Source organism: Triturus cristatus, chromosome 5_2 (assembly GCF_964204655.1).
Source record: "Triturus cristatus chromosome 5_2, aTriCri1.1, whole genome shotgun sequence".
NCBI lineage: Eukaryota > Metazoa > Chordata > Amphibia > Caudata > Salamandridae > Triturus > Triturus cristatus.
Genome location: NC_140588.1, coordinates 792,334,698 through 792,406,786, shown reverse-complemented (window position 1 = coordinate 792,406,786; position 72,089 = coordinate 792,334,698). Strand labels below are relative to the sequence as shown.

General features: G+C 44.3%; 2 long non-coding RNA genes across 2 annotated transcripts; one reads left to right on the top strand and one right to left on the bottom strand.

The window, feature by feature from the left end:
• Nucleotides 1-36,710: 36,710 nt before the first annotated feature.
• LOC146829272 (uncharacterized) lies at nt 36,711-37,582 on the bottom strand. The gene is made up of 3 exons (XR_014961946.1): nt 37,526-37,582; nt 37,235-37,377; nt 36,711-36,815 (listed from the first exon to the last, which is right to left on the bottom strand). It is a non-coding gene; the product is annotated as an uncharacterized LOC146829272 (long non-coding RNA).
• Nucleotides 37,583-38,016: 434 nt separating this feature from the next.
• LOC146829271 (uncharacterized) lies at nt 38,017-39,717 on the top strand. The gene is made up of 4 exons (XR_014961945.1): nt 38,017-38,071; nt 38,470-38,596; nt 38,745-38,887; nt 39,307-39,717. It is a non-coding gene; the product is annotated as an uncharacterized LOC146829271 (long non-coding RNA).
• Nucleotides 39,718-72,089: the final 32,372 nt, after the last annotated feature.

The following is a 72,089-nucleotide window of genomic DNA, read 5'->3' as shown; positions in this document are numbered from 1 at the left end:
CTGTAGCTTCCGGGGGGTCCTGTGTCCCTGTGCTGTTGGTGTTCTGTGGCCTTGGTCTGTCCGTGTTGGCGGGGGTGCCCGGTCTGTTTCCAGATGCTGGAGGAGTGGGTACAGGGGGTGCAGATATTGGTGCTGCTGGTGCTGCATGATGACTCACACCGGAGGTGCCAGGTTGTTCGTCGTCATCTGAAGAGGACAGAGTCAAATCAGAGAGCTAAGTGTCCACCAGAGTCTGGGACTGGGAATCCTCTTCATTTGGTGCTGTGTCCCCAGCACCACCTGTGTTTGGAAGAGACACAACGTAAGTTATGTTTCTACAGGCATCAATGGTTCACAAACATGACATTTTCTACTGTACGAACGGATGCCTGCCTGTACACTGCTTTGTTCCGGGTTGTCACGGACAGAGATTGATCTTGTTGTTGCACATTGCCCAGCCAAAATGAAACATTTCAATGTGGATGTCTAAGTGTGTACATGCCCAGCTCATGGATAGATTTGTCTGTACATGACCATTACTACTCAAGGGCCATCATGTTGCTGACACAGGTGTGTCATCCCTGTACACATGTGAGATTTAACAAGAACATACGTGCTATTCCACTGGGGATATGTTGTACTATTGGAGCATGTGTTGTAGCAGAGTTTGCTAGACTTTGTGTGCCACATTGGTGTATTGGTACGACATGGTCACAGTCCGGTATGCCTGTGATCTCTTTGAAGGAAGTGTTTTTTTACAGTGTTCCTAGTTCCCATCTCCTTTCATACAAGTGATGATGTCACCATCGTTAATGAGTCTGGTGCTGAGTTTTGTACGTGCATATGTGATTTAACTTGTCAAAGATTTCCATGGTGACATGGATTGGGTAAGGTAGCACTCTGGCTTTTCAATGCTCATGACAGTGAGGGCCGGTGGTGTGTGTGTTGCAGTTTGGCTTCTGTGAGTAGCATGTCTCCTCCAATGCTGTCCAGGTTTGACCTTGTGTCTACAGTGTCTATGTCAGTGAGTGGTGTGTTGTGTGAAGGATGCCTATGTTTCAGCACAATGTAGGAGTGGAATGCAGCTCACAACAGAACCGAGTGTGAATGCGAACATGCTACGGTGTCGGCTATATTGGTGTGTCCATTCCATTCACTGTCAGATGTCCCCTGTCAATGATGTATATGTGAGTTCCTGTGTGTTTTGTGCAATGTACCATATATGGCTCTCCACATTTGTCATCTGCAAGACACACCTCCCATGCCCGGCCAGGGGGCACCCCTGGACACTGCATCCCCAGACAATGATTTTGAACATATGGTTGCAATGGCAGTGTGTGCGACTGGGTTTTGTTTGGCCAATGCATATGTGTGATTGTCAGCCACATCATTTCTCAGGACCAGTGTCAAACATTTTGTCAGTCCCTTCCCACTCCCTGTGATGCAAGCATGGTTCAGTGTGAGCTTGCTGGGCCTTGTGGGTGGCTGGGGATTGTCTGTGACTGCAACTCCCATCATGCTCTTGGCTACACACCCCTTCCCAGCATGCCCATACTTCCTTCCTCTTGACTCTGCTTCCCTGTGAGGGGGTGTGACAGCAATGGCAAGATGGCTGACTGTGAAGTCTTGGTGTTTGTTGGTGCCCAAGTCCCAGCATTGCCTTGTGCTCCCCACAACAGAGCCCAGTGTCAGACATCCTGGCAGTCCCTTCCCACTCCCTGTGAGGCGAGCATGGTTCAGCGTGAGCTTGCTGGGGATAGTCTGTGACTGCACCTCCCATCATGCTCTTGGCTACACCCCCCTTCCCAGCATGCCCATACTTCCTTCCTCTTGACTCTGCTTCCCTGTGAGGGGGTGTGACAGCAATGGAGATATATATATATATATATATATATATATATAGATATATATAGATATATATAGATATATATTACCTACTGGCGGTCGCCAGTAGGTAGTTATAGTTAGGACCCTGTTTCCATAGGAAAACCGCAACATTCTATTTTGAATAACTTTGGCGCCGGTCGACGAATCCTCGCGAAATTTTCAAAATAGGTGGGGCTCTGCGCTCCGCTCCTACCCTGAAAGTCTCGGGGGGATTCGTCAAGCGGGGGCTGAGATAAAAGGGGGGTCCCAAAACACGTTTTTCCCATGCATTTTTCCATAGGACCTTTAGACACAGCTACAGCCCGAACGGCTGAACAGAGTTCCTTGAAATTTGGCAGAGAGGTAGTCTACAGGTCAAGGAAGTGCCTTTTGTAGGTTTGGTGTAAATCTGTTCAGTAGATTCTGAGAAAATAGCCTTTAAATCAATATATATATCTGAGCCAGCTTACGGTGCGCTTACGGTGCGCTTACCGTACGCGTACGGTGACGTGCGCGAGCGCGATTCTGATTGGCTGTTAGATCTTAGTAAACATTCGAATCGGTCGAAACCAGGAAGCGGCGGCCGCCATTTTCTCTCTCGCACTCTGAGTGGGGATTAAAAAACAAAGGACCAAAACATGTAAAGGGGCTGTTTAGACAGCTCCTAAGCACCTAGCCATGTTGGGGGAGTCCCCAAAGATCCCCCAAGGCCAAAAACGGAATTTTAATTTTTACGATAATTTCGCCGATTACGCTTACCGTACGCGTACGGTAAAATGTTTTTTTTTTTTTAAATTATCCATACTCTCCCCACCCCATGTGCAAATGGTGCCCGAAGGGCATCATTTGTGCATGACATATCACAGATGTGAAAAATTAAAATATTACCTTTCACAACGAAGCGCATCATATGTCCTCCATGTGCGCACGGTGCGCGAAGCGCATCGTGCGTACATGGCCCATCTAGCGTAACGTGGGCACGCGGTGCCCACCGTGCATGCACGGCACTAACTGCGTAAAGTGGGCGCGCACGCCACGAATGGCGTAAAGTAACTTAGCATTTAAAAAACCGTACAAATTCACTGAAAAAACCATAGGTTTCACACACGTTATAGTTAGGAATTAGCATTTAAAAAACCTTGCAAATTCACTGAAAAAACCATAGGTTTCACACATGTTATAGTTAGCGGAAATTTTACTGATAAAAAACCAATGAAATTCCCCCGTTATAGTTAGTGCAGGCAACTATAACTCACGCGACCGCAATCTTCTGCTGATGACATATGTGTCTTTATGAAAAAAAAATATTTGTAATATATGTATAGCTAAAAATTTATGGAAGAAGACATGGGCAAATACGTGTCTAAATACAGTATTAGCATCAGCAGAGGATTGCGGTCGCGTGAGTTATAGTTGCCTGCACTAAACTATAACGGGGGAATTTCATTGGTTTTTTATCAGTAAAATTTCCGCTAACTATAACATGTGTGAAACCTATGGTTTTTTCAGTGAATATATATATATATATATATATATATATATATATATATATATATATATATATATATATATATATATATATATATATTACCTACTAGTGGTCGCCAGTATATAGTTATAGTTAGGACCGAGTTCCCATAGGAAATCTGAAAATTCTATTTGGAATAACTTTGGCGCCGGTTGACGAATCCATGTGAAATTTTCAAAATAGGTGGGGCGCTCCGCTCCGCTCGTACCCTAAAAGTCTCGGGGGGATTCGTCAAGCGGGGGCCGAGAAAAAAGGGGGGTCCCAAAACACGTTTTCCCCATGCATTTTTCCATAGGGACCTTTAGTCCAAGGTACAGCCTGAACGGCTGAACAGAATTATTTGAAATTTGCCAAAGAGAAAGTCCTCAGGTCAGGGATGTGCCTTTTGAATATCTGGAGTCAATGTGTTCAGTAGTTCCTGATAAAATTCCAGTTAAAAGTACATACATATCTATAGCCGCGCACCGTGCGCGTACGGTAAGCATACCGTACGCGCACGCTGCCGTGCGGGAGCGTAATTCTGATTGGTGGTTACATGACAGTAAACATTCCAGTCGGTCGAAATCAGGAAGTGTCGGCCGCCATTTTGTGTGTCTCACACTGAAAAACAAAGGTGGAGAACGTGAAAAGGGGGCAAGGTAGAGAGTTGCAGACCCCCTAGCCTTTGTCAGGGGGTTCAAGAAGGACCCAGAAGTGTGAAAAATACATTTTTTTTTTTTTTTTTTAAATCGCGGGGTGCGCGTACTGTGCGCGTACGGTACGCGTAAGGCGGTAAAAAAAAATAAAAAAAATAGAATTCAAAATCAAAATTAAAAGTTTAGATGTTAGGTGGCTCTAAAAAGAGCCATTGTGTTTATGAAGTGTTTTTTGGTACAGATGATATTTATTGCCAATATTTATTGTTTTTAGATGATGTTTTTATTAAATATGTTACATTTCTATAAAGGTATGTTTTACTGAGAAGAGATTCAGGGCTTTTTTTAAACAATCTTTCAGATTGTTAATTTTTTTGCCCGCTGTTAAGTGATGAATGCAATTGGTTTCACGAGTTACAGTGAAATTCAATATATTCTGAAAACAGCAAAAAAAGGGCAAAAATTTGTTTTTTATAATAAGAAAATATGTGTACTGTATTCTAAAATGTTTTGTTAAATATTAATAAATTTTTTCTTTTTTTACAGATTGAGAAAGATAATTTAGGAAAATTATTACTTTTTTATAGCAATTAAAAAAAAACATTTATTGATAATTAAGTTATTTTGTTGGTCAGGTAAGTTTGAAATATCTGTATTTATCACACATTTACTTTCATACTCCCTTTTTTTCACTTCTCCTCACTCTGCTTTTCTCATTTCCCTTGTGGTCCCTCAAGTACATTGTAGGGTGAAGTGACTATTTTTTTTTTATTTTTTTTTTTAAATGGGTGCGCGTACTGTAAAAATTTTTTTTCAAAAAAAGTGATTAAATAAACTAAAAAAAATTGTGAGGTAGGGTAGCTCTTAAAAGAGCCGTTGTGTTAATACAGGGACAGAGGAAGGAAAGAATGGCAATATTACAAGGTACCACACTTGTGCTGCTCAATCTTATTGTCTATTAAAGGAATACTAGACTCCCCAATAGCAATAAGAGAGTAACAAGTATTGCACCTTATATGTACTCTCTGAAACCGAGGGTAAATGTCCAGAGGAGCAGAAGAGGGTGACGCTCCCACCGTAGAGGAAGTGCTCGGCTGAGCTGCCGAAGATGTACTCGGCTGAGCTTCTGCGGATGTGCTCGGCTGACTTACTGGAGGGGTTGCTTCAGTATGTCGAGCAAAAGTCGCAGGATGTACATCCCTAATGTGTCTGAACATAGAGAAAATATCAAAAGAATACTTCTTATTTGGATTTCCTCTAGACAAGACACGCCACAAAGTGAGCAGGTGACTAATGGAGCATTGACTTTCTTCTGCCCCTCTGGAAATGTAAAATATTGCCAGACAAAAGAATCCTTCTGTTTCCTCTTTCTCTGTCTGATGATGCTGTCCTGCTCACTCCCAGAAGAAGACTGCTGCTCTGCCATTGTATCCCAAAGACAATTCAGCTCCTTCTTCTAGGGAATCACAAGCAGTAATGAGGGGAATGGGTGTGTTGTTGGAAGCTTCTGGAAATGAAAGAAGTTTAAACCAATGAAAAGTGTTGTTTCTGGATCACATGACCTACCGTGCGCGCTCCGTACGCTTACCGTACGCGCACGGTAAAAGTACGCATGCGCGTACGGAAGACGCGCGCACGCGCGCATGCGCATTAGAGGCATGCGCGCACACGCGTACGGCGGTTCCGCGTAAGGTGCACGCGCGCATGCGCGTAGGAAGCAAGCGTATAAGCGTCACATACAAAGTACGGATGCGTACGTAAATCGCATACGCATGCGCACACGGAGCATAGATATTAGGTACGCGCACCGTACTTATATCGTACCGTGCGCGTACCGTAAGCTTACCGTACGCGCACGGTAAAAAACCCTACAAAAAAAGTATAAAGGTTTGTAGAAGATATTAACTATGTTGTTCAACTATATCTAAACATTTATTTAAAAAAGGTGAACCATTCGATATTGCAGGATACAGTAAATCAATGATTATATACAAAGGTAGCATATTGTTTTAAAAAAAAAATCGCAAAAGGAAAAAAAAAAAATGGATTTAAAAAACATTGGAAATTCTTTAACAAAAACATAGGTTTCACACACGCTATAGTTAGGAATTAGCATTTAAAAAACCTTGCAAATTCACTGAAAAAGCCATAGGTTTCACACACGTTATAGTTAGGAATTAGCATTTAAAAAACCTTGCAAATTCACTGAAAAAACCATAGGTTTCACACCCGTTATAGTTAGGAATTAGCATTTAAAAAACCTTGCGAATTCACTGAAAAAACCATAGGTTTCACACATGTTATAGTTAGCTGGACATTTCACTCGTACAAAACCATTGAAATTCCCCCGTTATAGTTAGTTCAGCTAACTATAACTCGCGCGCCCGCAATCCACTGCTGATGACGTCACATATTACATCACTCATGACATGGTCAGTGACATCACTCATGACATCACTGATGACATCTCAAATGACATCACTGATGACATCACTGATGACGTCATCCATGTGATAAATTACCACATCTTCTCACACCCTAATATAACCTTTGATACACCGAATCAAAATGAAAGAGTTCCATTCTCAAAACCATACATACTGCAATACCAATGACTACATACCCACTTATTAACTCTTAAGTCTATATACACCTCAACTCATTCACCTGTACAGTCACTCATACTTACAGTCACAACATACAAAACTATCATATGCATTTATATACCTATATAGACACTCACACACTACCAATCATCCATAGAGGTACTCTCACACCTAGTCAGTCATGCAAACAATCACACTCCCATTTACTCACGTATGCGGTTATACACACTCAAGTTCACTTACTCATAAAAATAGTACCACATTCTTACGCTCTTATAGAATCATTGATACAAGCACACACTCATCCATACAGTCACTCTCACAATCACACACTCTCACATCTACCCACTTATATACTCTTACACGCATATACACTGCCTTTCACATATGTAATTAGTCACAAATGTACCACTGAGATATACATTCAATCCCTAACACACCCATACATACACTCACTCAACCATACAGTCCATCACAGATGCACTCTTAAAACCATGCACCCATAGAATCACCCACTCACACATCTATGCATAGAGTCACACACACCCTACCCGCACAAACAATCCGGAACCCATACAATCAATAACTTATATAGACACTTATATAGGTATTCACAAATCCATGCCGCCACTTATACACCAACATACAGACACATACAAATATTTACACAGTTTAGTCACTAGTCTGCAGTAAGATACATTTAACGACTCACTTATAGAGACAGTTACGCACCACAGAAAATCATCCATTTACATACTTGTAAACCCACTCATTCTTCAACAGGCCTTTCCCTATATATATTAAACATTTTAAAATTGATAAGAAATACATACTCAATGGATGATGTCATCAGTGATGTCATTTGAGATGTCATCAGTGATGTCATGAGTGATGTCACTGACAATGTCATGAGTGATGTAATATGTGAGTGATGTCACTGACAATGTCATGAGTGATGTAATATGTGACATCATCAGCAGTGGATTGCGGGCGCGCGAGTTATAGTTAGCTGAACTAACTATAACGGGGGAATTTCAATGGTTTTGTACGAGTGAAATGTCCAGCTAACTATAACGTGTGAAACCTATGGTTTTTTCAGTGAATTTGCAAGGTTTTTTAAATGCTAATTACTAACTATAACGTGTGTGAAACCTATGGTTTTTTCAGTGAATATATATATATATATATATATATATATATATATATATATAAAACATAACAGCTAATAATTAATGTTTTAATTTTAAATAAAATGTTTAACTATTTAAAAATCTTCAATTTAAATTTTCCACTCCAATGAGTGCAATGGTAGGGAAAGTGTTGAATAGCGGAGGGGTAAAAATTACTATTCCCACTCCAGTGAGAGCAACAGTAGGGAAAGTGTTGGATAGCGGAAGGGGAAAAATTACTATTCCCACTCCAGTGAGTGTAACAGTAGGGAAAGTGGATTGCGGAGGGGTAAAAATGTATATTCCTACTCCAGTGAGCGCACCAATAGGGAAAGTGTTGGATAGCAGAGGGGTGAAAAATTCTATTCCCACACTAGTCAGTGCAACAGTAGGGGAAGTTCTGTATAGTGGAGGGGTAAAAATTACTCTTCCCACTGCAGTGAGTGCAACAATAGGGCAAGTGTTGGATAGTGGTGGGATAGAATTTACTACTCCCACTCCAATCAGTGCAACAGTAGGGAAAGTGTTGGATAGCGGAGGGGTAAAAATGACTATTCCCACACCAGTCAGTGCAACAGTAGGGAAATTGTTGGATAGTGGAGGGATAGAAACTACTATTCCCACTGCAGTGAGTGTAACAGTAGGCAAAGTGTTGGATAGCAGAGGGATAAAAATTACTTTTCCCACTCCAGTGAGCGCAACAGTAGGGAAAGTGTGGGATAGCGGAGGGGTAAAAATTACTAGTCCCACTCCAGTAAGTGTAACAGTAGGGAAAGTGTTGAATGGGTAAAAACTACTATTCTCACTCCAGTGAGTGTAATAGTAGGGAAAGTGTTGGATAGCAGAGGGGTACAAATTACTATTCCCACTCCAGTGAGTGCAACGGTAGAGAAAGTGTTGGATAGCGGCAGGGGAAAAATTACCATTCCCACTCCAGTGAGTGCAACAGTAGGGAAAGTGGATTGCGGAGGGGAAAAAAAATTAATATTCCCACTCCGGCAAGTGCAAAAATAGGGAAAGTGTTGGATAGCCGAGGGGCAAAAATTACTATTCCCTCTCCAATGAGTGTAACAGTAGGGAAAGTGTTGAATAGCAGAGGGGTAAAAATTACTATTCCCACTCTGGTGAGTGCAACAGTAGGGAAAGTGTTGGATAGCGGAAGGGGAAAAATAGACGGCGTCATCACTCGGTTTCTATGGGGAAGCGAGAGGCCGCGAATGTCCCTAGCACACTGTTGTATTCCTCCCTACGTTATGTTATCTGTGATTTATAGAGCGCGCGGCTACTCCAAGGAGTGTCCCGGCGCTGCGGAAGACCACCAACAACTGACAAACAAACGCCCCCAGTCACCGTAACAGAAAAAACCTATAGGTGGAAAAGCCACGTCTTCAGGTTCTGTCTAAAAGTCAAAAGGTCCGGACTCTGACGGAGTGAGAAAGGAAGGTTATTCCAAAGTCGGGAAGCAACAACCTGAAACGATCTTCCTCCTACCCGTGAGAGCCTGACCCTTGGAATCAGGGTCAGGGACTGGGAGGAATATCTTAAGGAGCGCCGAGGCAAGTAAGGCTGAAATCCTTCCCTTAGGCTTAGTTAGGAAAATAGCCCTGGCAGCCATATTCTGAATGATCTGCAGACGACTCAATAAATACTCGGGGAGTCCCAGATACAACGAGTTGACATAATCCAGTCACGATAACACCACGGCCTGGACCACTGTTTTACGATGCGATACTGGCAGAAGTGGGAGAACATTTTTCAACATTTTCAAAATCCCAAAACATGTGTTTGCCACAGATTGGACTTGCATCTTCATAGAGAGTGCAGAATCCATTTTAACCCCCAGATTTTTTCACAGTAGTGTCTTCCGAGAGTGGGGGGGGATATGTCCTGTGGCCACCAAGAGTGCCAAGCTTCATGAGGGTGAGAACCAAAAAAGATGATCTCCAATTTATCAGAGTTACACTTTAATCGGTTACCGTTAAACCATGAAAAAATCTCCATGAGGCAGTTCTTTATGCAAATCCCATCAAACTCCGAGCCCTTCTCGCACGTGAACAACAGTTGAGTGTCGTCCGCGTATGACACTATTTTGGCACCATACTTCTCGGCGAGAAGGGCGAGACGGGCTATGTACAGATTAAACAGCGTGGGACTGAGAATAGATCCTTGCGGGACCCCCACATTCAAGGATGGGATTTCTGATGAAAAAGGAGGTGTCCAGATTGTTTGGGAGCGATTACTGAGAAAAGATCTCATCCATTTCAATACTGAGCCTCCAAGCCCGCCCTCCTCCAGTCTTTGCAAGAGACGCTTATAAAGGACGGTATCGAAGGCCGCGGAGGGGTCGAGTAGCACCAGAACTGCGCTCCCACCCCTATCCAGCGTGGCTTTAACAGTCTTAGCCACCTCCAGCAGGGCAGTTTCAGTGCTGAAGTTGGCTCTGAAACCTGACTGACTGGGGTGAAGAAGGTTATTGGCCTCTATAAAGTTTGTGATAACTTCATTCACAAATTTCTCCACAACTTTGGAAAAAAAGGGCAGAGGGGAGATCAGCCGGTAATTACTAACTTCGTCAGGGTCAGCTGTGGGTTTTTTAAGAGACGGAGAATTTTAGCACTTTTCTAAACTTGAGGCATAAGGCCCTCCCGCAAAAGGGAGTTTAAAATAGTGTTTACAATAGGATTAATCACTTCTGCTATGGACGACAGAACTTTTGCCGGACAAGGATCTGAGGGTGAGCTAGACTTGAGAGAGAGAGTGATTAAGACTAATATTAGGAAATTGCAGGAGACATGTGTCCCGGCTGTGGTCAACTACCACTCCCTCACAGGGTTTAGCCTTAAAGGAATTCTGAATACCTAGAATTTTTTCGTGGAAGAAACTAGCCACACGCTTAGTCCAGTCACTAGTAGGAATGAACGGGCGACTAATGGAAGGAGGAGATGAGAAACTTTTCACAATAGTGAAAAGGTCCCGACGTTTGTTAGCTGCCCGTTCGATTTTAGTAGCAAGGAACGATTTTTTCTCCTCTCGAACTTTCTTATACTGTTCTTTTAGAGCTTGGCTATAAGTGGCTTTATCTGAGGGACTGTAATGCCTTCGCCATATCCGTTCCGAATGTTTACTTGCACTTTTGCTGGTTTTTAAAGCAATTGTAAACCAGGGGGCTGAGACTCTAGTGAGTTTAGCTTCTTTCATAGTAGGGGGGGGCAAATTCTGCACCTGCTGATTTAGCCAATCCTCTAGGGAAAGCACATCCTGTTCGGGCTGGCCGCTAAGATGGAGAGGTTATTGGCACAGGGCACTCTGTTTTGCCTCCGGTGAAATCAAATGGAAAGGTCTAAAACTACTGCGGGGAAGAGATTTGCCCATAGGACCCGATTTATCGGGTTCCTTTATGATGCTTAAATTTATTAAATAATAGGCCGACCACATCAAGGCGAGTGGAACCTACCAGTGCTCACAGATGGGGACCTCAAGGAACTGGAGGCTCCCCTCACGTTAGACGAGGTCAAACAGGCGCTGACCAGGCTACGGGTGGGGAAAGCACCGGGCCCGAACGGGTTCCCGGCGGAATTCTTTAAGAAAATGGCGGATCTTCTGGCTCGCCATTTGCTGGCACTCTTTGAGGAGGCGAGAAAAGAGGGGAGCCTATCACCGGACCTGCGATTGGCCACAATTATCCCGATCTTTAAAGAAGGGAGGCAGCCAGAGGAGTGCACCTCCTATCGCCCGATATCCCTACTTAACACTGAAGTGAAACTATTGGCGACAGTGCTGGCCCTCAGGCTGTGGAAGGTGCTCCCGGGCTTGGTTCATCTGGACCAGATGGGCTTTCTCCCAAGCAGAGCAACGAGACTGAATCTCCGGAGATCGCATAACTGGCTGCAGGAGGTGAGCGGGTGGCGGGATCCCCACTGGTTTCTCTCACTGGACGCAGAGAAGGCATTCGATGCAGTACATTGGCCCTTCCTGGAGGGGGTCCTGGGGCGCATGGGCTTTGGACCCGTCTTCCGCCAATGGGTGCAACTCCTGTATACGGATCCAAGGGCACGAGTGAGAATAAATGGGGTCACTTCCGGGGACTTCCCTATCTGTAGGGGCACACGGCAGGGGTGCCCCCTGTCCCCCCTGCTTTTCACACTGACAATAGAGGTACTGGCGGCACTAGTCCGGCAACACCCAGGGATTAGGGGTTTTCGGAAGGGTCCACGGGACGAGATGGAGGAAAAAATATCCCTCTATGCGGATGATGTCCTTCTCTATATTTCCCACCCGGCCACGACGATCCCGATAATCTTTTCGGAGCTGGAGCGCTACGGTGCCCACTCGGGATATAGGGTTAACTGGCACAAGTCGGTCTTGTATGATCCACAGGGGCAGGAGCAATGGCCGCGTCTCTCGGACAGGCTCCAGACAACGACGGAAGGGTTTCCATACCTTGGAATATTTCTAACGCTTGACCGGAACATCTCTTATAGCAGGAATGTGGGAAGGGTTCTAAACAACTTCATAGAGGACGGGAACAGATGGCGACGGCTGCCGCTTACGATCCTGGGGCGCGCAGCCATGTTTAAGATGATGACGCTGCCCAGGTTCCTGTACGCGTTCCAAAATGAATATTACCCAGCTCCCAGACGGGTCTTCCGAGAGATTGACTCGGAGGTCCGTAGCTTCTTCTGGCTAGGCAAGCAACCCAGGGTGGCGCTAAAGACCTTACAACGACACCAATATAGCGGGGGGATCTCACTTCCTAACGTTGAAACCTACTACTGGGCGGAACATCTAGTGTCCATTAACGACTGGTTCCATGTCCCAGCTATGCACCCAACGTATGCTTTAGAACGGTTCGCCATGAGCGCACACTCATACAATCACTACTTCTATGGTGGTAAAAGTACGGGACAGCTGCTGCCGGCAACTAGACTAACCCTGGCGATATGGAAAAGGGCAAACCGGGTGCTTGGGTGGGATCAGAAACTTACTAGACAAACGCCTCTATGGCACTGCGCGTGGTTACCGGAACTGAATAAGTTGAGAGGGTTCAAACATTGGGACACCATTGGGATTTCGACATTGGGGGACGTACTAGTCAGGGGGGAACTGAAGTCATTCTCGGTACTTAGGGCGGACTTTGGCCTACTCCCCACGCAATATTACAAATATGCCCAGCTGAAGCATGCATGGGGCGGGAGGGCTGCAGACGGCCTCACTCCCGGAATACGCGCCCCTGGAGGGGCGCCTATTACAGGAGCACATGGTAGAGAAAGCGGTGTCCCTCACATATCGGACCCTCATGAACAACATGCCCGACACTCTGGGGGCGCTTAGGGTTACCTGGGAGGCAGAGGTGGGTGAGATGGACGATGTGGATTGGAACACAGTTCTCATGCACTCACGAGAAGTGGCGATTAAGTCTCGGCTGCGGCTGATACAATTTAATATCCTGCATAGGACCTATTTTGACAGACTAAGATTGTACAAAATGGGGAAGATAGGGGACACGTCCTGTCTGAGATGCGGAAGGGAAGGGGGGGGACTACGATCACATACTATGGATGTGCCCACAGATTCAGACATATTGGAGGGGGATCCTGGGGGAATTAGGCAAAGTGTTAGGGGTTCCGCTGCAGGAAGATCCCAAACTGGTGTTACTGGGTATGACGAACGATGTAGATCTCACTCGCCCACTGCTGACCTTTTTGGTTCTGGCCCTAGTGGTAGCAAAGAGGGACGTGGCGAAATACTGGGGAGCGCCCGCGACGCCCCGACTGGAGGAATGGAGGAGGGGTCTCGACCTATACATGGCGGCAGAAAGGGTTACGTACAGGGCCCGGGGATGTCCCAAGAAATTTAGCAGGGTATGGTCCCGGTGGAGGAAATATCATGGCCTGGAGGGGGGTCTTTAGAAGGGTGACTGCAAGGGGTTTCCTGCGCGGTATACGGAAGGCATGGATAGTCCAGGAATATAGGCGGATATGAACACTAAGGACGATGGTGCAATCAGAGGAGCAAGTACTGCACTGGCTCCTCGTGTGAAGGGGGAGGGGGGGTGGTGGGAGACAAGCAAAGTGGGTGTGATGACCAGTGCTGACCTGTCTGTTTGGTTGTTCTTGTTTTGTGATAAGGAAAAAAATGCAAATACAAATAATACAAAAAAAAAAAAAATGCAATAAAGTTGATTATCAAAAAAACAAAAATACTCTTCCCACTGAAGTGAGTGCAACAGTAGGGAAAGTGTTGGATAGTGGCAGGATAAAATGTACTATTCCCACTCCAATCAGTGCAACAGTAGGGAAAGTGTTGGATAGCGGAGGGGTAAAATTTACTATTCCCACACCAGTCAGTGCAACAGTAGGGAAATTGTTGGATAGCGAAGGGGTAAAAATTACTATTCCCGCTCTAATAATTGTAAAAAGTAGGGAAAGTGTTGGCTAGCGGAGGGATACAAATTACTATTCCCACTCCAGTGAGTGCAACAGTAGGGAAAGTGTTGGATTGTGGAGCAGTAACAATAAATATTCTCACTCTAGTCAGTTAAAAATGAAAAACGAAACAAAATATTAACAACAAAAATATTTAAAAAACAGAATAAATAAAAATATATATAAATATGTTAAAAATTAAAATACAAATATATTTAATATGACATTAAAAAAAAATTATAATGTTAAATATATATGACAAATACCTACAAATATTATATTAAATAAAATGTAAAATAAATCCAAACAAATAAATATTTTTTATTAGAAATTATTTAGAAACACAAAAACATTACATAAATTTTTTTTATTTCCTACCCTATAACCCACACAATTCACATTACGCATCTACATTTTTTTTAAAATGTACTTCCTTAATTAACATAATTACCAATTAAAGAAATATTATTAATTAAAAAATAAACTAAAACTCATAAACAATTGTTTAACTTCCCACACCCCTATAATACCACAACACACAGCTAAAATTAAACTGTAAAAAAAATTACACAATTAAAACTTATTTTCAATTAAAAAACTAATAGCATTTAACAACTAATTATAAAGTAAATAAAATGAATTTACTCACCAAACTGTACCCTTACAACAGTAAAATCCACACACAAAAAATATAAACAAATACCCTATATCAAGCCTCTATGCTGCTACAGACTTTAAATGCAGTAAAATAATTGTCACACTACTGTTGACAAGCACAGTTACATAACATCTTATTTGGGACATTTCCATTTTGTTCACACTTTATTGTCCCACTTGTTGGGAACACACTCATCGCAAAACCATCAACTGTTATTGTTATATTGATGTGAACTATGTGAACATGCATTTCTTTACATTGGTAATTGATTACTTTTTTCTGCAACTGTAATCGTGTTGCATGGAGAAACTATACGCATTCATCGGTTATCTACAATGATGTCTATGTAACTTTTCACTCATATGTTTGCTACTGAGGTGATACTCAGTCTCTAACCCTGTTGCGAAGATTCTGCACATACACAGAACTATGCGCATGAAAACAGGACCCCGGTGTGTAGGGGCTAAGAATTCCTACCGCCTCAGTACCCAAAATCCCAGAAACGACTAGCTATAGTGTCTCATTCATTCTCCTACATAATCACGAAGCTACAAATGATTAGACAACCCAGAACACAACACTCCCGACTCTCTCTGGAATCGCAGTAGCAAGACATACCCTTTCGCTCACTCACTCGTACTTGTCCACAATAGGACAAGTCTGAGTCACTGATATAGTTTTAAATGTTTATTTTAACTATTGTGCTCTATAATGCAGTATACGAGCCACTACCAGCAGTAAAACGCATAAACCTAACACAGTTAGCATTGTAGCAAGTCCATAGACTATGAAAGGGGAAATCATCATATACAGACAGTGGATAAAGGACTATAAGGCCTAACTACCCTCCCCTTGGAAAGAATACGTTTTATTATATAAAGGAAGATCTCTGGGCTTTGTCAGCAGACCCCATACCTTAGTGCCTAGATTGTAGGTTTTTACATCATAGGTATAGCATAGCTCTTCTCCCTGAAAAGGTCCTTCTCCAAGTGTGTATCAAATCAACATGCAATCCCATAATATCGAAGCACAGGTCTCCAGCAGCGTGCAGCTGTGTAACATGTTTTGTCTAAGTGCTAGGGACTGACCAGAACAGAACAACAAGGGGCATTGTTTATCGACCTTGCACAGTGTGTTCAGACTAAACTCCAGAAACAGGCAGAGAACGCAGAAAGCAGACAGTTCTCATGTGAAAGGCACAAACAGAGTCTTGCAAAATAAAGTCATGTAGTAACGTGCGCAAAAGCAGCATCATGGCAGCAGAGCTCATGCTAACTTAGCAATGTCGACAAGGACCCTAACGGCCATTCTACAGCCCTACCATTGTAAGATGGCCGTTATGTTATTGTTTACAAATGAGATGTTCTGAAGTCCGTTTTTATTTTGAAACTCTGTAGTTATGACACTTTCTGTGCATGGCTTCCTATGCGTGAACAAGGCTGCAGGTCAGCCGAAACACGTTACGAGGAGCTATTAAATAATCTTGAGCAATTCATGTCCATGTCGTGGTGTGTCATGAGAGGGAGTCATTCCCGCTGAGGGATGAAACTCTGTTTGATATTTTTGCCGGTTTGCTTCGCAGGCACACGCACCACCTTCCACGGGATAGATAGATAGATAGATAGATAGATAGATAGATAGATAGATAGATAGATAGATAGATAGATAGATAGATAGATAGATAGATAGATAGATAGATAGATAGATAGATAGATAGATAGATAGATAGATAGATAGATAGATAGATAGATAGATAGATAGATAGATAGATAGATAGATAGATAGATACAGACACACACACACACACCCACACCAAATTCGACAAGTTATATTACAGAAGATTCCATTCATTTTTAAGGCACAGGGCGATTGCACATGCCTTAAAATGTCTCTGGGTGTAGCAAAGTGGGCGCTGGCCCAAGGCCCCAGCCTTTCAGGGGTCCCCTGAGAGAGCCAGCTCTGTTTTGCCAGCTCTGTTCTGCAGAGAGTTTTGCCCAGATGACCTTGAATATTTGTTAAAAGCATTGTTTGAAATACCGTTTTCTTTTAATTTATTTTTAAAGTGGGTGATGTGGGAGAGTCTACTGCAGACATTTTGCAGAGAAATGTTGTGTTTAAGTTTCATGCATTATCCATAATTAAAAAAAAGTTTATTTTAGATTCAAACAGGACCTCACATATGAGAAGTGGGAGGGTGTCACAGAGATTATTTGCAGTAATATTAGTGACCTGCTGCTGTGTTACAATATTGAAACCACACAACTATCCCTGAATATTGAAAACACATTTAGAATTTAGAATTTGGACAAATGTGTATGTGAACTGTCAGTGGCCTGACCAAAAAGGGCCTGAAAGAGCTGAAGTTGTATCACAAATTCAAAACAGTTCTAAACAGGGACCCCAAAATACTTTTGGCCCAGGGTCCCTCAAATCCTTAGGATGTCCCTGGCTACGCTGTCCTCTATTTCCTAACTTCAACAGTGTCTCACCAGAGTTAGAGTTCGACAGAAAGCAGAAACTGCTGCACACCGGGCAGTTCCGCCAGCTGCCTGTCACGGGGCTGCCTGACATGGGAGCGCAGCTGCCAAAATATAGTAAAAACAATAACATGCTTTACTGCACTGGCAGAAATCCAATGCAGCCAAGAGGCTTTAGCATAACGGGCTCGATTCACAAGAAATCCTAAGACTGCACGTGCTCTAGGTACAGTTTTAAACCGGTGAACAAAAGTAACAGGCTTGTGCGAATCAAGATCACCATTTCTGGAGTTTCTGTGGTGTACGCCTGTTTCTCTAAGAGTACTACACGCTTAGAGTGAAATTTCACAACTATAATTTGTTTTGTTTTTCTTTCTATACAACCCGTTTTTTGTTGTGAGTTATAGGCAAGGTTTTGCGAATCAGGGCGAAGACAATTTGCATAAGAAAACAATCTAGTGTTTGTAGCCTTGGCAGCATCTTCTATCTTTATATGCACCAACATGGTTTTCTGCACCTGTCAATAGAAACTGTACTTCTGGGGCCATATTACGAATACAGAGCACTTTTCTTGTTTGCGCTATGGCGCACCTTTCAAATGTTGCACCCTGCGCAAACAAGGAAAGTGCGCCATAAAAGAATGAATGAGTTGCTCCCAGGGCAGCCGTGAACTTGCGATGCCCTGAGGGCAGCGCATTCAAGTGAAATTAGGAGCAGCTGTTTAAAAAGCTGCTCTGTGTTTCACTGTGCAGGCGGCAATCTGACCACTTTTAACCCCTTCAGCGCGGCGCGGATTTCCGCGCCACGCTGAAGGTTCTGAGCGTGGGCGGGGCCATGACGGAACGGTTCCGTCATAAGCACAGCCCAACCGACGTGCATGACGGAACCGTTCCGTCATGCGCGTCGAAGGGGTTAAGAGGGATTAGAAATCCCCTTGCAGGCGGGTGCAGTCAGGACCGTCTAAACAGCATTATAGCACCCCTCCCCCCACCCCAGCAAAGCAGTGCACTGGGCCCTGCCTACACAACCACCTACAGGAAATAGATTTTCGCCCCTGGTTAAATTCTAGTCTGTGCATAGATTAGCATGAGGCCCCTATGCTCATGGGGCCCCCGGGCAACTGCCCAGCTTGCCCATGCGTTAAGACGGCACTGAAGGCAGTGAGTGACTGCACCCACCTGCAGGGAGATGTCTAAGGGGTCTATGGGACCCCTTCTACCCCCAGACGACTGCCTTTAGGAAGAGAACTGAAAGTGAGCCACCCTTTTGTGTCACACTTTCAGTGTGCCTCTTAAACGCATGTTTGCCTCTGCGCCCACATCAGTAATACAGTGGGGGAGCAGAGGCAAGGTGTTTCCCTCATTTGCATGAGGCCAGGCCCCCATGCAAACGAGGGAACCCCCCTCTCCTGACAGCGCTGGCGCAACATGTACGTCAGCGCTATCTGTATTACAGAAGGGGACACATGCATCTGCGGCCCCTTCCGTAGTACCATTGTGCCCCGGGGCGCTCAAAGCCGGTGCTCACGCCTGTTGTGCCCTGCGGCGCACAATGTATAATACGGGCCCTAGATGCAAATTGTATTTCAAATCTGCAGAAACAGTGCCAAGTTCATCTTCACAACTTTACATATGAACAAACTCGATTGTCTTTTAAGTGAGCTAGTATGCTGCTCATATATGAATGCAGTCATTTGAAAAATGACAAACTAAGATGAATAATTCAGATGAATCATCAATGCCATATTCATGCTGCTTTTCTTCAGAATTGATGCGGTTAAATACTGTGAAAGGGGAATCACCGTTTTTCTCACAACAATTTAGTTTTTTTCATGTTTCTTCTACTTCCTGAGAGAATATTAGGTTGCCATACCTAGATATTGTATATGTGCAAGGTTTGATAACTTGGCAGATGGGGTGGAGTTTTGGTTCGAGGGAGCAATATTTATGATAACTGTGTGAAAATCAAAGATGAAATCCCTGTGCCAGTCTGAGCAAGGGTGTAGGTATCAATAGTTCAGTAGATGCAGTGTCACCGGGCCCCAGTGGAGTTAGAAGCATATAGTTCCCATATAATGGCTGTTTTTAATTCTCAAGGGACAGGTGGACTCATTCCCCTTCCTTGCATTAAGGCCCATGCTACCCCAGGTGACTTGTGTCTTAAGAGATGACAGTCTGAAGTAGCAGGAGCAGCTTGCATGTGTGCAGAAGAGTGAAGGGGTGCTATGGCAGGGAAGGGGGATGGTGGTTGAAGAAGAGAAGAAAGGGGTGGACCAGAGAGAAAGAGTGAAAGAGAGTGAAAGAGAGTGAAAGAGAGTGAGTGAGTGAGTGAGTGAGTGAGTGAGTGAGTGAGTGAGTGAGTGAGTGAAATAGATGACAGCAAGGACGTTCTCGCCATCAGCTCTTCAACTACAAGTATTACACAGTGTGAATCACTTCAGTAGCAGGCTGAGGCCAAATAGGTGGCCGCCACAGCCTCAGACTGAGTGTAACATTGTGATGGCAGAACATGGCTGAAGAGGGTTGAAGACCAAATGTAGTTTAATTCTCCTGAATACACGCCTCGCCCTCAAGGACCCCTTCTACGCAGTCCCTCTTCAGCCCCCTTTTGAAAGACACCCCACACTGTACAACACATACATTTCACACGTACTGAGATACTTCCCTCGTGTATACAAAATGACCTACATGGAAATAATCTTATGTTGAACTATAACGAAAATAAATTACACATAATGTAAGCACACATCAAATATAAAGAGATTATACAGATAAAAGCAATAGCAAAGCAATACAGAGCATTAAAACTATACACATCTGGGAGTGCCTAGCTGCCCACGATGGCGGATGAGCTCGCAACAAATTAAAATCAACTCCTCTCTCTCGAAGCCAACAAAAGTCACACTTGGGGTCCCGCAAGGCTCGATCCTCTCTCCGGCCCTCTTCAATCTTTTCATGGAGCCCCTCACAATCAACTTGAAAAAAGCTGGAGTGAATTACCACCTTTACGCTGATGACACCCAAATCTATTTCAAAATCAAGTCTCCCAGCGACTTCCAACACCTCAATGCCACTCTAACCGAGATCCAAACTTGGTTCAACGCTAACCACTTAAAACTCAATCCAGATAAAACAGAACTAATCCTATTCTCGCCAAAAGGGAACCATCGTCCAATCCAAGAGTGGCTCAAGAATCTGGTCGCCCTAAACTGCCCCATCGTCCTATCCGACTCAGTTAAGTCTCTAGGCATCACCCTTGACAAGAACTTATCTTTGGAGGCCCACATCAAAAACTCTGCAAAAAGTGCTCTTTTCTCTCTAAAACACCTCAGGAAATTGAAACCTTTTCTTCCCCATGATGACCTCAAGACAGTAGTCCAATCCCTAGTTCTCTCTAAAATCGACTACAGGAACGCCATCCTAACAGGGACTCCAAAAGCTCACCTAGCCCCTCTAAGGGCAGTGTTGAACATGGCCGCTCGACTTGTATCTGGAGTAAAAAGATTTGATCAAATCAGTCCAGCTCTCAACTCCCTCAACTGGCTTCCCATGGAAGGGAGGTGTATTTACAAACTGGCCTGCATCACACACAAAGCCCTTCACTCTCCGGCCCCTAACTACCTGAACAACAAACTGGTAAGAGCAGGTCAATCCAGATCGCTGAGAAGCTCCAACTCACTCCTTATTCCTCCGAAACTGAATAAGAAAACCACACAATACCGATCGTTCTCTGGCAACGCTCCCATGATGTGGATTGCTCTCCCTAGAGTCCTCAGATGCAACCCCTCCTTCTGTTTCAAAAGGGACCTGAAAATCCATCTCCTTAACAAATTCTTTCCTGACCAACGTCAACTAACCTAGACTTTAATATCCGAGTTTACTCCTCTCTCTTGACATCCAAGGATAGTTGGTGACCGGACTGTTAACCACCTTATCTTCCATGCTGTATTTTTTTTATCCCTGGTTTTGCTTCCTTACTGCCTGCCTACTATGTAATGCAATTTCCGTCTGTTTTTCTTTACAGTATGTATGTAAAGTGCTCGGATACCTACGGGTCAAGCTAGCGCTATATAAAACTTTTAAAATAAATAAATAAAGAGTCTCTGAGCTCCTGCAAGGCCTGAATGGAGACAACAGAAATAAAGGCACCATGCGCTCAGACTAACTGCCATCACCTCGCCGCCGCCGCCTCCCACAGTACTGTAAAAACAACAGTTGATGGACAGAATGCAGAACAATGTCATACATTCACCCCAGTACAGAGATCTGGGCCTAAATCCATCTTTATTTTGCTCACCACGCCAACCCAGTTCAGACATGGCCATATGCAAATCAGTCTTGACCCTGTGCCTCATGGGAACAGTCCAGCCCGAACTGCCAAGACATGTCTTCCCTGGACCGGAATCAAGCATCCTAGGACCGGTTTCGGGGTTTCACCCCTCTTCAGCCAGGATAGCTTGATTCCAGTGGCATGGAGAGCACAGGACTCACGTCTGAGCATACCCGTCCCACTCGGGGTGACAAATGCAAAAACAACAGTTGATGGACAGAATGCAGAACAATGTCATACCTTCACCCCAGTACAGAGATCTGGGCCTAAATCATCTTTATTTTGCTCACCACGCCACCCCAGTTCAGACATGGCCATATGCAAATCAGTCTTGACCCTGTGCCTCATGGGAACAGTCCAGCCCGGACTCCCAAGACATGTCTTCCCTGGACCGGAATCAAGCATCCTAGGACCGGTTTCGGGGTTTCACCCCTCTTCAGCCAGGATAGCTTGATTCTAGTGGCATGGAGAGCACAGGACTCACGTCTGAGCATACCCGTCCCACTCGGGGTGACAAATGCAAAAACAACAGTTGATGGACAGAATGCAGAACAATGTCATACATTCACCCCAGTACAGAGATCTGGGCCTAAATCATCTTTATTTTGCTCACCACGCCACCCCAGTTCAGACATGGCCATATGCAAATCAGTCTTGACCCTGTGCCTCATGGGAACAGTCCAGCCCGAACTGCCAAGACATGTCTTCCCTGGACCGGAATCAAGCATCCTAGGACCGGTTTCGGGGTTTCACACCTCTTCAGCCAGGATAGCTTGATTCCAGTGGCATGGAGAGCACAGGACTCACGTCTGAGCATACCCGTCCCACTCGGGGTGACAAATGCAAAAACAACAGTTCCATGTTAAGTCCTACTGGGGTACGGGTGTTGAGAGCAAGAATGTAACATGACTCTAGTTTCCCCCTTCCAGGGGGAGGAATCGAGAGAAAAAAATTAAGGAAACTAGAGTCATGTTACATTCTTGCTCTCAACACCCGTACCCCAGTAGGACTTAACATGGAAGAGGACTTAATTACACATCTATAAGAACTAGTATATTCAAGATTAATAATATGTATGATTATCAGCCTTCCTCCTCGTAATGTTTTTAATCATGACCTTGTTATGTAATTATTTTTTGTGCACTTTATATATGTTTTGTTGGTTAGATAAGACTTGGTTAAAGAAGAGACACAGTAAAAGCCCACTAGGGCGTAATGACAATGTACATTAGGTGTATTGAGTTTTGTGTTGATATTCCTTCTGCTGCTACATTACCCACTGGGGTTCTATAGCTCATTTTCTTGCCAAGAGTCGAGTAAGCGTTAAAATAATTGTACGCTTAGGCATGTCCAATCACATGAGAACAATGAATCTCTTTTGTGTTTTAGGATTGTTAGGCACGCTAATTCAGATGCCCGGTCCTATTGCTGTATATGAACAAGATTGGGGCTACTAATGAGCCGGGTAGGATTCTTAGGATGATATTAATCTAAAATGAGTATTAAGTTATTTTGAATGTCAATACATTGTTTAGCGCGGCATTGCGCGGCTATATAAGATATTATTTCTTAATCTTGTACATATGTGTTTTTTGCAATGCACCAATTGGAATGTAACGGCGCTGTGTCCCCAGAAACTACAAGTCTTTTTTCCAACTCACTGCGTTTGTAGTCACATCACGTGACATGTCACGAGCACAAACTTGTATAAGGGTCGGTTCAAACTTGTAACGATTGTTGGTGATCAAGCCTGCAGGACAGGCGACACGCGTTCAATCGGCTGACTGACATTAAAAGCAATTTAGCCAGTACAAGGCGTTGTCATCCTTGGGTTTGTTTCAAGGCTTGTGGTAATGTTATGCGGACTTTGCTAGGGTAGTCCGCGGTCGACGACGCACCCTCTGTTCTGGAGCAGCGGCGGCTGTTACTCAAGCGTGGAGGAGAAAAAATATATATATATACATATATATATATGTTATTGTACCTGTTTTGGGGGATGTGTGTGGGGGGAGCTGTTGAGGTTGGGGAGATAACATTTGATTCCCGGATATGCTGCCAACTACACTACATTGCAGGTGCCCACTTGGGACATGGAATCCTCTTGTCTAATTACATTCAAGGTCCTATCCCTTAATGTGAAGGGGTTTATTTCCTCATTGAAGCAGAAAAAAAAACACAACTTCCTTTCACTACATAAAGCTGAGATAATGACACTACAGAAAACATACCTCAAGAAGGGTGACCCCCATAGATTCACTCCTCGGCAATATCCACTGCGATTCCACTCACATACACATAATAAGACTTGTGGCACAGCCATCCTTTTGGCAAAACATTTCAACCTGACTGTAACTGAGGTCGTTAATGATCAACACGGACGTTACGTCATGCTTAAAGGTACACTATAGGGGATTAAAATAACAATAGCCACACTTTACTCCCCAAACCAAGCTCAGGACAGGTTCTTGACAAATGTCTTTCAGAAGCTTGAGGACTTTAAATAAGGAACAACACGCTCAACAGGCGACTTTAACACAGTCATGCAGACTGCAATGTATAGAAATGGGACAACATGGGCGACACACAGAGAAATGACGGGAGAAACACAGGCAACCTTTAGTTAGTCTGGGCTAATGGACACGTGCATTGGACAAGGATCACACATTCTACTTGAATGTGCACAAATCCTGCTCAAGGATCGACATAACTGTCTCGGGAGACTCTATGCCCCTAAACACAGACACCAGGATAGGGACTATAACTGTCTCCGATCACGCACATGTGGGGATGGAGCTCAAGGAGGGCCATTTGGATCACCCCGAAAGGCGACGGTGACTAGGGAAATATCTTTTACAGGACAAGCTAATACAGCAGAAATAGCCTCTACAATTGAGCATTTTATGGACAATAATCAAATGACTGACACCTATCCTGGCACACTTAAAGCTGTGCTATGAGAGAAACGTATTGCTTTAGCAGCTTTTGCCAAAAGTGAAAGGGCACTGGTAGCCTCCAACCTTTAGAAGGAATTGAAAATGGCTGAAGACAAACACAAACAAACAGGGTCTAAAATTGACCTCAAAGCAGTAATGGCTCTCAACAATACAGGTCAACAATGCATCATGTGCCCTGCTTGCTTTGAAGAGCAGGGTGTATGACACCAGGGACAAGGCACACCACTTCTTGTTAAATAAGTTGAAAGGGAGTACAAATAAAGAGAGCACTATAGGTTTGAGAACATCAACTGGCTCCATTACCTATGAGCCAAAGCAAAAGGCCAACCTTTTCAAACAATTTTATGCTAACCTCTATAAATGCACCGAAGTGTCGCCTCATGCAATACAACAGTATCTATGTCACATCCCATTCCCAATTGTGACCGAATCCCAGATGAAGGATTTGGACTCCCCAATTGAAAAGGACAAAATTAGATCAGCAATTAAATCAATCAAAACAAACACGACCCCCTGGACGGACAAGTTCAGAGGGGAATTTTACAAGCGTTATATAGGGAAACTAGCAACAATATTAAAATACATCTTTAATCATTTCCAAACCAGTAACAGACTCACCCCGACCATGGAGGTAGCCATAATAGTGGTGATCCTCAAACCGGGTAAATACCACTAAGACTGCTCAGCCTACAGACCTATAACCCTATTGAACATAGACATCAAGATGTACATTAAAGTGCTGGCTATGCGACTGACCCTTATTCTCCCTCAACTAATCCACAAAGACCAATCAGGCTTTGTGATGGGGAGACAAAACTTGGACTACATCCGCTGCATAGCCCACCTTCTTGATAAAAAGAAGAAAAAGCGCATCTAAAGTGAACTACAAACACTGGATGTTGAAAAGGTCTTCGACAGGGTGTGCTGGCCCTTTCTAGCGGCGGTGCTCCACTGCTGCAGATTTGGAGAGACATTCATAAGTATGGTCCTGGAGACCTATCAGGCACCCATTGCCAACATTCTGGTGAACTGAGCCTTTTCTGATACTGTTTATCTGCAGCGTGGCACCAGGGAGGGTTCCCCCTTCTCCCCCATACTATACATGCTAGTCATAGAACCTTGAGCTATAAAGATTCGCCAGACCGCAGCAGTGAAGGGCATCCTTTTTGGGGGAGTGGAACATAAGATTTTGCTCTTTGCATACGATGTTCTTTTTACCACGGAGTCGCCCCAGGATTCTTTACCCCCACTAATGCAGCTTCGCGACGGATACGGGGACTTCTTGGGGCACAAAATGAATCATTCTAAATTGGAGCTTCTTCCTTTGGGACTCACAACTCTGGAGATCCAATTTTTAAAGAACATCACACCCTTCAATGTTACCTCTAAGGATTTTCACTACCTGGCGATTAACCTTACCAGCTCCCTATTGGAGTGGATACCTTCTAACATCCACCAGCTACGGAGGGACAAGAAACTTGAAATGCAGAGGTGGAATAGCCAGTACATTTCGTGGCTAGGCGGGATAGTGGAAATCAAAATGACCTTGGTTCTCGATTATTGAACTCCTTTCAGGCTTTATCCTTACACATACCACGCTCCACACTGGAGGACTTCACCTGCTCCTTTATTAACTTTGTCTGGCAGGGTAAATCTTACAAAGTAGCAACTTTGATGGCTCTGCAGGAGAGGGGAGACTGGGTTTCCCGCATATTCTCCACTATTATTGAGCCACTCAACTGCGAATAATAGGGGAATGTCTAAATGGAACACTGATTCCATATGAACATGGCTGCTATGGGGAGTGCACTATGGGATGCAATTTGGATGCACAGGGAGTCAGCTCTTGAAATACTGACAGGCTGAAACCATACACCAGACGAACTCCACAAAATGTTCCCACAGATGCAACTAATCTGTGTTGGAGGTGCGGAATGGTGGGGATCCACTCCATGTTTGGTGAAGCAGCCCAAAGATAACACACCTCTGAAAAGAAGTCTTATCCACAATTAAATATATCACCGGAGTCACAGTGCCAGCTGAGCCCACAAAAACAGTACCAGGCCTATGCCCTGAAACACTGGCGTCTAATATACCAGTATACTGTTAATTGCGAGGGGGACCATTGCCAAATATTGGAAACAGATGACGACTCCTAGATGGCACACATGGTGTTGGCATATTTGGGGCCGATGCCAACTGGGAACATTATAAGATGCATAATACGGACGGGGCAACCTTATGACCGCTTGGCAGCCAGTACTTTTATAAATGGGTGACGCACAAGGTGCGCTGACATGTCCTCCGAGACTATGAGCACTGAATTTATTTGGCTAGGTCTCAAGAGAGGACTCCACCTCATACCCTGCTAAAGTAAGTTGTGGGCCATTGCACTGCTATGATATTGTGGACCCTTAGTGTTCTTCATATGTGATCCTACTTGGGCACCTGGAAAATTATTGATGAATACTCGGGGGAGGGAGGTGAGGGATGATAGGGATGTTTTTCTTTTTCTTTGTTCGTTTGTGTTCATACATGATGTCTAAGTACTGAATGGAAAGTTGCCCTTAAGATTGAGAAAATCAATAAATTGCATTTGGAAAAAAAACTAAACATATACATATTACACATAATCCTTAAAGCATTGCGGTCTATAAACCACCCTCTCACTCTCCTTAGTCCCTTCTTTTCTGGTCCTATCCATGTTAGAACATCTTTCCTTCCATAACCCAGTCTTCCTCTAGGAACATCTGTACCGTGATTTTCATCACCCCTTTGAATGACAACTCTGCTCACGTTCCATATACTAGAATCTTCCATTTCACTGCATTAGTGAACAATTTCACAACTTTTAAAGGTCTGGAGAATTTGGAGCACCCACAATTATTTACTGAGTTCTTAATCTGTGCAATGTCCCCAAGTCTTACTTGAGTTCACTTACTTGGTGCCCTCTCATCAAAAAAATGTCCTATCTTCCACTTTTACTTCCTCACATTTCCTCAAAGCATCAGTGTCTGTGTCCTAGTCACCTCACTTCCTGTTTATTCAAGCAGGACACAACTGAGTATTCGGTTGTCTTCCCCTGAACAACTCAAATTATTCCCTACATGTCATAGAATGTAGTGCTCATCTATACATTACCACTCTAATTACCAATTCTTCCCCCAGTCTTTACCCTTCCCTTAAGCAATGTGTATGGTCTCCTTTAATACCCCAATACGTCTCTTAACCGTGCCATTGCCTCAGGGTGAAAGTGAATATTTCTTGAGTCTTATTCCTCTTTTGTCTAGAAAATCTTCCATTTCTCTTGAAACAAGGTGTAGTCTGTTATCCGTCAACACCGTGTTAGGTATGCTTTCTCTGCTGAATACTTTAAGGAAGAATGTTATCATCTTCCTTGTTTCAACACTATTGGCTCTACATACCTACAGCCATCTGAAGTACATGTCATTTAAACAAATGACATACTGTTGAAAATATCCTCCTTATAATTGCCCCCATATGACTAATGCCACATCTTCCAACGATCTATTTGGTTAACTTCCTAATCACCACTGGCTGTTCCCTTAGTATCTGTATTTTGTCACTACTTATGCATTTTACACAATCAGTGATTACCCTCTTCATCTGTGAGTCTAATCATGGACACCAATAATAATACCTTAATCTTTCCCTTTATCTTACAAATTCGAAAGTGACTTTGGTGTGCTAACTCAATCACGTTTTTCGTCAACTTTACAAAATCATCCACTCACCTTGTAAGAGTTTATCTCGGACCTTCCAGAATTTCAGGTACTCAGCACTTAAGTTGTTCCTCTTGTCCCAGACATTCTTTATATTTCTGAACACTTCATGTAGGACGCTGTCCACTGTTACTTGCTTTTCCCATTCATCTTCCTTTGTTACACCTTCAATTACAAGCACACGTAAGATACAAGGGGTCTAAATAAAACAAACAACTACTGGGTCATATTAGTTCACTATAATACTCTAGATTAAAGAAAAAGAAACTACAAAATTCTCTATTTTAAGGAACGAGGACCTTCAACCACCATATGGTGGCATGCTTAATCATTTGGTTCCTCCTCACACCACTAACGAACAAGTTACTTACCTTCAGTAACGCCATAGCTGGAAGAGACTATCTAGCCGCAGATTACTCACCTTAGAATAATCCCCTGGATCTGGAAATGTTTAATGAGCAGGACCCCTGTGCCGGAAGGTGACGTCATTCAGCTCCATGTGGCGTCGTCGGCATTGTCAGCACCGAAGTGACGTGCGCAGTGCCTAAATAGGTGCCATCATGCTGATGTCAGTATCTTTTCGCGACTTTCCAAGCCAGAAGTGCAGAGCCATGAAGAACACTGATTAAGGTGCGTGAAGCTAGGGCCCTTAAAAGGGAAAGAACCCTTTAATCTTAAATCCGTTCACCGAGCGGGGAGGATGGGTGGGTTGGTAAGGAATCTGTGGCTAGACAGAGTCTCTACCAGATAAAGCATTACTGAAGAGACTTCTAGCCGCAGATTCCTTCCTTACCTTAGAATAGATACCCTTGTAATACCTCACCGGAAGTGGGACAGCAACATGGATTTATACTAGAAAATCCTGTAGGACCAAACGGCAAAGTGCCTATCTTGCCAGAACTGACTGTCCAGGGAGTAGTGCTTCATAAAACATGTGCAGGGAAGCCCACGTTGCTGCCTGACAAATATCCAAAACTGGTAATCTGCACGCTAACACAGTGTTCACAGACTTTACTCTAGTGTAGTGAGCTCGCAAACCTTCAGTAGGTTGTTTTTTTTGCCAATGCGTAGCAGAGTTTGATATAGAGCACTTTCCCTCGTGAGATGGTCCATTTCTGCACTGCATTTCCTTTTATGGAGCCGACGTACCCCACAAACAGTTGATCATCCACCCAGAACTCTCCTGTGCGGTCAAGGTAGAACGAAAAAGCTCTTTTTGGGTTCAGCCAATGAAGTCTCTCCTCTTCTTTAGTGGGGTGAAGCGTAGCGTAAAAGGTAGGCAGGCTGATGGACTGGCAAACATGAAAGGGAGTTACCACCTTCGGTAGCAAGGATGTTCTAGTCCAAAGGACCAGTTTGTCTGGATAGATAGTAAGATACAGATGCTGAGATGACAAAGTTTGTAGCTTACTGACCCTCCAGGCAGATGCTATTGCCACTAGGAATGCTGTTTTGATGGTAAGGAGCCCTGCTAGGGCAGATGTGCAATGGCTCAAAAGTGTGTGATGGGAACATGTGTTGGAGAGCTTTCAAAAATCTATGTACAATAGGTGCCTTGAAGAGGGATGGGTGATAAAGTACACCACTTTTGAATGTCTTACCGCCAACATCAAGACGAGGGAAAACAAAACTCTAACCTGTCATCTCCTCTACCATCCGCCAGGCAACAACTCTTCATTTGGAGAACACCTATCTGATCTGATATCTAACTGCGCACTCCAGTAACCTAATTCTAGGAGACCGCAACCTTCACTGAAACAAGGAAAACAACCTGCTGATTCATAACCTGAACGAACTCCTTCATAAGAACAACCTCACCCAACACTGCTTAGAGGAAACCTACATCAAAGGATCAATCCTTGATGCCATCATTGCCCAACCTGACGCAGTCGCGATCGACCACACCATGCCCGTTGACGGGTCTGACCATCACATCATCCTATTCCACATCAACCAATCGATCCTACGCCAACCCTCTAATCAGGATCACCTCCACTTGGCATTAAATCTAAAGCAGATTCCCATGGACGTTTTGGAAGAAAAGATAAGCTCTCTCCTCCCCATCTTCTCTGGTGATCTATCCACTACAGAGCTCACCTCTCACTACAACTCCACTATGATCAACATTCTGAACCAGTTAGCCCCCTTAAAACAAAAAAGAGCCAGGACTACTCCCACTAGATCCTGGTTCAACACAGACATAAATGACAAAAGGCGACAAGTCAGAGCAGCAGAAAGACTCTGACAGAACAATCCGACCCCAATCCTCCTGGACCAACTCAAAGCAAAACGCAAAAAGTACAAAGTCCACATCAATCGTGAAAAAACTTCCTTCTTTCGCAACGCCCTTGAAAACGCTAAAAACAGACCCAAAGAGCTCTTCAACCTCATTAGGCAACAAACTTCCAAGCCCCCCGTATCCTCAACACAGTCCTCTAATGCCCTGTGCGAGAACATTGCCAACTTCTTCAACGACAAAATCGCCAAGATTGAGCTCTCCTTGGTCTCCAACCGCAACCTCATCCATAGGAGCCCGGCCCGAAGAGCAGAGGGCAACACAACCAATCACCCCCCCCCCCCAATCAGTGGAAATCATTCAACGCTGTATCGGAAATAGAGAGAGTCAAACTGATCTCCACCTCTAAACCCGCCTCACATGCCTTGGACCCTATTCCTGCCCGACTGGCCAAGAAGCTAAAATTCTCCACAAGTTAGCACATTGGTAGTGATGGATAAAACAGTCGCACATCAAGTCCTACGTGTTTCTCAAATTAAAAATTGTCCTATAGATGTCACGGTGCCCCTCAGGGTGAGAAAAAACATCTCACTACCAAAAGATGTGAGCATGAACAAGACCTTCAGGAGGAAAGCCTGTTACCAAAAACGTTTTTGTTACTTAGAACTACCCCGGCACTCTAATATTTAAAGTTGTAATGTCAACTAGTATTCTGAGTAATTACATCAAGCACATCAATACATGACTGTACAGATAATCAGTGCTGTCCCCTCAATAACAGACCATGGATATCATACAACGCTCCTTAGAAAAGATCAAACATAACAGCAATGAGCCCACATAATTTTTGTTGTTAATACCCGCTCAGTTTAATGTAGTATAAAAGGTTTGAAAACATAATAATTGTAATCTCAGAGTGATGATGAAAATATGCTATAAAAAGCAATGTGGTTTCTTATTGTTCATACATTGTATATAATTGAGAAACACAGTTTCAATCTTCTGTTGTCTCATTTATAATGCACAATATACAAAGTGATGACCCAATATGAAAATCTAAACCTGAAAGTTTCTCAGGATTGATATCTAAAAAAATGCCAGAGAACAAAAAGACCCCGTAGGGGGAAACAATCCAAAGTCGCCACCCCGTCGGGAAACAGTCCAGGACAGCCGACACGTGTTTCGTTACAATATGTAACTTTTTCAAGGCTTAAATGTTTCAGTAAAGCGAATTGTAAATGAGTCAGAGTCCATGTGATGAGCCGTCGCCCATTGATCGACACAATGTCCTGGAGTAATCCTTGGCTTTTTCACAAATAACGGATCCTTGGAGTGTATTTAAGTTTGATCAAATCAACATCAAATTTGTATATAGCCAACAAAGCATCTAGTTGCTGCTGGAAGTGCTATGATAGGTCCTTCCAAGCCAAATGTGCAATCAGCAGTTCGGGGGTCAGGCCATGGGATCTAAAATTCTCCCTAGCACCGCTCTGGACCAGGATCATAAACAGCTCCCTGAGCTCTGGATTTATCCCGGATTGCCTCAAAGTTGGCCAAGTCACTACTTTACTGAAAAAAACAGGCTTGGACACCAAGGATTTGAACAACTACAGACCCGTCTCCAATCTCCCTCTCCTGGCCAAAACTATGGAAAAGTGCGTTCTCCTTCAAATGACTCAGCACATGGACAACATCAACCTCCTGGACCCTCACTAATCGGGCTTCAGAAAAGGGTGCAGCACAGAGACAGCAATCCTTAATATCATAGATAATATATACAAGTCCCTTGATACAGACCAATGCTCCTTACTAATCCTCCTGGACCTATCGGCAGCCTTCGATACAGTGGAACATAAACTACTCATTAAGGTACTCCAAAAAAGGCTAGGGGCTGAAGGTGGTCTTACGCTGGTTCGGCTCCTTTCTCCAAAATCGCTCTCAAAGAGTCAAAATCAAAAACTTCTCCTCGGACCTTCACCCTGTCAGCAGAGGCGTCCCCCAAGGATCAGTCCTCTCTGAGCAACTTTTCAACATATACATGGAACCCCTCACCCCTATACTCAAAAGATCCAACATTCCCTCTCACCTTTATGCATACGACACCCAGATTTATCTTCAAACCTCCTCCATTGAAGACATCCAGAGACTCAATAACACTCTTAGAGAAGTCCAACACTGGCTCTCTCTAAACCACCTGAAATTGAATCAAGACAAAACAAAAATCCTCCTCATTTCCAACAAAACGGAGAACCCCCAAGTCACAGAATGGCTAAAAGCAATTGATGCTCTCAACGACAATCTCTCCCTGGCTGACTCCATCAAATCGCTGGGAATCACCCTGGACCCTAAACTAAGCATGGACAAACACATCAAGAACACTGCAAAGAGTGCTTTCCTCAACCTGAAACTACTTAATAAGTTAAAACCCTTCATCCCGACCCACGACCTCAAACAAGCGACTCAATCCCTGACACTTTCCAGATAAGACTACAGGAATGCTACCCTCACAGGCACAGCAAAATCTCACCTAGCTCCCCTCCAATCAACTCTTAATGTAGCTGCAAGAATGGTCACCGGAGTAAACAAACATGACCATATCAGAGTTGAAATGGCTCCCAGTTGAATTGTGAGCCAGTTACAGAACTGCCTGCCTCACGCACAAAGCCCTCCACACAGGGAAACCCGCCTATCTGGCCTCCAAACTCACGAAGGCCGGTCAGACAGGGAGCCTCAGGAGCTCCAATACTCTACTCCTTATCCCGCAAACAAAAAAACACAGCCCGATCCTTCTCTGGAAATGCACCTAAATATGGAACTCCATCCCAGTCCATATCAGGACTATCCCCTCCTTTCTAAAATTCAAAAGGCAGCTCAAAGACCTCTACCTCAATCGTACCTTCCCAAATGGATAGATTGCAACCAAAACTCACAAGCGTGCACATTACTACACTATGACACTTCATAACCAAGACCCCTACCTCATAGCTAGCCCGACTCCTCACCACTATTCCCCTGGATCGGAAGGATGCACGCTTGAACTACTGTGTTCACTATTTTTTTTTATAAATCTGTTTTATTGATTTTTTCAAACACTGTGACAAAAATTCAGCTCACTTGCATATGAACTCCTTTGGCAGAACACTCCTTATCAATAGCATTATATATCACACATGAAAGGGACATAGTCGTATAACAGTTTGTAGTCTGATAGCTCTATCCAGTTGCTCGGAACCCCTAACACAGTGCAGATCTAAAGCAGTGGTGTGCACAGCCCACTATTCCTATTTATGAGTACATCAAAATTGTCCCATTGAGTCCCTCAGCCAAATCTGTATCTACTACAAACAAATAGTAAGAAAACAAAACCATATAAAACCTCAACCACCTCGAACCTAGACCAGCTCCGTTATGCATATCCCCGACGCTGCCACTCGTCTACTCCCCATCTCTCATGGTAGTGTGCAGTGACTCAGTTGTGACTCACAGTCTTGTATCTAGATGCGTATTCTCGCGGTGCCTAGTCTAGATGTAAGTCATGCGTGGAACACTACGAGGTCACTCCGGCGGATCCCCCGCTGCCCGTTCTGGAGTCAACCCCCCCACTTGCTGTCTCGCCCCCCCCATCCACCTCCTCAACATGTCTGAGTGCCCGGAGTAGCTCCTCCCACTGTGCAGCTATGGGCGTCTTCCTCAGCCCTAATGTCTCCTCCCGTCTGATGGCAGTCCCCTCCGCTCCGGCCCATGCAGCGAGCGAGTGCCTCCATGCCCGCGGATGAGGTGGGTCCTGCGCCTTCCACCTCCTAGTTATGAGGCGTTTTGCGACCGCAAGTCCCAGGTCTAGGAATCGAGACGTCACCTTAGTTGCCGGCGTCCTGCGAGCGTGATGCAGCAGGTGGACCACCCAGTCAAAAGGTATGTCACGAGTAGTTATAGCACGCAGGGAGTCATGAACCGCACTCCAGTAGGAGAGCAATTTGCAACAACCCCACAACATGTGTATGAGGTCAGCCCCCAGCTCAGCGCACCTAGGGCACTTTGCGTCAGTACAACGAAAGTAGCTATTAAGAGCCGCAGGGGTAAGATACGCCCTGTGCATGACGAACAATTGTATCTGTCGGAGGCGCATATTTCTAGGTATACGCACCGGGCCTTTCAATATGCGTTCCCATTCTTTGTCTGCCAGCTGTCTCCCCAAGTCTGTTTCCCACTTGCCCCTGAGCGGCTCCAGGGTGATCGCCGTGTGTATCCGCAACGACGCTGCAAACCAGTGGATCAGCCGTCGGCCTCTCCCCATAACGTGTAAATACTGTATGTTGAGGTGTTGGTTGGGCTCCGCGGTCATATCTCCCCACCTGGCAACCAAAGTCCTAACTAAGGAGTGATAAGTCAGGAATTGTCCCGGCGGTAGTCCCCCCTCCTCCACCAGCGAGTGACACGAGAGGAGCACTCCATCCCGGTACAAATCTCCCAGGGTCTGAATATCTGCCTCTCGCCATTGTATAAGCGCGTGGGAAGTGAGCGGTCCCGTCGCTCTGGGGGTGCCCTCTAGCGGCAGTGCCGGCGCATATGGGATCGCGTGCCGAGTGAGGATCAGACTCCTGCGGAAGCAGCGATACGCCACAGCCAGGAGGAGCGGGGTTGGCACCGCAGTCCTAGTGGCCGGATGGAAAAGCACCAGCAACTGTTCAAGCGAGTATGGCGGCAGCATTGACGCGGTGTCCTCACGACCCCTATCTGCCAACCAACGAGCTATCCACTGCAGTTGGGCCGCTAAGTAATAATGCTCAAAACAGGGTACGGCCAATCCTCCTTGGTCTGTAGGGAGATAGAGTTTCTTGAGCGACATCCTATGTCGGCCATTCCCCCAGATGAAGTCCCTGAGAAGTTGTGACAGCTTGGTAAAGAAGGCCGCTGGGACATATAGGGGTAAGTTAGTAAAATAATATAGAAGCCGCGGGAGGATCACCATTTTGGACAGTGCCACTCTACCTGTGACCGTTAGCGGCAATGCAGTCCAGAAGCGTATCTGGGATTTTATAGCCGTAAAGGCCTTACCCAGATTGCCATCCAGTAGGTCCACCAGTTGGCGGTAGATGCGAAGTCCCAGATACCGGAAGGTGTCTCCCCTCCATTGTACTCTAGTTCCGTTCAAGATATATCCGGGATCCTGTCGCTCCTCGCCGAACGCGTAGAGACAAGATTTGCTGGCATTCACCCGAAGTCCCGAAAGGGCAGCGAAGTCGCGCAAAATTTGGTCTAACTGAGGGGGTATATCATCAACGTCTCTCACGTACACCAACAGGTCATCCGCATAGAGTGACACCTGATGTACTGCGTCCCCCAATGGAATGCCAGCCCCCATCCTCTCCCGTATAGTCACTGCCAGGGGTTCCATCGCCAGGGCGAACAGGAGTGGCGATAGTGGGCATCCCTGCCGAGTTCCCCTACAAATCGGTATGACGTCAGAGGTATACGGACCTAATCGCACCCGCACCGTAGGGTCCTTATAAAGAAGGTGAAAAAAGGCAACCCCCTATGTAAATTGTTTAAGGTCAGGGAACAGGGGGAAAAAAGGAACAACAAAATATAATATACAGTATCCCTCTAGACCTATATTATTTTCATTAGCGTGGGTTCACATAGAGAAAACACAACCACCTATTGAATGTATTGTTTTAAAAAAATATATATATATATTTATTTAATTTCTTTTGTTCATTATTTTTACGTACAAACAAAATTCATTTCTTGTTATCAAAAAGAACATACAAACATTTATTCCTGTTTTTATATGTGCAAAATTATACCAAAATTCATAGCAGGCTTTGTATATATTCTGATTTTTGAAAAACAAAATTAATGCAAAGTAGAAATAGATATTTTTTTGCAATAGCATACAATTATTGGCATTGATTCAAAAAACAAGAGAGGAAAAAGAACCCCCACACCATTTACACCTCTGCATACTCTTCACTCATGTCACTCTCATACATAGCACACACCCTACCCACCACAGAACCAATCAGCATGCACAGATGAACCAAAACAGGGGTGAACTGCTCAACCCTCTGATACTGTGCTGAACGCTGGGGTGTGTCATACACACTGGTCGACGCGCGTTTCGATGGCTTAATCTCCTTTAGTTGCCATCTTTTTCAAGACCTGTTACTGCATGATTAGGTAACGGGCATGGATGGGGAAATATATATTCTGAAAAGAAAATATAGAATATGAATTTTATAGATTTTGCATTGATGATAGTGTTGTTATTTATAACCCACGAGAGACTTCTTAAATTGTCTCCAAAAAATTGACTCAAGAATGTACATACTATCAAAGTTACAAATGTGCCACTAAAAGGTGTCCTAATTGTGTCAAATGAGACCCTTCCCGTGAGAAAATATCAAGAAAAAAGAAAAGACCACCAGAAAGTGATAAGTTGTTAAAAATCATAGTGCTAGGACAGATATCTTATGGCAACCAAAGCACGCTGCTTGTCTATCTAGGTCGTTCATTTAATGTTTTTAAAGATCTCACTACTCATGATTGCTTCACCACAGAACAAACTCAGGTAGGGAGAACACAGCAACAATCTCTGCCTGCTAAGTACAGATACATAGATCACAAACCTTTTTTCTGCGTTTGCCTTCTTGAAAGAAATTTTCTTGGGATCTGGAAATTAAGCAAATTGTTTTATCCCACAATGCGTATTCTAAATCTTATCTTGGTGGGTGCAACATTAGGTGCCAACCTTCCTTTGTTCATCACATATCTGTATATAACGACAGAAAAATATTTGCACAGAAAAGTCAGTGACATTACTGGTCGCCTGTCTTTGAATAGTTTGATAATGGTGATGCGGTGACAGCCTTTACTTTTATATGAGGAGAAATTAGCCTTAGAATAAGTCATGTACTTACTCGTATGAATATTGTTCGAGTATTCCCTTATGTTGTTTCTTATTTGTTCGTTTTATCCTTCTTTTGGTGGGCCACAGCTTATTGGATATCGTTTTGTCGATCAGTTGTTCTCTGCTACCCAATGGACCTAATGGTAATTTGGTAGAGAAGGAAGTATGCCTCTTATTTAGGAAGAGTTCTGTGTAGAGCCTACATGGTACATAGGGCTAGTACGAATTATCTTCCTAGGCAGCCTCTACAAGGTGAATATATGATTTATTGAGCCCAGTATCGTAGCAACAGGGCGTTTTTGGACTATTTTTCTTCATAACATCCACTCCAAGATGGCGCTGCTGTCAGCACAGCCACTCAAACAATCGCATAGCGAATTGTCACACAGTCGAGCTACGTCACAACACTCTGCAGGTGTTTCACATCAGAAACCCCCCCCCTTTTTTTCAGCATCATCCAGTATATATAAAAAAAAGCGCCAATTACTTCTTGGACGTTAGCAGGGCGACTGTACGTGGGGACGACGTTCGTGCGAAAAAAGATCAATTGTTGTAGGTAAGATACTCGATGGCAAGAGGGGGTTACGATTAGCCCTTCCTTGCAGGTGGGATTGGTATTAAGTGGTTCCGTAGTAAATCCGGGTTTTGCCTACGCTCATTGGCGAACTTTTTGGTAACACTTCTAGAATAATCTCCCGCAGTAGATTAACAGATCAAATTAAAGCTCCATAAGTAAGACACTTTTCGGATTGCAAAAAGAATATGGGAGCTAGAGAGCGTCTGTACAGCTTTTATTAGGATCGGTAACAAATGTTCCTTAAATTGGGAACACCCAATTATATATAGAGGCTGCCTAGGAAGATAATTCGTACTAGCCCTATGTACCATGTAGGCTCTACACAGAACTCTTCCTAAATAAGAGGCATACTTGCTTCTCTACCAAATTACCATTAGGTCCATTGGGTAGCAGAGAACAACTGATCGACAAAACGATATCCAATAAGCTGTGGCCCACAAAAAGAAGGATAAAACGAACAAATAAGAAACAACATAAGGGAATACTCGAACAATATTCATACGAGTAAGTACATGACTTATTCTAAGGCTAATTTCTCCTCATATAAAAGTAAAGGCTGTCACCGCATCACCATTATCAAACTATTCAAAGACAGGCGACCAGTAATGTCACTGACTTTTCTGTGCAAATATTTTCCTGTCGTTATATACAGATATGTGATGAACAAAGGAAGGTTGGCACCTAATGTTGCACCCACCAAGATAAGATTTAGAATACGCATTGTGGGATAAAACAATTTGCTTAATTTCCAGATCCCAAGAAAATTTCTTTCAAGAAGGCAAACGCAGAAAAAAGGTTTGTGATCTATGTATCTGTACTTAGCAGGCAGAGATTGTTGCTGTGTTCTCCCTACCTGAGTTTGTTCTGTGGTGAAGCAATCATGAGTAGTGAGATCTTTAAAAACATTAAATGAACGACCTAGATAGACAAGCAGCGTGCTTTGGTTGCCATAAGATATCTGTCCTAGCACTATGATTTTTAACAACTTATCACTTTCTGGTGGTCTTTTCTTTTTTCTTGATATTTTCTCACGGGAAGGGTCTCATTTGACACAATTAGGACACCTTTTAGTGGCACATTTGTCACTTTGATAGTATGTACATTCTTGAGTCAATTTTTTGGAGACAATTTAAGAAGTCTATCGTGGGTTATAAATAACAACACTATCATCAATGCAAAATCTATTAAATTCATATTCTATATTTTCTTTTCAGAATATATATTTCCCCATCCATGCCCGTTACCTAATCAAGCAGTAACAGGTCTTGAAAAAGATGGCAACTAAAGGAGATTAAGCCATCGAAATGCGTGTCGACCAGTGTGTATGACACACCCCAGCGTTCAGCACAGTATCAGAGGGTTGAGCAGTTCACCCCTGTTTTGGTTCATCTGTGCATGCTGATTGGTTCTGGGGTGGGTAGGGTGTGTGCTATGTATGAGAGTGACATGAATGAAGAGTATACAGAGGTGTAAATGGTGTGGGGGTTCTTTTTCCTCTCTTGTTTTTTGAATCCATGCCAATAATTGTATGCTATTGCAAAATAATATCTATTTCTACTTTGCATTAATTTTGTTTTTCAAAAATCAGAATATATACAAAGCCTGCTATGAATTTTGGTATAATTTTGCACATATAAAAACAGGAATAAATGTTTGTATGTTCTTTTTGATAACAAGAAATGAATTTTGTTTGTACGTAAAAATAATGAACAAAAGAAATTAAATAAATAAAACATTTTTTTTTAAAAAACCAATACATTCAATGGGTGGTTGTGTTTTCTCTATGTGAACCCACGCTAATGAAAATAATATAGGTCTAGAGGGATACTGTATATTATATTTCCTTATAAAGAAGGCCCACCATCTGCAGGAACCCCAAGCCAAGGTCGTATCGCAACAGCAGCACCGAAAGATATCGCCATTCCAGGCAATCAAATGCCTTTTCCAGGTCTAATATGAGACAGCCTGCCCTAGGCCATTCCTGTGTGCTATCTGCCGCTACCCTGAAAAACCTCCTCAGGTTCAAGGACGTGCTGCGTTTTGGCACAAACCCGATCTGGTCTTTATGAACTAGGTGCGAGACCACCGGCGCCAACCGCTCCGCCAACACCTTAGCAAGGATCTTACAGTCGGTGTTAAGAAGCGCTAGTGGGCGATAAGACCCCAGGTCCGTGGGGTCCTGATCCGGCTTGGGGAGAGACACCAGATAAGCCTCCCGCATCGAGGGAGGCAGTCCTCCTGCCTCAACCGCCGTCATGTACATCTTATGGAGATGCGGCACCAGGTGTTCCCGGTAGGCCTTGTAGAACTCCGTGGGCAGCCCATCCGGGCCCGGAGTTTTCCCAGATGCCATGGAGGATATGGCTTCTCCTATCTCCTCCAGCGTGAGAGGGCAATTAAGGGCCTCTAGATGCTCGGCAGTAGCCTTTGGCAGCTGCGCTTGTCCAAGAAACCGCTCTAAGTCATCTCCAGAACAATGACCTCGCGCGCGATACAATCGTGTATAGTGATCTACCAGAACCCTGTGAATCTCCCTTTGGGTGCACACGAGTTCTCCCTCCGGCGTGTGCATCGCTGCGATCGGGGCATGAGTGGCCTCCAGCCTCAAGAGCCAGGCCAGCAGCCGTCCTGCTCTGTCCGCCGAGGCATGTGTGCGAGCTGTGTGCGCCGCATAATTCAGACACCTCAGGCGCTCCAGGAGCGCAGCGTGATTCGCACGCAGGTCTGTCGGTTGATGCACTTGTTCACCGTTGCCCTCCCCCTCCCGCTCATACTGTAGCAGCTGGGACTCAAGACGAGCAAACGACCCCGCCAGCTGCCTCCGCATATTCCATGTGGCTCCCAAGCAGTGACCTCGGAGCACTACTTTAAGTGCATCCCATTCCACCCGCGCGTCACTCGCTGTGCCCTCATTGAGCTCATAATAGGAGAGGAGAGCAGTCTCCACTGAGGAGCGGAACTCCGGGTCCTCTAGCGCGGTAGGTTGAAGTCGCCATGTAGGTATGGGAGGGCGATCCGCCTCCCAGCTAAGCTGGAACTACTGTGTTCACTATTACGAGACTATGTAACTTTCCCTCTATTGTTATACAACGCACAAAGTCCTCTACTGCACCCTGTGGCTTCCTGTTCACTACTGCTATAATATGTGTTTTCCTCTTTGCAAAGTGTTGTAAAGCGCTCCGATACCTTCGGGTCTGGCTAGTGCTATATAAAACTCCTTAATAAAAAAAAAATGACCTGGCAATGGCAGAACTGCAGAAATGGCAGAAAGATAGACTTTTAAATTGCCCAAAGTGCCTTGCTGGGCCAACGTAATAAACAGTAGAATCTGAGGAAGGGGTGCAGAAAGAGGATCAACTTGCCACAAACTTGCTCCAATGGCAGACGTATACTGTTTTGGTGGAGGGAACCCCTGGCTGCCAGGATAACATTACAGACTTTGGTCCGAAGATTGAAACCTGTCAACTATTGCTGCTCAATCTCCACGCATGAAGGCAAAGTGTTTTCAGGTCAGGGTGCAGAACTCTGCCCTGTTGCCACGACAGAAGATCCTCCCAAAGAGGCAGCCTGATCGGAGTACCCATGCTCCTGCTCAATAGGTCGGGATACCAGACTCTCCAAGCCCAATCCCGAGCCACAAAAATAACTTGGGCCTGGTTGTTCCTGGTCTTCTTGAGAACTCTGGGGAAGAGGTATTGGCAGAAAGGCGTACAGATGACTTGAGAGCCACTCAAGACGAAAAGTGTCGCTGAGCAAGAGTAGCCTTGGAAACTCCAGTGTGCAAAACTGCTGACATTTCACGTTCTCAGGGCGAATCGATCCAACCAAGTCTATCCCCGTTCTTGGAAGAGAGCTTGTTCCACCTCCGGATGGGAACGCCATTTGTGATCTACTAGGAATTGATGGCTGAGTTTGTCTGCCCTCGCATTCAGCGAGCCCGCCAGGGGTTGAACCACCAGGGATATGCCCTCATGTCCCAGCCATGACCCAAACCCACCCTGTTTGTTGCAATACCACATGGAAGCCTTCCCTTGATTGAAGGAAGAAAGGCCTTCAATGCCAGCAGGATCGTTCAGAGCTCAAACATGTTGATGTGGAGTCCAGATTTCGCTGGAGACCAGAGTCCTCTGATCTCGATCTCTCCCAGATTGCCACTTCAGCTTAGAAGTGGCACATCTGTGACTACAGTCAGCTCTGGTTCGGGAAGGGAGAGGGATCTGCCACTAACCCAATAGCGGTTTGTTAGCTGCAGGTTATTTGCAATGCCCGCAGAGACCTGGACCATGTCGGAGAGATTCCCCATATGCTGTGCCCAATGAAACTTCAGGTCCCACTGCAGAGCCCTAATATACCAACCGGCATATGTCAGAAGAAATATGCAGGAGAGCATGAGGCCATGAGGCCCAACAGCCTCAGAGTCAGTCTCACCGAAATTCAGTATAGAGGCGAAACATCAGTATCATAGACTGAATATCCTGGGCTCGCCACTTGGGAAGATAGGCCCACGCCTGCACTGTATCCAGAACAGCTTCCATGAATGGGAGCGTCTGAGAGGAGTTAGGTGTGACTTTGTCACGTTGATAGTGAACTCCAGCAAGTGCAGAAGGTTCGCCATAGTCTTTTGATGGGAGATGACTGCGTGGGGCATCTTCAACAGCCAATCATTGAGGTAGGGAAAGACTGGAATCCCTGCCCTATGCAGATGAGCTGTAACCACTGCCATCATTTTTGTGAACACCCGAGGGGGGCTGGTAAGGCCGAAGGGGAGTACGGCAAACTGAAAGTGCTCATTGCAGACAGTGAACCACAAGTATCGTCTGTGGGCAGGCAGGACGGCGATGTGAAAATAAGCAGCCTGTAAATCTAGCGATACCATCCAGTGTCCTGGGCAGGGAGAGCTTGCACGAGTGCAAGCATTTTGAATTTCTCCTTTTTCAGGAAGAGGTTGAGAATACGCAGGTCTAAAATAGGACAGAGGTCTCCATTCTTTCCGGGTACCAGAAAGTAGTGGGAAAAACAACCACGACCTACTTCTGATGTTGGCACCTTCTCTATAGCCCCCTTTGCCAAGAAAGCGGACATCCTCTGATGAAGCAAGGAGAGGTGTTCCTCCATCAGCTGGTCGCAAGTAGGTGGCATGGGTTGGGGAGTCCCAAATGGTAGGGAGTAGCCCTTTTGGATTAGCTGCAAAACCCAACAGTCGGAGTTTATTGACCTCCAGTGGTGCAGGTGATTACATATCCTGCTCCCCACTGGATGCCTATGATGGTCGGAGGGCATACTAAAGGAGTTTGGAGGCTGCGGCTTCCAGGAAGTGGTGGACTGGCTTAACCTTTGACAGCATGTCCATCGTGGTCTGTGGGAACCGCGTCCTTGGCTACGAAAAGATTGTGCGGTTGGCTGGCCCGTGTTTCTGGGCATGTAGAGTTGCGGTTGGAAGCCACTTCCATGGCCACAAAAGAGCCGGAATGCAGACAGGGGTTGACGAGGGGGGATGTACGATGTTACAACGCGAGTTTTTACAACGGGTACCGTTACATCACGGTCGATACAACGACTGCGATGTTACCACGCCATGCCTTTACAACGCAAGTCTTTACATCGACTTGCACTAGATGGCGTGCTAACATTAGAAAAGCGTAATTTACTATTCCAACTCCAGTCCACTTAACAGTAGGGAAGGTGTTGGGATAGTAAACTACACTATTTGTAATGTTAGCACGCCATCTAGCGCAAGTCGATGTAAAGACTTGCGTTGTAATGGCATGGCGTGGTAACATGCAGTCGATGTAACGATTGCGATGTAACTGCATCGTGGTGTACTAACAGCGATATAAAGGTTGTTCCCCACGAGGGGCCATGGCAAGGCCCAAAGACCAGGCTGTAGCTCTGCTATTCTTAACGCGCTTGAGCGCAGAGTCCGCCTTCTCTCCAAACAACCGAGAGCGATCAAAGGGCTTGTCCATTAGCAAGGCCTGGTATCCCCCGAAATGCCAGTGGTCCTTAGCCAGGTGTGGTTCCGAAGGGCCACCAATGATGAAATCGCTCTGCCAAGTGAGTCATTCGTATCCAGTCTACATCGTATGGTGAACTTGGCTGCGTCCCTCCCATCAGCAAGTGCTTAAGAAAGTATGGCTTGGGCTTCGTCTGAGACCATGGGCAACATTTGAGCAACCGAGTCCCAGATGGCATGGAAGTATCAATCCAAGAGGCATGCGGCGTTCACCGACCGCAGTGCCAGGATTGCGGAAGTGAACATCCTCATCCCGAACATAACCAGCCTTTTGGATTCCTTGTCTGGTGGAATGGTAGGGAAAGTGCCAGGGTTAACTTTTGAAGTGGAGGTCTCGACCACCAAGCTCTCCTGGGTGTGGTGCTGGATGAGGAAACTGAGGTTCTCTGGGGTGGGATGCTGGAGGTGGGCAATAGTCCTAAGCACAGGAGCCCCTGCACAGGACTTGGAACAGGCCTAGAGTAGGGCATCAGTAAGGGTTTCATTGAATAAGAGTAATGGTTCTATGGGGGCAACTCCAGTTTCAAGCACCTCCGTCAATAAGTTGGTCTTGGCTGCCGCATAAGGCAGCGTAAGGTCCAGGATATCGGCCACCCACCGCACCACCATTGAGAATAAGGAACCCTCCTCCATAGCCATGTTAGGGGGAAAAAGCAGGCCAATGTCTGGGATGTGTCCAGTCCACTGGCATCTGTCAGAACCTCATACCAGTTGTCCTCAGTCTCTTCTAACTGGTACCCATAAGGGTCCATAGACCCCTCCCATTCGTCTCCCAATCCAGGCCTGACATTAGTAATAGATGGGGAGTCTGCCTTCCCATCAGCACCTGAGCCGGCGTCAGACGACACCTGCCTGACTCCGTTTCGGGGATGACGATGAGATGGCGCCACCGTGGGATGTCAGCAGGGCCAAGGGCGTCAGCACCAGATCCATCAACGGATCCAAGGGGCCTGACTGGCACTGGGGGCGAACCTGCCGATGGGTGACCAGTAGTGGGCCACTGCTAGGCCACGTGGCCAAAGGTGCTCCAGCGAGGACAAGCCACCCATATGTGAGGTGCATGGCCTCAAAAAATGCACGTAACTGGGCATCGCTTCAGCACCTGGAAACTCTGGGAGGCGTGCAGGTTGCCCACTGCAGGCTCCACCACTGCCTAGGACTCGAGTGGCGACAGTCCCTCGTCTCGTCAGATTACTTCAACGGATGTGGCGAAATCGAATATTTCTTCGACTTCTTGCTCTTCTTGTGACTGTGGGACTTACCCGATTTTCCCGACAACCTGGAATGCAATGACAAGCACTTGGAGTTGCTCTGCGAACGATTTTGGGATCTTCTTCTTGACTGAGATTGTAAGCGTTGCGTGTCGAGCAGCAAGAAGCTTGAGGGATCGCTCCCTCATGGCCTTGGGGTGCATGGTGCAGCAATCAACACAGGTCTTGGCGTCGTGGTCACGCTCCAAACACCAAAGGCAAACCAAATGTGGGTCCGTCACAGACATCTGTCAGTGACAATTGCTACAGTGTTTGAAACCAGCTTTCCTAGCTAACATCCTAATGCACCAGGAGACAAAGTCTAAAAAAAATCTCAACAAAGAGTCCAAAAAAGATTAGTCTAAAGAGACTGGATCTGCACTAACTGGTGAAGAAGGATAAGAACTCATGTCAGCGCGCTGGGTTGCTGCCTATTTAGGCACTACGCATGTCACTTCCGGCGCAGATGGCACCACGCGGAGCCGAACGACACTAACTAACGGCACATGGGGTACTGCTCACGAAAATTTCCTGATCCAGTCTGACGCCTGGGGATTATTCTAAGGTAAGGAATCTTTGGTTAGAAGTCTTTGTGAGATAATTGGGTTAGTGGTTTAGTCTGCAACTCTAAAAAAAAAAAAACTGGAGAGGAGCTCTGGCTGGAATCATGTGCTCGGCCTTTTTAGTGATTCCTAGTTTTGGTATTTATGTTGCAAATTAGGCTGAACGTGTTGTATGTTTTTGGTATTTATTACTGCCTCTTATACTTCCTTTTTAAGGGTATTTATCATCTGGGGTTGAGGGCTGCCTAGCCAGGACTTAATTTACCAGCTTTCCTTTTTCGGTCCCCTGGGTATGACGTCATTTTACGCCTCTATGGTCTCCTTGTCAAATACAGTAGAACCCGGGATATGCTCTTTCCCTGCCGCTGACAGACCAATTGGACTCTTTGCAAGGTTAAGTGTTTTTCATCCTGTTCGCCCTGATCAGTACTGCCTCTACCTTTGTGATATTAATTGTGCTGTGTGAGGCTGTCTTTCTGTCTGTCTTTGACTCTCTTCTTGGCATAAGACTTTCAAAGTGTGCCGTAAGATCGATTTGCATTGGAATTGAATTCCCACCTTTTTCACATATATTTGTTTACTGCTCTTTATTTAGATGTACTAGAGGGGTCAAGGATTTAGATGTCAGCCGATATACACTCTAGGGGACTGTGGGTTAACACCCATTCTTTCTGCTTGCTGACTGTGATTTTCATTATCAATAGCCCTGCCCCCGTCTGTTAATGAGTTGCCGAGTTGAGGCAGACTGTTATACCTTAATATTGCGGGTAAGCCTTTTATTGTTACAATAGCACTGGTGGGTGGTGTGTTGAATCTCACTGACTGCAAAATTACACTGGCACTCAACTATTATTAATTTATAACACCCTATCTACTACCCATATGTTGCCTAAACACTACATGCTTCTCTGATTTTATTATATTGTTTTTCAGATGTTGGCAAACTTGGTCAAGCCACAGTTATAGAGGACGAGAGATTTTAATGTCTATGTTCTGCTTTTCTTGCAGAGTGATAAGACTCATTAATTTGGTCCGGAAGAATGCCATACGCCTCTTAGGGTCATTACGACTGACAACATGTCGACTCCTTATCACTATTAGGGTGAAGTTGTACCTAATCTCTTTCTCTGTTTTTAATTTGCACCTCGGGACATTCATTAAAGTTACGATTTTGTCCACTGATAGGCATTTTTTATGACTTTTCTTTCTATTTCATATGACACACTGCTCACCTTCACCCACACCAATACAGCTCATGTTTGGATATACTCAAAGGCATTTTCCAAGAGCTCCTCTACCGTTTAGTGAGAGTTGTAGCCCACACCACTAACTCAATTGTTAGTGGTGTGAGGATGAAACCGATGATGAAACATGCCACCACATGGTGAGTGAGGGTTTCCGTCCTAAAAATAAAGATTTTTGTAGTTTCTTTTTCTCTACTCTAAGAGTAGTCCAGAGAACTAATATGAACCAGTAGTTGTTTGTTTTATTTGGACCCCTTACATCTTATGTGTGTTGGGATTATATTTTGGAGCGATGCAGGTTGGGTCTTTCAATGCTCCCTTTTGGTCTTTTTTGTGTTAATGACACCTTCAAGTACCACACAGCCACTGAACTCCCCTTCATCCTATACTGCACCTAAACTTTCCTCTGTGTTATTCAAATTTACCAACCTTGAGGGGTGGTCTGCCACATTGTTCTCTGCAGTGGCGATATATATAACTTCAAAGCTGAATTATTGGAGTCCAACAACTCAACTGCAAACGCTATTAGACACAAAATCAGTTCTTTTTTATGAATACTCACTTAGCGGCTCATTGTCTGTCTATCTCTAAACTTGCTTCCTCTCAGAAACATTTTTAATGTTATCTGATGTGGTTGGGGAGTCTGAAGTTATAAGACTGTGGGGCGAAGAATTCAGAGATAGAGAAAATGATGTGTACAAAATATGGTCTGACTCTTTTCTTATGTTGCAGGCTATAGTAAAACCGGCCGCACTTAGGAGGAACCATCTGTACACTGCTTACAGAGTTTATTGGTCCCCAAAAAAGCTATCTAAGGTGACAGGGAAGGTATATAGCTGCCCCAGATGCAAGTACTCTGTAGCTGATGACATTCATATGTTCATGGAATGCTCAAGAATTAAACCTTATTGGATGGAGGTATGTGACTTTTTGGAAGCCGTGCTGCATCGACAGATAGACGCAAGTCCCAGCATGATCTTTTTTGGTCTACCGAACAACTACGTTATGAATGCATCTGCTTCCAAATTTGTCTTTTACGTGGTCATTCTTGCAAGGAGGGAAATTTGTAGAGCATGGAAATCTGAAATCCCACCGATATTTGCTGAATGTTTGACGAATATTATCTATACCAGCGAATCAGATATGGCCTGCGATCAAAGAAGCAAAGGCAATATTTGGGCAGCCTTGTTAAACTGGAGGGAGGTCCTATGATTAAGCCAATGTACCGTCGGTGCTGGCCTCCTAAGTAACATCCCGGAGTGGGAGAAAGTAACGGTACTATCTTGGAGGGAAAGCTCCTTTTCTCTCCCTTTGCCTCCCCCAAGGGCTGGAAAAGGATGGCATGGAGTGATTGGAGAAATCCCATCATAAGTTTTTTTTTTTGGCTGTATGAGGACGCAAAAAATCGTAAGAAATGTGGTTATTGGTTCAGGGTGGTGGTGGAAGCCCCACTCATGTAACAATTACAATGCTTGTTAGGGTAAACTGCAAAAGTCGCTAAATTAACCTACGCTTAATCTTCTGGTAACTAGGCACAAAGCAGTCATGTTTAACTTAGAGGCAATATGTAAAGTATTTATGCAGCATACAAACAGTACTAAAGGGAAAACTCAACACAAAGCAAATCCCAAACCAATTCATAAAAATAGAGTACATTTTAATAAATAAAATGACACCAAAACTAGCCAACTAAAAATCAGTATAACCAGAGATAAAGATTTTTAAACTTTTAACTGAAAGTAGCACCAAGAAGCAGATAGAGACATTTGCAGTTATTTGGTCGCACTAGACTGGCAGAAAGTCATAAGTTCAGGTCGACAGCGATTGAGTGTGGGTTGGGTAAAGGAATCAGGTTAGTCCAGGTGAAGAGTTACCTTCTTGAGTCTGGCATGAAGAGTTCCGTTCGCATTGGAGGAGGCCGTGAGGAGGAGGTTTTCAGCATGAAAAGCAGGTTGAGTACTGCGAACGGTAATTGCTGTAGCGCAAAGAGGCGGTTATCGCTGGAGTCTCGCTTTGGTGTGAAGTGCAGGTCTTATGGGAATAGCAGGCCTCAATGGAGTTTTTCGTTGGCGGTTGTCACAGGCGGCTGAGTTTTAGTTGTGAAGAACCCAAATATCAGTATGTTCACCCACTTCGTATAGAGGAGCTCTCACTGATGCCAGCCAAGGGTCTGGGACACCTGAGGGAACCTCTTGAGGATCAAGATTCTCTCCAGCAGCAATGCTAAGGCAGGTCCAGTTGCAGCTGGTCACCTAGACAGTTGCAGGGAGGCCTCTGAAAGTTTGTTGCATCCCTATGGTTCAACCCAGGAGGTCAACCAACCCTTTGAGTCACAATGGTTTTCCTAAGTTTTTTTAGCAGCAGGGCAGTCCTTCTGAATCTTCTACAGGTCCAGGAATGTTCTGTTGAGTGGTTCTGAGGGTCCTCTTATTATACCTTGTGCTAGCCCATGTGTGAGGGAATTCCCAGGCCTACCCCCAAAACTGGTTCTGGTAAGTTCTTCTTCTCCTAGTCCGGGCTTTACGATATCTAGGATAACAAAAGGCATGGCAGGCATGGTATCAGGCTCCTTTGTGTGTGCAGTTGGCAATGCCGTTTGAAGTGTAAGTGAAGCTGGGTACAACCCCCCTCCAGCTGTCTTGTCAGGTTGGCCCATCCTGTCCACACCTAAGCCCCCTTTGTTGCGCTGTCTCGAAGCAATACTCAAACCCCAATTGCAGAGCTATTCGCTGTCATGTGACCCAGGACACTGGCAGAAAAGCACAGTTGGTTGGGGCATGAAAGTGTAAACTTTCTAAAAGTGCAAAAACATATGGCTGGGTCCAAACTGAGGTGGCATGGTGAGCAAAAGAACAATGGGTTGGAGTGCTAACGAGAGCTATTGCCAGTGGTAAGACTTACTGCAAGCAGAGGGGGCGTGGCTAACGCCCGCGGAGAATGGCGGTGTTTATGCAGCTCTCCCGGGCAGCGCGGTGAGGAGGGGCCGCGACGGGATTCCTGGTGCCTCTTTCTCCTTACGAGGCATGAATTCTGCCTTCGGAACGGCTGGGGCGCGCCTAGGGCGATTTTAAGCCCTGGCTTTCGCCTGTAACAGTTGCTTTTCATCAACGAACGATGTGAGGTGATTACATCTACAGCGGCCGCCATTTTGTCTCCACGCTGACGGAGCTTCATACCTCTGCGCAGACGGAGCTTCAGCTATAGCGTTTCCTGCGCATTGGAGGTACTGGTGGACTATTTTTCTTTTTTATAGCCTATTCTCCGTCTCATTCTTCCCTCTTTACTTTTGGATGCAGTTTTAGCTCTTTTTAGAGCGTAATTTATGCAATTTGAGGTACTTGCTCCTTATGAATTGCCCACTTTTCTCCTCAACGATGTTACAATAATATGTGGGTACTATTTTGAAGACGCTTTTTCTCCATTTCACTGGCTATGATTTGCATTACAAGTTTCATTCCAACGTGACATGTTTTTATTTATGTCATATCTATTTTTGGAGTCAATACATGCAACTGTGATAGTTATTTCGCTGATACTCTGGACTGTGCCCTTTCTTCGCAGCTTCTCATTGTGAGAGGGGTTCAAATTGTGCTCCATGCTGCTTGTTGCTTCGATTATAGGGGGCCATCAGCATTTTTCGCTGTTGTCCATTATTACCTAACCTGTTGGTAATACTTTTGCTGTTGCTATTTCATCTATGGGCAGATTATATAAGGAGCTACGCAAGCCATCTTCAACTCCTCGTAAATTTCTTCTTCAGACGGGGTCCAGGTATAGGTGTCTAGCGATGGATGACTCCTCTGACCCTTCTGTTAAAAGTTCTTCCTCTGTTGCAGCCCCGCATACTAGTGGCGTCGCTAAAGCTTCTACCAAACGTCTCAAAAAACACCCTCCTTCTCCTCCCAAACAAACTTCTTCAGTAACTATGGATATCCTTCTGGAGGAGATTAAGGCTTTACGCCCCTTTATTGAGGACACTAAAACCACTCTTGAGGAAACTAAATCCACTCTTCAGATGCTTTCCGATAAGTGGTCAAATATTGATAGCCGTGTAACCCATTTAGAACACCACGTAGATACTCTTGCTTCTTCAGTTGCCAAGGTTGATCCATTATGTGCTCAAGTATCCAATCTCCACAAACAAATTGAAAACTTGGAAAATAGAAGCAGGAGAAATAATCTCCGCATTTATGGCCTGGCGGAAAATTCAGAGGGACCTGATGCTTTAGCATTTTTTAAATCTTTTTTGACGAAGATTCTTCAGTTACCGGATACCACCAATCTTAACATACAACGGGCCCATCGTCTAGGTCCTCCTCCTACTGGATTTTCTACCACTCAAGCAAGAAGGCCGCGAGGTGTTATACTATATTTTTTGGAGTATACTGATCTACTCACCGTCTTGTCTGCTGCCAAAGCACTTCCTCGACTCACCTGGTCTGGCAATCGGCTTTTCTTCTCACAGGATTATGCAAAATCTACTGCAGATCGGCGTAAAGAATTCCTTTCACTCAGACCACAGCTCAGATCTATGGGAGCGAGATATGGTCTTTTTCATCCATGTCTTTTCAAGGTGACTTTCAATAACAAGACCACCGCTTATGACGATCCGCTGAAATTGAAGAGCTTTCTGTATTCTCACAACGCTACTAGTATGGATACTGCTGCCTCGCCCAGTTCTTAATGTTTGGTTACATTTACTTATTCTGTATTAATGCTTATATGCTTTTTTCCTGATTGATCTCTCAGGATTGTTATGCTTACGCAGTATTACCAATTGCTTGTTCTTCTGTTATTTCTATGTCTCCTTCGTATTTAACATTAATTCTTTCTTCCCTTTTGTACAGATTTTTTCCTTCATGTCACCATTCACCTTCGTGCCCACGGAGTCCGTTGCGGTAGTCCTCCTTCCCTGCCTTCCCTTGAGAGCTTATGACCCGTCATTGCTCTATGTGGCTTTCACCCTCCTCTCCTTTTGTTTGTTCCCGACAACATGTAAGTTTATTGTTCTTCCCCTTTTGTTCTCTTGTTCTTTCATGCTCTCTTTTTTCTTCGTTATGTTCTTTAATTCTTTCTTTCTTCTTTTTCCAGTCCTTCCATTTTTCTTCGCTCTTACTCTTGTTTATACTACTGTTCCTTGCTCATACTCTTCTTCTTTTTCTTCATTATGTAACTGGTTTTCATTTCATTGCTCTTTATGACACTATTCTTTTTTATCTTTGCTGTTTCTTTTTACAATACTTATATGCTTTTAATATCTTTCTCTTTGTATATTTTCATGCTTATCCATATGCTGATTTATTGATATGTCTTTTTAATATTTTTCTATGCCTTTAAAAATATTGTCTTGGAATGTTAGAGGTTTACATTAACCGATCAAAAGACAGAGTACTATCCCATTTGGCCAAACTCAATGCAGATATAGCTTGTCTACAGGAATCCCATTTGTCGGAAGCTGAGTCTACCAAGTTAAAAAGGGGCTGGGTGGGTGATGTCTATTTCTCTCCAGGGGATGGTAAACGTAATGGTGTTTTGATTTTATTTAAAAAATCCCTTCCAATCCAGTCAATGACACATATTGCTGATGTTTCAGGTAGATGGGTGTTAGTTAATTTTACTCTTGACAATGCTCCCATTTCCATTTTAAATGTGTACGCTCCCACGTGTGGGGACACTTCTTTCTGGTCCTCTCTCGCTCCAATAATTACTCAACAATATGTTGATAATTTTATTCTAGTAGGTGATTGCAATGAAGTTTTTGACCCCTTTTTGGATAGGCATTCAGCTAGCGCTTACATCCCTCATAAATCACAAAAAATGTTCACTCAATTCATAGCACAATTCAAACTTACTGATGCCTGGAGACTCTGCAATCCCACCTCACGAGAATACACTTTCTACTCACCCCCTCACCATACTCAATCTCGACTAGATTACTTTTTTCTTACACACCGCCTCACTCAGTCCCTTATTTCCTCTGATATTGGCTCCATTTTAATATCGGATCATGCTCCAGTTTCTATCACATTAGACGTATTGCAGAGGCCTGTTTCCTTTAACAAATGGCGCTTCAATAACGCCCTCCTTCTTGATGCGCAATTTGTTTCTTCTTTCACCTCCTTTTTTCATGAATATTTTTTGCTTAATCATACCGGTGAAGTTTCATTTCCTGTGGTCTGGGATGCTTTTAAAGCATCAGCCAGGGATTTCATCATCAATTATGTTTCACGGAAACGGAAGAAAGCCCAACATGATAGTAATGCTATCCTCTCCAGGATCAAACATCTAGAGCACTTATACTATACTTCTAAATCAAAAGACTGCTTAAACGATCTAATTTCTGCCAAACTTTAATTTAATAAAGAGTCCACGTTTAACGCATCTAATTTTCTTTTAAAGTCCAGTGCCAAGTTCTATGGTGGGCAGAATAAGGCTGGTAAGTTGTTGGCTAATTATTTAAAGGTCAGACATAATAAAGTCAACATAGAGTCTGTTTATGGTCGGGACGGCTTGCTGAAACACAAAAATGAAGACATTTTACAAGAATTCTTACTTTTTTATCAAACCTTGTATTCTTCCGAAGCATCTTCGTCTGAACAATCCATTTCCCAATTTCTCTCCACTATTTCTTGTCCTTTTGATACTCCTCCGGACCTCTCTTCCTTAGAATCTGATCTCACTCACAGGGATCTCCTCCAGGCTCTTCAAACTCTTAAGCACGACAAAGCTCCGGGGCCTGATGGTTTCGCTGTTGAATTCTTTTCCTGCTTCTCAAATCTACTAATCCCCAAATTGCATTTGCTTCTCTCTAATTTCCTTCAAACTGGTTCTGCCTCTTTATCCTTCTCCGACGCCCTTATATGTATTATCCCGAAACCAGGTAAAGATCCACAATATTGTAAAAATGACCGTCCTATCTCTCTTGTAAATATTGATTATAAATTGTTTTCTAAAGCATTGGCACTGCGTTTAGAGTCTTTATTACCCGAGCTATTAGGGAAAGAACAATCTGGCTTTGTTAAGGGTAGATTGCTATCGGATAACACCAGATTGTTTTTTGACATTCTTTCTAAAACCTCTCATCACCCTCACTCCCTTGCAGCCATAGCCTTGGATGGGGAAAAAGCTTTTGATCGAGTTGAATGGCCTTATTTATTTAAAACTTTGCAGTGGTTTGGTTTCGGACCAAACATTTCTTCCCTGATTTCCTTTCTCTATTCTTGTCCTAGAGCTGCTATCTCGGCAAATGGAGGCCTCTCCTCTTATTTCTCATTGGGAAGAGGGGTAAGACAGGGTTGTCCGCTCTCACCTTTCTTGTTTAACCTTGCCTTGGAACCCTTCCTTCTGCGAGTTCGTCAAAATGACAGTATACGTGGTTTTAATTTTCATGATTCTGACATTAAGATGGCAGCTTATGCTGATGATGTCTTACTATTTATATCCCACCCAGTCACCTCCCTTCCAGCATTTTTAGATGAAGTTCATTCTTTTGCTCAGGTATCGGGATACAAATTAAATAAAGACAAATGCGAGATCTTACCACTCACTAAAGTAACCTTCAAGGATGACTTCTCTGCCTCAGGTTTTACTTGGAGCCCTAACTTTATTAAATATCTGGGCCTTCATTTTCACTCATCTCTCTCGGGTACAATCACTAAATCTATGGAAGAATGTATACAAAAACTGACCACCCTTACTAATAAATGGCACCCTCTCTACTTATCATGGTGGGGACGATTGGACACGATCAAAATGATGCTTTCTCCCATTGTTTTATTCACTATATCCAACATACCACTTGCTATTCCCTCAAAATATTTCAAGAAGATTAATTCTATTCTCTCTTCCTTTTTATGGGGGCATAAACGATCTCGTATGTCTTTGTCCAAGCTAATGCGCTCTAAGAGGGAGGGTGGGGTGAATTTTCCGAATTTCTCCTTATATCATAAATCCTTCCTGTTGCATCAAGCTTCTCATTGGACTGCGGAGATTTCTCCAGTATCTCCTCTCTGGTTGACCTTAGAACAGTCTTTTATTTTTCCCTTCTCTTTCAAAGAATATCTTATGTTTTCTCGTAGACCACAGTCTATCTCAACTCCCATTCTTAAATATACCTCAAAAATTTTGCCTTTACCTACTTCAACCTTTTTTGACCAACCTATTTGGCATAATTCGTCCATTCTAATCAATAACAAGCCAATCTTCTGGAAATCTTGGAGACTACGTGGTCTTATTTGGGTGAGGCAAATGTTCCACCACACTCAAATTATCCCTTTTGATTTACTTGCCATCTCTTTCAGTCTTCCTTTCACTTTTCGAACCAAGTATTCCTTGTTAACGCATGCATTACAACATGCTTATGAGGCTCATCTTGCTACACCTCCTTCGTCGACTCCCACATCTTCTGATGTGTCCTCGTTGGATTCTTTACTCCTTACACATTCTAAAGCTTCTAAGATATATGCCTTCCTTCACACTCTGTCTCATCCCCGCATTAAGACCAGTACAGAGCAATGTTGGGAAAAGGACTTTGGAGCTTCATGGTCTATTCCATTATGGGATAAACTGTGGTTAAAAATTCGTAGATCCTCCAGGGCAGCCAATACTACTCAAACACTATTCTTTATTTATAATCGTTTATTGTTCTCACCACTCACTCTAAGTACTCATTTTCCAGATGCATCTGACAAGTGTTGGTCCTGCTCTTTATCAGATGCTGATCTTTTTCACATGCTTTTTGGTTGTCATTTTGTTCTTAACTTTTGGAAGCAAGTTTGGTCTCAAGTTAATAAGATTTTTTCCTCCACTCACCCCTTTTCTCCATCTCATATTTTTTTAGGGAGCCTTTCTCCCATCTGGGAACACTACTCTTGTAATGTTAGAATAATTGATTTACTATTAGCTGTGGCGTTTCAGCAAATCACCAAAAATTGGAAGGATTTCACCAAATTATCTTACAAGGCTTGGTGGTACGCTGTTTGCTACAATCACAGACTAGACACAACTTTTGTATATCCCTTATCCTTAGCTGCTAAACGGAGAGAACTGTGGAGCCCAATTACATTATTTTTTGACTTGAGTGCTTGTATTTCTCTGTCTTTTACCCCGAAACAGCAAGAAGTTTCTAAACCTCCATGATTTCCTGTTCCTTCTAAACAAGGTATTTCTTTCTCGTTCTTTCTCTCTTTTTTATTTTTTCTTTTTCAACTGTTTATCGATTATATTGTATTTTACATATCCCCTTGTAATGCTTTATTTCCTACCAATTGCCAATTTTTGCTTTTTATTTACTTATTTATTTTTTTATTATACTCTTAACCTTTGATGTTTCATATTACAGCCTATGTTATTGTCATTACTTTACGTGCCATGTATCTTATGATGTAATATTTGAGCACTTCTTATTTCAATAAAACTTTTCTGAACTTAAGACTTACTGCAAGCAGCATCCCATCACCTTTCATGTGTTTCATGTACTGCCTTAAGTGGCATGGATATGCCCAGATGTGGGTCCTGTGCTCACTGTGTCACTGGAACCAAACAGTACTCAGCTGATGAGCCCATAACTAGGGTGAAACCAGTCCTGGGTTGCTTGTGTTTCAGTTTAGGGAGGACTTGGCTTGGCAGTTCCGACTGGACTGTTCTCATGAGGAGCAGGGTCAAGACTGATGTGCATATGACTGGTCCAAAGTGAGGTGGCATGGGAAGCAAAAGTACGATGGGTTGGAGTGCCACCCGAGCTCTTGCCAGTGGTCAGGCTTATTGCAAGCAGCCTCCCATCACCTTTGGTGTATTTCCACTTTCTAAAAGTGGCATTTTCAGAATTGTAACTTAAAATCCGACTTCACCATTAAAGAAAATTTGAAATCACATTTCATTTGACTGTAAAAACCATATTTCTATCTGCTTCCAATCTGAAGCACTTACTAAATGTATTAGGGTTACCCAGTGTTAGTTAATGGAAAAGATAGGTCTTACAAAAGTGAAAAACAACTTTAGGAGTTTGTCACTGCCAGGATATGTAAAACATAAGTACACATGTCCTACTTTTTAAATACAATGCACACTGCCCTAAGAGCCTTTATGGCCTGCCTTAGCGGTGACTTATAAGCATTAAAAAGGACAGTTTAGCCTGGCAAAAGGTTAATTATTTCAGGTAAAAATGGAAGCTTAAAACTGCACACAGAGGCTGCAGTGGCAGGCCTAAAACATGTTTTACAGTGCTAATTCTGTGGGTGGCACAATGAGTGCAACTAGCAGCATTTCATTTCCAGGCCCTGGGTACAGGTAGTACCATTCACTAGGTCTTACAAGTAAATTAAATGTGCCAATTATGTGTAGTCTAATTTTACCAAGTTTGAAGGAGAGAAAATAAGCACTTTAGCACTGGTTAGCAGGTGTAAAGCGCAGAGTCCTAATGCCAACGAAAACAAGTTCAGCAAAAATCAAGGAGCGAAGGCAATAAGATTGGGGAAATATAACTTCACAGCTGAATTCTTGAAGTCCAATAACCCACCTGCAGATTCTATTAGACACAAAATCAATTCCTTTTTTCATGAATACCTCTTAGTGGCTAATGGTCTGTCTTTCAATAAACTCACTTCCCCACAGAAACATTTTCAGCTTTCTCACTAACCAGAAAATGGCAATAACTATCTTCTGTTACTGGGCACCTCAAGCCTGCCCTCTTAAATACCTGGAGATAAACTAACTGGTCTTTCATTTTCACCCTCATCCTGAATCAGAACGCCACCAATCCTTTTCACCCGCTTCAGTGATTGAGGCATTGCATTATCGTCAGATCTTTGATGATTAGGCTCATGAGTCAAACCTTCTTTGATGTTACCACATTATGAATTGAACTCCGCATTCCACTTGAATTCTACCCATTTATTAAGAGTGATCTCATATTTTTAGTCTGGTCTGCAAATTTTGGACAAATTATTTGTAATAGTCAGTCATGTCTAAAAACATTATGAACTCTTCCTTATTCGTGGGGGGTGGCCAGATATTATAGAGTTTCATTTAAATATTTTTAGGTCTAAACTGGCTACTTTGTGTCCTACAAAGGTAGTTCATCTCTATTAAATAAGCATTTCTTATGTTTTAGAGTAAGACCACACTCCTGCAATCGGTTCAGTACTAGTTTGACTCTTCAGCTTCATAGCTAGTGTGTCTAGTTTGTCTCTTTCTAAATCACTAATGTGGTTGTGGGAACATCTTAGCATGTTCAGAAGGAACCACTATAAACTTGCTGGTGCTTTTATCAAGTCCTCAGGAACACCAATCTTAACCTTTCCCTTATCTAGCCTACTCTCCATTTTCAGGAGTCTGACATTTACAAATCTTGCAAGGTTTTGTTTAGGGCTGCTGCGGGTCACATGTCAATTATTTGTATTTCAGAAACGCTCCTGGCTTCACCTCTTGGTGACATGTTTGACCAAATGCTGGACCAGCTATCAGCTAAAGGAAGAGGTTTATATTATATGCCTTGTCTGGTACTAATAGTCTGTTGATGGTCACCTAGAACAAGTTCTCTTACATCAGTGGTGTTATTATGTAAGGGCCCATCCTGGGAAACTCCATTCTATATAGACTGGATTTAACAACTAGCAACCAAATCAAACTAAATGTATTTCGAGTAACTGCAGAAAAGTAACAGTTTTAACCGCTTTAAAAATATTTATTTTCTGAAAGAATTATTAAAAATCTCAATGCAAGTTTAGGAGATTTTGATCAATATCTTTATACGTTCTACAGTAGGGTGCAATTAAAACTTCCCTCAGGGAGATCGTAAAATCGTTACTTATAATTAATTTTAGAGATTACATTTTGCTCTAGCCTGTATCCCCATTGTTTGTCACAGGCTGGAAATCCCAGGACAGTGATAAGGACCCATCGATAAGATTGTATGACCTCCCCTTAGGAACTCACTTCTGATTCGCTTGATAGCCCTTGTTATTGCCCAAAATCTCTTTAAAATGTGGAGTAATACTCCGTATATGGAAAGCCTTCCCGATGTAGTGAATAATCTAATGCTGACCTGTAGTATTGCAAAACATAGCATGAAGAATCAAGACTGGAGAGCAAAGGATTACTTTTAATGCAGTACTTTCTGGAGAGTGTGTTCCCTGTTGCTTTCCCCTGAAAGCCCTAATGTTGGTCATCACAACTTGGGGCTGATAGCTTCCCCGTTCATATAATGTGGTCAGGTCTAGTTTTCACTGATCCATTATCAAAGCCAGCCAAAATTACCAGAGTATGAGGCACTGATTATTCCTTCCCAGAGCATATTGGCCTTCCTCGATTTGGTGGCGGAGGACTAAATAAGTAGTTACAATATCATCTTTATTATGCTGATAAAAATACCCAGCATTAGAAAAAGCCTTGCAAATTACCCATTTTAGGTATAACAATATCAAACATAATGTAGTACGCAACATGTAACTGGGTGTGATACGTTGGGGGGGCTATGGGGTTACCGGGCCATTTTCATAACCTGCAAATATATGTCCATGTATGCTCTATCTTTGAAGCTTGTTCTTCTGTTTAATAACAAGCATTTTAAACAAACAATATCAAACAACATTTATAGCTTCAGTTGGAGTGGGGTGCTAATAAGGCTGTTCAGGGAGAAATGCATAGAGGAATCAGTGGGGGTTAGGTGCACTTTACTACATGAGGTTGTGTCCTTGGAGACACAATTTGAGGGCCATGGAGCAGTGCAGATCAGATCACCCGAAATTGCACCAGACCTTGCTAGACACCAAGGAGTGTTTGGCGGAAAAGGTCAAGAAGCTTAGGTACTTTGATTAAAGAGCATATATGATAAGGGCACATGCGGAGCACGACCGCATTGGATAGCTAATGGCTTGGCTTGCTATCTCCGCTAAATGGGGTTCAGTCATTGTGGAACTTGCGACTGATCAGGATGTATAGACAAGTGGATATTAACTAGCATTTTAGATGCTACTATTCTTGTCTCTATACGAGCGCCTCTGTGTACACATTAAGTGCCATCAATGATTTCCTGGAGCCGTTGCCCCTCCCAGCACTTACGCCGGAGGAACTAGAAGGAGATGTTATCCTGCAGGAGATCCAGGTGGCCGTAAAGAATATGGCGAGAGGAAAACACTTGAAACAAATGGGCTCCCCGTTGAGTTTTACGCCACATATTTTGACTTGCTAGCCCCCAAGTGGGTAGATGTATAAAAGGGAGCCCCTCTTGTACCCGAGAGGTGCTGGTGGTGCCACTGCTAAAACCAAGGAGACCTGCACGTCTGTAAGGCTTATAGGCTATTGTCGATACTCACCATCATCTACAAAATCCTCAACCAGGTTTTAGCAACCGAACTCCTCCCTTTCATGCAGAGACTTATCCACCTGAACAAGCAGGGTTTATCCCTGGCTGCAATTTTGGGATCAGTGTCAGGAGGCTCTTAGCATTGCTGGAAGCCAACTCTTATGACCATGGGAAAGCAGCGATATTTACAGTAGATATAGAGAAAGCTTTCAACTGCTTAGATTGGGACTTTCTCTATAGCGTGAAGGAGGGCCTGCAGTTAGGGCACGGATTTATGACTTGGACTTGCTGCTTCATACAAACCGCATGGATAGAGTTTGAATAGGACGTGTTATCTCCAAAAGCTATAGGGTGGACAGTGGGACCAGGCAAGGGTGCCTCTTATCGCCCCTACGTTTTGCACTGACAATGGAGCCACTGGCATGCTGTGCTAGAACTTTGGGCCGATATTAGGGCAAAGAGGTCGGTGGCCAGTCACACCGCATTGCCTTATATGTGTTCTCTTAATCTTCCTTTGAAACATATCGACAGACCTAGAGGGTGCTAAACGCTTACAAGAAGCTTCAGGGCTGCTATCTGGGCTGTGGGTCAACAGGCAGAAGTCACAACTTGGAGAGCTCCATGACCTGCCCCCCCCCCCCCCCGAGGGAAATCAGAGTGGACACATAGTTCATAGAAGCATGTTTCTTTATTGTTGTTGTTTCTTTAATTAAAATCACAGATTTTAGACATTATTATAAGACAATTGGTAACGCGATTGGCACTATGAGCACGAACTTGTTTGTACAGATATACAGCATACGTTTTATTGACTATCTAGTCTCGCTCATGATTTCTACTTCTACAAAATTGTATACATACATTTCTATTGTGTAATGATATTCTTTACAGATCTGCATACGTTACTAGCTCTTTTTTTTTTTTATAAACTTTTTATTGGTTTCCAAAAAACAATCTGATATCAGCACATGACATAGAGATAACACTGAATAATCCCCCATCCCATCATACACCTCCAGTCAACACTCCCGCAGGAAAAAAAAAAAAAAACCACACTAAGAGCTTTACGAATCAGAGGGCGAATGTCAAGTCTTAATAAACATTAAACATGGCACAGTACATCGAGATACAAAGCATGGTACAGGAGAGAATAGGGGCCGAAGAATGACCTCGGTGTTAATTATTCGGAGGAGAAGCCTCCACCTCCGCCATCAGTTAGGCCATCTGTTCACTCCTTTCCTCCCGCAGCTCCACCGTTGGGGAGATACATATGTCCCCCCCTGTATTTATTCCACTTTCCCCATTAATGGTCCCATTTCTTGGGGCATCCGCGGCCTTTGAAGACCGATTTTTCGGCAATCATTGCGGTGTCCATGTCTCTTGCCCAGGCACCCAGGAGCGGGATCACCTCCACCTCCCATTTTTGTGCGATGTTTCCCATCGAGGCCCAAGTCTGTTCAGCCTGAGAAATATCAGTCGCTCCCCAAATATTAAGCAGGCATAGATGAGGAGATGGCGGCAGGGACTTGCCGCAGGCTCTCGCGAGTTGACGGGTAATCCTCACCCAGTAGTCCTGAATATGCGGGCATTCCCATATTATGTGGAAGAAGGTACCTACTTGATTGCAATGTCGGAGACAGAGCAGATTGGGGCGTCTACCTATCCTAAACAGGAGTTTGGCGTCAACGTAGACCCTATGGAGAATCTTAAGTTGCAAGAGTTGCATACGCATCGGGATGGCCACTTCATGAGGGGAGGCCAGAGCATCACGCCAGTCCTCAGTCCCCAAGTCTTTTTCCCAGCTTACCCTCAGCTTTTGCATCGGATCAACACGATTGTTAACCAATTTCCTGTAAGTTATGTTATGTTATGTTATGTTACAGCGTTCTTTTATAGCGCACGGCTACTCGAAAAGAGTGTCCCGGCGCTTTCCACCTGCATCTCAGAATAAAAATAACACAACACAGCAAAAGAATGAGAAAAAGAACTGAAACTGAAGCAATAAGAACAGCCTAAAGATTAAAAAGCCAGGTCTTCAGGCTCTTCCTGAACTGGAACAAATTGACAGTGCTGCGCAGCGAAAGGGGAAGCGAGTTCCACAGCTGTGGGGCTTTGCAGCTGAAAGAGCGCCCTCCCGTGCGGGCCTTCCTCACCCGAGGGACCACCGCTTTGTAAAGGGATTCCGAGCGCAAGGAGCGGACTGGTCGATAGAAGGCTAGTCTCCGCCGCAGGTATCCAGCCCCTGATCCAAACAGGGCTTTGTGCATCAGAGTCAGGGATTTAAACTGGATCCGCTTCCGGACAGGCAGCCAATGTAGCGCCTGAAGGAGCCCGGAAGCTCGGGCTCGTCTACGCAGGCCAAAGATAGCCCGGGCGGCAGAGTTCTGTACCACCTGTAGGCGCTGAACTAGGTAATCAGGGAGGCCAAGGAAGAGGGCATTAGCATAATCAAGCCTCGAACCGACGAGAGCCTGCACAGTAATACGCCTGTGCTCCTCAGACAGCAGGGGCAGGAATTTACGGAGCATTTTCAAAATTCCATAACAGGTGCCAGCCAGACCCAGAATGTGTGTTCGCAGCGATAGCTGGTTGTCCAGCTTGACACCCAGGTTTTTAGTGAGTGAAATGGCTTTATGATCCATAGGATCCAATAACAACCGATCCTCCGAGGGGGAGAATAGGCCATTTTTAACCATTTGTTGCTCACACATGTACTGCAAAGTCCAAGGGCTGTATCATGAAGAACTGTGCTGGTTTGGGTAGTATAGCAGCAGAGCAGAATCAACTTGTGGTTGAGAGGCCCATAGGAGGAGTTCTGTGGGTAAGGAAAAGTGTGGATTGAGAATCAGGGAATAACATTGGGCCTCACAAATTTTATGAGGAGTGAGGCCCAAACAAGGGTTTCTTTTGCATTACTTTCAATCCAAAGGTATGCATTTTGAATGTCTCACTATGTCCTTCTAATAACTTTGCATGTTTACATTTTCAATTTATTAAAATAGCATAGAAAGGACTTAGGGCCCAATGTAGTAACAATTGAATTTGCGATTCAGAAGTGGTAAAACAAAAAATTATCGATCACAATTACTGAATCACAATTTCAAATATTAGGCACAATTTAGAGTCCTAACCGGACCCCTTTGCCCCTTGGTGCTGCCCTCTATTGGGGTCCGCTATGCCTCTGAACATTTGGCCTCTCCATCTTCGCCTCTGAGCCTCCATGTGCTTGTGGCTGGGGCACCAAGGCGCACACCGAGGTGGTGGCAGTGGGCATGTTGGCCATTCTGTCTGGAAGGGCCGCTGACCGACATCCACACCAATACCAGTTGGCCTCAGGTGCAGCGAATAGCCGACGAGGCCGGTTTCGGGGTCTACCCTTCTGGGTGGGTAGGTGACACTGGACTGTGATGCTATATAGAACGCACAGTGCTGCAGCAGTGAACTAATATGTCAGACCAGGCTTGGCGAATCGATTGTAATTGCATGCAGGGTTTCCACGATTCCATGAGGCACAGAGATACTACTGAAGAAGTCTATCCCATTAATTCAGCTTAAAAGATGCTTTGCTGCCATACAAACCACTAGGAGAGTGATACCATACTGCTTTTGACAGGGTATGCACCCCTTACACTGCAAAGGTTGGTAATGGGGGAAATCGGTGCCATTTTGGTTCACGCCTCTGAGAGTGTAATTATCCTGGGAAGGGAATTCAGGGCCTTAGGTGCAAAGAATGCATTTAGTAAAAGTGGTGACAATTTGTTCACCGACTTTTACCAAATGCATTAATATTTTGCAAATTGACCTTTGTACTAATAGGTCAATTTGTAAAATACTGAATTGCAGTGGCTCACAATTTGACCTACCTCATGAATATTAATGAGGTAGGTCGCAAATTGTGACGCACTAAGATTCACAACCATCACATTGATGGTGGCTTGCTGGGGTCGGCAGAATACTATGTCTGTTATTGCCTTTGAATAAAGCAATAATTTTTAAGTCGAATACTACCAGATAGCACAGCTTTCTGGTTTGCTAATGACATCTTGGGGACATTCGGAAAGCTCACAAGGAGATGATGGACAGAGCGCTGATACTTTTCAGACACTCACCCCCAGTCACAGATCTGGGTTGAATCCATCATTGTTCTTTAGCTCACTTCGCCACCCCTGTTCAGACACAGCTATATGCAAATCAGTCTTGACCCTGTGCCTCAGGGAATAGTCCAGCCCGAACTGCCAAGCCAGGTCTTCCCTGCACGGAAAACAAGCATCCTGCGACCGTTTTCAGGCTAACAGTCCTCATCAGCCAGGCTTGCTTGAATCCAGAGGCAAAGTGAGTAAGGGACCTACTTCTGGGCATACCCTGACAACTTAGGGCAAACAATGCAAATACAAGGAGATGATGGACGGACCGTTGAAACTTTTCAGATAGTCACCCCGGGAATGCATTTCACCCACTGCTTACCATTGGCTTTGTGGTTTGTAAATCACATTTACTTGCTTTGTATTTGTTGGCTTTATTTCTTTTAGGCTGTCCAGCTTGAGTTAGTCCCCTAAGTGGCCCATATCTTAGTTACTGTATCCTGCTGCCTTACTGTATACAGACCTTTAAATCTTGTTCATGTATAGTCACATTTACTGTGGATTCAAAGGCAGAGGTCAAATGTCAGGCTCTGTCTTCCGAGGGAGCTTGGTGTTTCCTTTTCCTTCTCTGACTTCAAAGTGAGAAGATTTATGTGACAATAATGCTGGCAACTGGGGGGAAATTCTGGTCATTCTGAAGTATGGTGGAAACAAATATTTTATTACGATCAAAATAAATTAATACACTTGGTGAAGACATTTCCACACAATATCCTTTGTGTTGTGTATACATATAGCAATAAATCTGTATGTCTGTGCAGACGTAATGGTCATTTCAATTGAAGATGTGTTGTATGTAATGGCAGTGCGCTACCACACAATGCATACTCCACGTTACCCCACTCCACACCACTGCACTCTACTCTGCACCACTCCACACAACGCCACTCCACGCTGCGTAAGTGCACTCTACTCTGCACCATTCAACTCAGTCACTTCACTCTACACCTCTCTACTCTACATGGCTCTACTCTATGCCAATACACTTTATCCCACTCTACTCTACTATGCACCACTGCCCTCTACACCACCTCAGTCTATGCCACTCCACTCCGTCACTCTACTCTGCAACACCACACTCTGTGCCACTGCACTCAACACCAATGCACTCTATGTCACTCTAATCTACTCTGCACCACTCCACTCTATTCCAATCAACTACACCACTGTACTCTATGCAACTGCACTCTACCCTACACCATTCCACTCTACGGTGCACCACTGAACTCTACGCCACCTACTCTACTCTGAAACAATCTACTCTGCACTACTCTACAAAACGCCACTCTATACCAATGCACTCTACACCAACGCACTCTACCCTGTACCACTCTTCTTTATGCCATGGCACTCTACTCTGCAACACTGCAATCTCTGCCACTGAACTTTACGCCACTACACTGCAATCTATGCCACTGGACTCTACTCTGCACCACTCTATGCCAACGCACTGTATGCCACTAAACATACGGCACTCTACTCTGCTTCACTCCACCCTACACCACTGGACTTTACACTAATCCACTCTAAGCCACTTTAATTTACTCTGCACCACTGCATTCTATGACACTGCACTCTACAGCACTCCACTCTATGCCACTTCCCTCTACTCTTAAACAATCTACTCTAAGCCACTGCCCTCTACGCCACTCTATTCCACTCTGCATTATTCCACTCTATACCACTTCAATCTACCCTGCACCACTCCACTCTACACCACTGCACTCTACACCACTGCACTCTACACTACTGCACTCTACACTACTGCAATCTACACCACTTTAAAACCAATACACTCTAAGCCACTTTAAAACCAATACACTCTACACCACTGCACTGTACACCACTATACTCTACTCTGCAACATTCTACTCTACACCACTGCACTCTAGACCATTGGCCTCTACGTCAATGAACTCTACACCACTCTATTCTATTCTACACCAGTGTAATCTACACAACTGCTCTCTACACCCCTTTCCTCTACACCACTCTACTCTATGCCACTGCACTGTACATCACTGCACTCTATGACACTACTGTGCAACACAGCACTCTCTACCACTCTACTATGTGCCACTGCATTTTACGCCACTGCACTCTACTCTACACCTCTCTAAACCAAAGCACTCTATAGGATTACAATCTATGTCACTCTAATCTGCTGTGCACCACTGCACTCTGACACTGCACTCGAAGGCACTTCACTGTACACCTTCCTACTCTACTCTGCACCACTCTACTCTATGCCAAAGCACTATACTATGCACAACTGCACTCTCCCCACTACACTCTACACCACTCCAGTCTAGGTCACTCCCCTCTATGCCAGTGCACTATTCGCCACTACTATATACCACTCCACTCTTCCCTACTCCACTCCTCTCTACTCTATGTTACTTCACTCTACTCTGAAATAATCTGCTCTATGCCACTGCACTCCATGCCACTCCACTGTACACCACTCTACGTCAATCCACTCTATGCCATGCCACTTCACCCTACTTGCACCACTCTACACCACTGCACTCTATGTCCCTCTACTCTAAACCACTGCACTTAACACCAATATGCTCCACACCACTTTACTCAAAACCTATGCACTGTACAGATATGCACTATATGCCAACTACTCTGAACCACTGCACTCTATGCCACTATGCTCAACTCCACACCACTGCACTCTACATCAATGCACTCTATACCACTGCACTCTACACCAATCCACTCTATGCCACTCTAATCCACTGTCCACCACTGCATGCTTTATCACTGCTCTCTACACCACTGCACTCTACACCACTCTACGCTATGCCAATGCACTCTACACTACTATGCACCACTCCACTCTTCGCCACTGCACTCTACACCACTCCAGCCTAGGCCCCTCCATTCTATGCTAGAGCTCTACACCACTAACCTGCCACTCCTCTCGACCCTACACCACTCTATGCCACTTCCCTCTACTCTGAAATAATCTACTATATGCCACTGCACTCAATGCCACTCCACTTGTCGTACTTTGAAATTTGGGACCGCGTAGGAGGCAGGGCCCTACCCCTGTCTATCCCGGTATTAGCGAACCGCGAATGGTCAATGCGGTATGTACAAGTGCTTTATATAACGTTTCATTGATAAATGCACTATGTATACGTTATTATACATTGACTCCGTGGGTTCCATCTTAGAGCAGTGGCCATCTTATGGTTGCCCTCACATAGGCTACATATCATGAAGCAAATACGGGCCTTTAGAGCACATGTGCCTTCCTTTGACTTCTCTGTGACCTGGGCAGCTTGGCTCCGCTGCCCCAGGTCAGTCCGGTCCCACGAGCTCCCCGTCCTACGGCCACCTGTGATTAGCATCAGGGTTTGACACACCATAAAGCCTTTTCATCCCACACGGGCCTCCAGCTAATCTCTTTCACACCTGACTGTTCCTGCTTTATGACTTGTTTTCCAAACAGGAGATACTCGTGTTTATTGGGGCCTGTTGATATCTGATGTGGGATCTGAGCCTTGCTGGGTAAATAATTGTGGGCTAAAACAAGGAATGTATGCCTGAAGCAGGATATTTTGTATTTAAGGAGAAGCCCATTTCTGTAATTTTTAGCAGTCTCCTGAGAACATACACGCTGTTGTACTTCTAGGATGCCTGTAATTGGTCTGCAGCCAATAAACTGATCTTTGACTTCACCCAGAAGACTCTGTGTTTCTGTAGATCTGAAACAGGAAGAACCCGAAGTCATAGGGTGTGTTCCCCTGCACCGCTGGGCTTAAAATCCCCAGTACTTCAGTTGGCGCCCAACTCGGGACGATTTCAGCGGTACCGGTCCAAGCCAGAGGTTCGTGAGGAGCTTCGTGTGGAAATTCTGGAGGAAGGCCGCCACTTCATCGACCCCTGCATGTCGACATGGTCCGAAAGTATTTCTGCGAGGTTCTCCGCGTCCCGACGGCTACGAAGGACTGCTGCCCTGATTAATCGCCCTGTTTTGGACCCTTGACGATTTTGGTAGAGCGAAACAACCGAGAGAGTACTCTGGTGACGCCATTGATCATCGATATTCAGTTAAGTATAAGTGGAGCGTCTCCCAGTTTGTTTGGTATCCTTCGGGATTTTTGGTATCCTTCGGGATCATTTTGATTTGAAGTTTGCAAACGCCAAAGCCAGAGGACTCTTGTATTCACGAGACTATCGTAATCGATAATCCTTTGAAGTTTGAAACTAGACTAGTGAGCGAAGATGCCTGGTTCTAGTGTATTTGGAAGATTGTTTTGTTTGGGTTGTGGAAGGGATTTCCAGTTAGAGGATTCATGTCCGGTTCCTCCAATTGGAACTCCAACTTATGAGCTTTATGTAAAACATGGTGTGGGCCCCATTGCATATAATGAAGTATGGATCCGATACACCAGAAAGGACGGTGTTTTAAAATGGCCCCAAAATGGTAGTTTTGATACAGATATCTTAGATAATTTGGAAGTGAAATTGTTTAAAAAGAAAGCCCGGCCGGCGATGTTTGATTCTTTCCGCATATGGCGAAGGGAAGCCAAACAGAAGGAAATTAAGCTAGCGAAAAGGAATAAGAGAGAAAGAGGTATGTCAATGATGCAAGCAGCTGTGCAATTTAAAGACAATGAGGAGGAACAAATGAATGAACAGCTACATAGACAGCGCAAACTAGGGATCGATAAATGTTACCCTGTTTTGTCACCCCTTGTGCAAGATGAGACAAAAGAGAAAGAGAAAGATTCCCTAATGTCCCATTTGTTAAGTTCGCCACCCCCGTATGCGCAGAATGCCACAGCACCTCAACAGCTTGTAAATGTGCAGCCCCCAGTAAATATGCCGCAAGCCTTCCCACAGCCGCCAGCTCCTCTTCAGCTGGCTCCTATCCCTGCAGTGCAGCCCTCTCAAGGGCCGCCAGTTTTGTTATCTGTTGCCCCCGCGCTTCCTGCGACCTTGCCTAGCACATCAGCTGCCTCCCCTGGCGCTCCTTCTTACACTACCCAGGTACCTGTATCTGAATCCGTTTTTCTTCCCTCTGTCTATCCCCCCGTTTTCGCCTCAACTTCTCCTTCAGCACGACAACGACTAGCTAATGTAGTTACTAGTTTAATGTCGCCTCTCTTTGGATCATCTAGTGCGACTCCTGGCTTACAGCGTAAGCAATTGCGCAGTCAGCTGCCTGGTCCCGACGAGAAAGAGGTGTTAGATCATCTGGCGCGTAGGTGGATTGGTTTCCCTTCACTCTATAATGTGGAATCAGTTGTTAACGTTTTTCACCAATGGGATGCCCCAACACAGAGGTATGTCTTTGACAAAATGTGTGAATTCCTCTGTGAGGAATTGGAAGATAATGGTTCAAACCCAAACCCCCAGGAATTGTGTCGAGTGCGATTTGATTTTGAAAAAGGTACAATTGTGGGTCCCAATGTAGATAAAGCAGTTGCGACTTTACTGTCCTTCAGAAATGGCGATTGTCAGCAATCATTGTTCGAACAGGAACTCCCTGTGGGGAAAAAGGTAAAAGCGCGCCAATATCCGATGCGTGAGGTTCCCCCAGTTTGGAGACCTGCTGAGCCAAATGCTGTTCCGCCTGTCTTAGCACATTTTCAGCGTGTTTGGGTACATGTTCCATGGAAGCGTTCTGAGGTGTTAGCACTTAAGCAGACATTGCCTGACCCCCGTAAAAACCCTACAGGATATTATAAGGAGTTATCACAAACTGCAGAATCATGTGTAATGAATCTGGCTGACATAGATATGCTGTTTGGGAATGTGGTTCCACAGCCTTTATGGGGATCCATTCGTAATGTAGATCACGCTGCAGAATTGGGTAACAATGGGCTAATATCATTGCTGCAGATGCTGGCCAAGTTGGTGGTGCGAAACCTGACCCTTTAGTAGCAGAACTCCCTGGTAGAATTATTACATACATGAAAACTATAATGCCCGCGATGCAAGTAAATTGGGATAAACTGTCCGCATGTAAACAGAAGAAAGATGAGACAGTGTCCGATTTCTTCACCAGGTTTGAAGAAACGTTTATCGACCACAGTGGTCAAGACATGAGCACTGAAGGTGGCCAACGGTTATTTGTTGATAAATTTGTACAGAATCTACTTCCCGAGTTGTGAAAGAAATTAAAAGATTCCGAAAGTTCCTGGGCTGTTTCCTCTTCAGCGCAAATACTGGCTACTGCACAGTATTATGAAAATAGAGATAAAGACGAGAAAGATAGAACAGATAAGAAAACGAAAGAACTGAAAACGAAGGTCCTTTTGCAGCATGCTTATCCGCCACGTGGAGGAAAGAATAATTATAGGCAAACACAAGGTATCTATCAGCAACCCCAACAGTTTCATAATAACCAGCCAATGAATGGGTATTATCAACCACGTATCCCTGTAGGTCCCAATCAATGTTCATATTGCAGAGAGGAAGGTCATTTCAAGTATAGTTGTCCTAAATTAATGCAGCGTAACAGTAATGCGTATGGCGCAAGAGGTAGAGGTGGTCAGCAAGCTCCTAGAGGTAGAGGGCGTGGAAATGTTCCCCAGAACGCACGTCCTCTTCCGCCTCAAAATACGATAAATAGCTTTGATCAGCAAGCCAACGCGACTGGTAATACAGCTCAGTACTACAATAATGATTATTATGCAGAAGACGACAATGTAGAAGATAATGATGGACAGCCGTAGACAGAGAGAGGGAGTTGTTTCAGTGCCAGTGGATCAGAGTGGACCTTATGTTAAAGTAACTACAGCAAATGTAACGGAGCCCTTTCTGCTGGAGACTGGTGCTGCAAAGAGTTCAATCATGCATTCAAAACTCCCTGGCGCGCCTTTGTCTGGCGAAATTAATGTTTCAGTAGGTTTTTCTGGCGCCCCAGTTAGGAACCCGATTTCTAGTCCTATGTCACTTTCTGTTGGACCTTGCGAGTTAAAAGCACCCCTCATCCTAACGACAGGTTGTGGTGAAAATTTGCTAGGATTAGATTTGCTAAAAAGATTGCATGCAACACTATATTGTTCTCCCTCAGGAGTACAACTTACATTAGGTAAGAAAGTGATTTCCCCAATGTATTTGTCTAAAAATGCAATGCCACCTGAATTGTCATCCCTTCCGGATGTCCTTTGGGCTACTGGTCCCAATGATGTGGGTCTCCTGGAAATACCGCCATATGTGGTCACTTTAAAAGCCAATGTCAGATTGCCACGTATTCCCCAGTATAAGATCTCCAATGAAGGTCAAAAAGCGTTGTTAGCAATTGTCAGTGATTTGATTAAAAAGGGTGTAATTGAAGAGACAAGAGGCAACGTTTGCAATAGTCCTGTTTTACCTGTCTTAAAACGAACGGACCCTTCACAGCCACCTGTTTACAGATTTGTGATTGATCTTAGAGAGGTAAATAAGATTGTTGTGCCACAGTTTCCAGTTGTCCCTGATATAACTGCGTTGTTAACCATGATTCCAGCCTCC